The 72,089-nt window shown below is 38.0% G+C and overlaps 2 protein-coding genes across 2 annotated transcripts; one reads left to right on the plus strand and one right to left on the minus strand.

The window, feature by feature from the left end:
- Positions 1-18,137: 18,137 nt before the first annotated feature.
- Positions 18,138-28,422, plus strand: LOC115921208 (synaptogenesis protein syg-1-like). Its single transcript, XM_030978440.1, has 11 exons — positions 18,138-18,462; positions 21,211-21,309; positions 21,755-22,075; positions 22,365-22,854; positions 23,216-23,373; positions 23,745-24,053; positions 24,365-24,518; positions 24,785-24,930; positions 25,316-25,438; positions 25,871-26,487; positions 27,019-28,422. The coding sequence occupies exons 2-11, from the start codon at positions 21,240-21,242 to the stop codon at positions 27,025-27,027; spliced, it is 2,397 nt and encodes a 798-aa protein (XP_030834300.1). The 5' UTR covers positions 18,138-18,462; positions 21,211-21,239; the 3' UTR covers positions 27,028-28,422.
- A 2,149-nt stretch (positions 28,423-30,571) lies between these two features.
- On the minus strand, positions 30,572-48,761 carry LOC585010 (potassium voltage-gated channel unc-103). Its single transcript, XM_030978441.1, has 11 exons — positions 48,675-48,761; positions 46,889-47,077; positions 45,591-45,863; positions 44,333-44,575; positions 41,524-41,674; positions 40,941-41,149; positions 40,345-40,476; positions 39,248-39,368; positions 38,586-38,779; positions 36,938-37,178; positions 30,572-35,630 (listed from the first exon to the last, which is right to left on the minus strand). Exons 1-11 carry the CDS (start codon positions 48,711-48,713, stop codon positions 34,576-34,578), a joined length of 2,847 nt encoding a protein of 948 aa, XP_030834301.1. The 5' UTR covers positions 48,714-48,761; the 3' UTR covers positions 30,572-34,575.
- Between the last annotated feature and the right edge of the window lie 23,328 nt (positions 48,762-72,089).

The following is a 72,089-nucleotide window of genomic DNA, read 5'->3' on the forward strand; positions in this document are numbered from 1 at the left end:
CCACTGAATGCGTTTTGAGGAATGGGGATACAAATAATTTCCTTTATTATTATCCGGTTCTAGATGAACATAAATATTGTTTTTGACGTTAGGCGACGTAGAGGGGAGGGAGCAAAATGTGAGAAAGGGCTCCGTTATTTTATATTGAAAACATTATTTCGTATTCTTTGTCGTACTAATTTTGTTTAATCATGATATTTTTTCTCTTTTTCTTCTAGGCGCTGCTGGTGGTGAGGGCATCTAAATGTCTCGACCTTTGACATCTGACCTCTGACCCGCCTCATTCAACTGATCGATAACGATGTCCCAAAGCAGCTATTTTTGTTGGAAAATCGTTTTTAGCAATGGTTTTCATCCCATGCAACCAATGATGGCAGCTGTCAGCGATATACTGGTCCTGTTATGTGTTTGCTTCTCTACTACGGCAGGAATTAAAATGTAGAATTTTGACCCGAGAAAATTTGAGGCTTCATCTCATTCTTCAAAGTATTTGTGTGATTGACCTCTCATCTTGTGATTGATACTGAAAGGGTGTGTGAAAGGGGTGAGGGGGTTGACAAAGTTAGTCAAGGGTCTTAGAAGTACTTAGTTGTAAAGGGTAGAGAAGACATATTAAATATGTAGTATGAAGGAGAGAGAGAGAGAGAGAGAGAGAGAGAGAGAGGGAGAGAGGAAGGGAGAGAATGAAAGGGAGAGGCAGGGATAGAAGCTTGAAAACTGTGAAACTTATCGAATACAACAACTTTTTTTTTTACTATTACCATCATCATCATCATCACCCTCATTAAAGTCCATCACCATCATCATCATAATCACCATCACAGGGAGAGAGAGAGAGACAGATAGGGAGATAAAGGGAGAGATGAAGGGAGAGGGGAAGGGAGAGAATGAGAGGGAGAGCTGGGATAGAAGCTTGAAAACTGTGAAACTTATCGAATACAACAACATTGTACCATCACCCTCATCATCATCACCCTCACCATCAGTTCATAACCATCATCATCCTCATCATCAAAATCATCATCACCACCATTAATACATTTCTCATAGCCTAGTACATTTTGCATAAATCTAAATCTTTTTTCCCTATGTTTCACATCGTAATCTTAAAACAGCTCATATAATACATTGTTTTAACGACTCATTGTAAAGATGAAATTGAAAATCCATCATGTTTGACATAAGGAATACAACAAACATATTTTGTTATTCTTGATGACATTTTATTATGAAATGTTAGTCATTCAGCATTTAGTAGAAACCGCCTTCACACATCTGAGTGCACTTTGAGAATCAATTAAACGCCCCCCCCCCCTGCACACTCGTATTTATCATACACACTATACATGTATTTATGTATACCATAAAGAATTTTGTATGATATAAATTTTACATTTTCATGAAGGTTTTACATCAATTACCCCCATCATATCTACACTGCAAGATACAAAAGGCCTGCATCGTTTTATATGCTATTGAGAATCCATTTCATACAATATATTATAATCTAATACCGTGTCTGTGAAGGACTTGATAAATATGGAAAATGCCATCATATTCTAAAATTGGAAGCTCTATAATCAAGAAACACATCTCAGATATGATAGCTATGATGATACTAATAAAGATTTACTTATAAAACTTGTTAATAGGTTATTTACAGGTGGAATTCATTTATGATTGCACATCTCAATTTTGTGTTAAAGGTAATACATGTATCGCTTCACAATGTATATTTCCAGACGTCAGCTAACATACACGTGTTCAAATCAAATCTTGATAACACTTTGATATCTATCTACCCTATTTTACAAGCAGTTACTAAGGAACATGTACATCAGTAAGTGAATATACAACACATTAAATTACACGATACCATTGTTAGCATCATAATATAGTCAAGTCTGTCTTTGAAGGCAACCCAAGGGAAACAGGAGAACAGGCCACTGTAGACAGGTGACCCTTTAAAGACATGTTCTTCAACACGCATTTCCCTTTTAGATGGAATCAACGTGGGTGGCCACTGTAGACAGGTCACCCTAGTTTATAGAGAGTTGGCCACTACGACAGGTTTCACTATAAATTGACTCACAGAACATGCATGTTAACAAATAATCAAAGCATTCTTCAGAATATATTATTATTGTATTACCAATACAAGCACCTGACATACTATAACTACATGTGTATCCTGAATTTTAAAAATAATTAGATGATAATTCCACTTAGAAAATTCATTATTGCACAGTTTGCATCAAAATAATTTGTTACTACCTCTTTTTTCCTTCTTTGTTCTTTTTTGTTTGTTTAAAGAGCCATAAAACCTTTTGTATGCGTTCATATGAAAGCAGAACAATTTTGAGAAGCATAATCGCAAAAATAAAATAAATCGGACTTCTTATACGACCCAATAAACAAAATCACGTGAAAATCACGTCAATATCAAGGTATCGACTTGAGGAGAGTTACGTTCTTCAAACACCTGACATTTACGTAAATGTGTTAATACGTTTATTGCACTAGGTAACTTAAAACACACGTACACTAAATCACGCAATTGTCACTGCAATATCACCATTATAATACCGTGATTATCCCTACCTTGGAGACCATGGTTTGTAAACCTAATACTCCCGTGTTTGTTTGGTTATGAAATTACATCTTCATAAACGAAATTATCGCGTCACAGAAACACGTGAAGCGTTAATGATAGTTTTAGTCAAAATATCTGCGTGATATTCACGTGAATATTTCGAGGCTGACTTGAGATGAATCATGTTCTTCATTCACGTGAAATTTACGTCGAAGAGGAAGTATGTTACTGTAACCCGCGTTCAACCCAATAATTACGCAAATGTTACACATTAAATGAACCAAAATAATAATAATCATCCCGTTTCTGAACATCGTGTCTTGGATCTTCCATAATTACGTCCAGGCGCGCTGGTAGCAGTTTGGGGTTAGAGGGGGTTGGGGGGGGGGGGGGGGTGGGTGCAAACATCCCAGAAGAGAGAAAGCTAGTTGCAACTGGTCCAGTTGATGAACCATTTAATGCCAACTGGTAATCCTGGAAATTGAAATGGACTAAATGATCCAGTTGATCCAGGTCAGTTATACTTCAACTGGTCTAGCTGAGCCATTAGAACCATTTGGTTAACTTCCAACCAGTTGAACAGCAACAATACTTCAATACTGGTACGTCTGTATTTCCAATGTAAAGGCATTGGTAATAAGCAGACTTACATAATTTAATTAATCGAACAAATTTCGTATACGTGTACTTTATAGAAAGTATTTTAGTTCATAATTAATGTTTCCCTTATTCATGTTTAACTAAATGTAATTTATACGAAGTAGCGAAATGTCCTAATAACTGGTAATTTATATTTGTAGTATTTTCGAAATGAATTGCATATAACTAAATCATCAGTAATTAAGAAATATGCTGTAAATTCATATAAATTGTTTAAAAAACATAGATTTGCACGCACCCGATTTTCAATATGCAAATAAACTGGTGTCAGCTGGTTCAACTCGAAATATGCCAACACTCAGTCATCAACCGGTGCAACTTGAAATATGCACACTCCAGTTATCATCTGGTGCAATGAAAATATGCCAACAGTCACGGGATTATCACCACGGAACTTAAATGGTAACTGTGAAACCATCAAGACACCCAAGAATAACTCATTTTCACACCTGGAAAACACGGAATACCCAGCTTATATAAATAATTCGTTTGAGTCACGAGATCATCACCGCGGAACTGCTGGCAACGTTGACTACAATTTAAATAGGTGTTTTAAGACACCTAATCATGACTAATTATTCACACCTAAAAGTCACGTATGCCCAGCTTAGATTAATATTCCGTTTAAGTCACGAGATCATCACCGCGGAACTGCTGGCAACTTTGACTACCATTTAAATAGGTGTTTTAAGACACCTAATAATTACTAATTTTTCACACCTAAAAGTAACGTATGCCCAGCTTAGATTAATAATCCGTTTGACTCACGGGATCATCACCGCGGAACTTATGGCAACTTTGACTACCATTTAAATAGGTGTTTTAAGACACCTAATCATTACTAATTTTTCACACCTAAAAGTCACGTATGCCCAGCTTAGATTAATATTCCATTTGAGTCACGGGATTATCACCGCGGAACTGCTGGCAACTTTGACTACCATTTAAATAGGTGTTTTAAGACACCTAATAATTACTTATTGTTCACACCTACATATCACGGATTCACAGCTTAGATTAGTAATCAGCTTGAGCCACGTGATCATAACCAAGAAATTTATGGTAACTTTGAAACTATTTAACGAGGTGTGTAAGACACCTCCGAATTACTAATTTAATATAACCAGAGATTCACGGACAGAACAATAAGACGATTAGCCCGTGTAAGTAACGTGATTATTACCATCAACCTTGGATAACCTGTGGAACCAATCGATAAAGGTGCTTACAAGACCAAATAATTACGTATTTATCGCCACCATCGGTTAACGGACAAAAAACTCGTTGCTTGGTCAAGTGGTTATTTGGTCATAAACACTTGATTTACAGAGGTAAGTGGAATCACGTTACTCCAGTCGCGTGATAAACTGGTGGTTTTTAGGTTAGATGAAAACGTGAACAGGAATACCTTTTTTGTTTAAATGAAGGCACGTGTCGATAACGTTTAAATCTAGTTCAAAAGGCACTATACTTTAAAATCACTTAAAATACACTCCCAAAAGTGGTTACTTTTTAGTGTTCTGTTTATTGGGGAAGTATGAGATCACTCTAGCTTTATATAAGAATCGCTCCCGTCGGTCGTGTACAAAAATAAATGTTTTTTTCTCCTAAGTGCCTTCTAATTTTGGGGCACTACCAAAAATTAATTATGTCATGTGAGAACTCTGAATTATCCTTCTCTCTTTCTTTCTTTCTCTCTCTCTCTCTCTCTCTCTCTCTCTCTCTCTTTCTATGTTTCTCTCTCTCTATCTCTCTTTCTCTCTTCTCTCACTTTCTCTCTCTCTCTCTCTTTTTCTCTTTCTCCCTTCTTCTGCCTCTTTCCTTTTCCCTCTCTATCTTTCTGTTTTCACCCGTCTCCCTCTATTCTTTCTATCCCCTTTTTTCTTTCTTTCTCTCTCTCTCTCTCTCTCTCCCTCACTCTCTCTCTCTCTCTCTCTCTCTCTCTCTTCTCTCACAGTCTCTCTCTTTCTGCCTCCCCCTTCTTCTATCTCTTTCCTTTTCCCTCTCTATTTTTCTCTTTTCACCCGTCTCCTTCTCTAATCATCTCTCCCTCTGTTCTTTATATCACCTTTTCTCTCTTTCTCTCTCTTTCTTTCTTACCACAATACTCAACCATGCACAATGTCTTGTGAACCAAAAGTGTAAGAATGATATATCAAATCCAGTTTTTGTTCGGGTCATAATTCCACATTTTTATTTCTTGCCATAGTAAAGTTTGACACATAAATAGACCAGTATATCGCTGATGGCTGCTGTCTTATATATTGCATGGAATGAAAACCATGGATAACATGATTTCCTACAAAAATATCTGCTTTGGGACATCGTTATCGATCAGTTGAATGAGGCGGGTCAGAGGTCAGATGTCAAAGGTCAAGACATTTAGATGCCCTCACCACCAGCAGCGCCTAGTAAGATAGAAAGAGACACAAATGGACAAGGTTTACATGGCACAGTATTCTGTGAAGCCTAAACAAGCCCGCATTATTTACATGCTGAGTATCCCCAATGTGGCAAATAAATACACAAACAAATAATTGTAATTATAAAATGTTAAAGTATGATTTTAAAATATAATTGAACTCTTTTTTAATTCTTATAAAATTACTCGCAAATGATATGGTAGTTAAGTCAGCTCGTAGGCTGATTGGACTGAATGAAACAATGGAAAAGGCAACATTTCAAAATAAAACTTCAGACAATTCCCACTGTTGAAATATGTGAACATGACAATCCGATCATGACTTATAAAGACAATAATATTATTCCGCATTTGTATTGCGCGCTTAATATAATAGGCGATTCCTCTAAGCGCTTTACAGATATATTATTATCCAGGTCATCGGATTCAAGCTCGCCCGCACACGATGTGGGCACATTCTCCACTCCCCGGGGAGTATTCCACCCAGGCGCCATTTTACAGACACTCAAAACACCTGTGTGGAGAGTGGCAAATGTATATTAACGTCTTGCCAAAGGACGTTAGTGTCGGGCTGGGATTTGAACCCCATACCTTGTGATGTACAGTCCAACAACTTATCCACTAGACTACACCACCTTTACAATACTATAGGGCATAGGAAATGCCCTTTAAATTGATCTCCTCAAAGTCGTTACGATTGGTTGTTATACAATGTTATCTTACCGGCGCAGAAAGCGAACTTTCCATTACGGCGAGAGCACCAGCAGGTCTGGTCTGAGCTGAACTGGGTCTCACAAACTGAAAGAATGATTTAAATAGACAACATGTGACGGATAAATAACTGAACACGAAAGGAAAAGGAAACAATTGGAAGAGCTTCCATCAATTCTAAATTCATAACAATCAACTCATTTCAATTAAATGCATCCTTTCATTACTTTATAACAAAAAACACAATCGCAAGAAATAAACATCTCTGTTATTCAACGTAGATTGGCGATGGAATATACAAGACATGAATTCACCCGATATTATTTTGCCAATTTATGTTCATTTGTAAATTGTCACCGATATTTTCATCAATTGTTATGTTTTCTGAGTTCTGTCTTAACCGAAGCAACTTACTCTGACATAATTATACGAGATTTTCATTGATATTTTATAATCATCTATATATGTACACAGTCCTATTCTCCCACAATATTGGACTTCATTATCTATTTACCTTTTCTTTTCCTTTCTGCTCGCTTCTCTTCTTTTTTTTTCTCGTCCGTCTTTTCTTTTCTTTTCGTTAGCTCTGTAAATTGTTTTGTTTTGTTTTTTCTTTTTTAAATCACGGTCTAAAAGCTACACGATTCCCATTAACGTCATCTATTAGGTGACCTAACAATATTGAGATGATCTTACCCTTGTACTTCCTCATGCTCTGTCCCCTCTTCTCAGCCATGAAGTAATCTTGGAGGACTGGATCTCTCTTGATGAAATCAACCTCAGCTTCTTCTTGATCGAAAGCTGCAGCTAGGACCACCAGGGCCATCAGAGCGATCAGAACCTTCATCATGATTGGTTCTTTGGGTTTAAAGATAAAGTAAAGTAAAATCACTGGTCAAGGTATTGTAATATAAGAAGGAACGTCATAGAACAGATAGAAGCTCTTTGGAGGCAATCAGATTATGAATATAAGCTCAATCTTGCTGAAAATGGCATAATAACACTTTGCACACAAATGTCGAATTATGGGGCTGCACAGATATTTTGTGTAATGTGGCATCAGAATTTGGTACTATTTGCATATTGAAAGCATTGCAAATCAATTCTTTTCTGATTACATCGCTTATTTTGCTGAGAAAACATCGGAATAAATTTAAAGAAAATAGCCTGAATTGCCACGAAGAAGAAATGTATTTCTATGTCGTAACTAACATATACAGTACAGGAGGATCGAATAACAGATATAATGAGTATAACATTTAATATTAAATTCTTTGCAATCGTATTTTGTTTACTTACTGTAGGAGTTGGTAAATGAGGAGATATTAGACTGAGATGTTCTGTACTGGCTGGATCTGACTTAGCCTTCAGAAGACTCTTCCTTATATACTCCTTCAGCCCATCACCACCAACTAATATCATCATCATCATCATCATCATCATCATCATCATCATCATCATCATCATCATCATCATCATCATCATAATACCAACGAAACAAATTATCTCAAGAACTAATGAATCTTGAGATATCTATATAATGACCCCTTTCTCGTCGTTCTATAGTATTTCAAAAACCTTGATTATGACTGAAACCGTTCATCATGTCCAAACACTTTCTCGTTGTGTTTTATTTTATAACTCTGCATATCAATGATTAAAGGAGCGTTTGTAACTTGACTCCATTTGTTCGCCTTATTTAACCAGGTTTTGTTGTCCGTTCGTGATAAAACCACATGTATATGACTTCAAAAACGAATTTTGCTTGTAACAGCATAAATCTCAACGACGACGACGATAATGTTGTCTTTCCCTTCTTATCTCTTTGATATCACGTGTGCACTGATGCAATTTATAATTCTTTTTGTATGCTTTTTATTTTCTTCATACCTTGAAACCTGTCTAATAAAGACCATCCACGTGAGACAAGAAAAGTGGTTCTTTTATAGGCAGGACGGTGGTATGCGGTTTCATTTAGTAAATTTTCAATGAGAAAACATCTTCAAGGAAAACAAAAAAATGTGGTCTTTGTAGACAGGTGGTCTTTCTATACATGTGGTCACTAAAGCAGGTTTGACTGTATTGTGTTTATATAATCTTTGTTAACATGTCTTTGTTTATATTACATTACTCCTAGTTATCAACTGACCCTACATCCGCTATGTGCTTCTGATCAGTTTTTATACACCAATAAAAGTGAATGAAAAAATCATGCTGATGATGATGCTGATGTTGATGACGATGAGGGTGATGATGTTGATGACGATGATGGTGATGATGTTGATGACGATGATGGTGATGCCGTGATGGAGATGATCATGGTGTATAATGATGATATTAATGATGGTATTTTTTAAAGCATTTCACTTGTTTGAATATTTGAAGAGCACTATTAACGTTTACAAATTTCAAAAACAGTGCAGAGGTTTTCCCTTTGCATTGGTTCATTAGTCCTCTCAACAGGAGGCGCGATGGCTCAGTGGTGGAGCAGTGGTCTCAAACCCGGGAGGTTCCAGGTTCGAACCCAAGTCGATGCAATACTGGCCTTTGGTAAGGCATTAATTCTCCTCATTACCAAGTCACTCGCAGAGGACTAGAAGTTGAAGGCGGTCCCCTGGTTGCTTACTTGTAAGCATTTACATGCTTTCATAGCAGCCAGGTAAAACAAACAAACAAACCAACTGACATGCATGGCAATATCAACGCCTCAGTCACACGGTCAAACTGACTCCCCATCATCTCAAAACCGACCAATTCTCAGCTATTTGGCGTAAATTCATTTCTGTTTGGTCTGTAGTCGGCCTGTTTTCGATCCGCTCGGTGTAAACCGGGCTATCCTTTCAGGTGATCCACCATTTGCTTCAGTGACAAACATTACAAATATATGCGCCAGGCATTGCTTCGTCAAAAATATAGCATGACCTTGTGTAGGGTTAGGGTTAGGGTAAGGGTTGGAATTGAGTTTAAGGTTATGTTTAGATTTAGGATCTGAGTTAGGTGAGTATTGGGGCCAAGGTTGAAGTTTGGGCCTCGATTAGTGTTGGAAATTATCTCGGATTAATTGTGACAGGAGCATGAATACACGGAAAGGTGATCAACTTGAACTTCTTATCAAATTCAAATCTAAACACGTCAGACGTTGCGTGTCGCGTGCAAAGTCATTACAAATAGATTATTCTATATTATTTACCTTTTTATTAGTATGAATGCATATCTAATGTGGATTCGCCATTTCGGCAAAGAACAGTCGTTGTCAACTTATATCAAACCATGTCAGACGAGATCAAGCTTATCATGAGAAACGTCATTACAAACGCATTACTCAGCTCAATAATGAAATATGATTAAATGCTGGCTTCCATGGTGATGGGTGGATGAGCGAGGTTAGCGGTTACACCACGTATTCTTTCGACAGGGTGTGTTGGCCCTGCATGCTTTATTAGTGTCCATAGTATGCAATATGTGGGGGCTCAGTGGCCTAGAGTGAATCAAGACGTTGAGGGCGCACTAGAACTACCGGGATGGGGAGGGGGGGGGGGGGGCATCCGTCATATACAAAACACGAAATGCGAATTTGTAAGGCTATTGATTAGGGAGTGGGGTGGGTGCGAGAGATGGTCCTGGCGTATTTATTTATCATCCTTTTCCCTTATGACTTCCCCTTTCGCACTGTCCCCTCTCATTTTTTTTTATCTTCTCTTTTTCCTTTCACTACGCGAATGGGGAATGGGGCCTGTTCCCCCTTGTCCTTGTTTTTTTTGAGCGAAGAGAAATCAAAGCCGCAGTGCACACTCAATTAACTTTCATAGAAGTTGTTTTAGTGAAGTCAATCTATATTTTTAACAGAGGATAGTCGTTATAAAGACATTACACTTTACATCTAAGTTATGTTCATTGATGGATAGCAGATGCGTGAACAATGATGATGATGATGATGATGGTGGTGGTGGTGGTGATGGTTTGAAGGAGTATATAAAGAAGACTCCAGCAAGACTTAGGCAGATCCAACAAGAACAGAAGACTGAAGTCACATCTCCTTTCTCTCACCAACTCGACAAACACCTCAAAGTAAGTAACACATTACAATTTTTTTACAAAATGTTTGATAATTTTCTCATCACATCGAGCGAAAAAAGGCCATTAGTGTTTTTTTTGTTTCTGTACTGATTCTTCTTCTTGCCAATTCAGAGTGATTTTTCTATTCTGATGTGTAATCATCGAAATTAGCAAAGCAATATGGAAATGATTGCTTTAAAATGCTTTCATACTGCAAGTTGAATAGAACCAAATTTGTATGCCATATAATTTGTGCAGTCCGACATATCGACATTAATTTTGTGGGCCATGGTTTTCATTACGCAATTTTCAGAAAGATTTAGCCCACTGTTGTCATATTTGTAATCCCATTACCTTATTAATCATAAGCATTTTACCAGAGCATTTCTAAAAAAAAGCTTAAATCTTTTATATAAGTTCCTTCTTAGATTAAAGGAACTTGACCAGTGCTCAAACTTTATAATTCTTTAAACCCCAAGAACCAATCATGATGAAGGTTATGATCGCTCTGATGGCCCTGGTGGTCCTAGCTGCAGCTTTCGATCAAGAAGAAGCTGAGGTTGATTTCATCAAGAGAGATCCAGTCCTCCAAGATTACTTCATGGCTGAGAAGAGGGGACAGAGCATGAGGAAGTACAAGGGTAAGATAATATCAGTATTGTTAGGTCTTTACGACGGATATTCATCTAATAGATGACGATGATGAGAATCATGTAGTTTTTAGACCATGAGTTAAACAAAAAACAGTTTACAGGGCTAAAGAAAAGACAAGAAATTTAAAAAAAGTCGAAAAAGAAAAGAAAAGAAGAGAACAGAAAGGAAATGAAAACAAAATGAAAAGAAAAGAAGAAAAATGAAAAGAAAAGGTAAATATAATATAAGGAAGTCAACATTGTTGGAGGATGAGACTGTGTACATTGTATAGAGATTATTGTAAAATGTCACAGTAAGTTGCTTTGGTTAAGACAAAACTCAGAATATTGTCAGATCGCTAGGTCTTAAATAGGCAAAATAATAACGGGGGAATTCATGTCTCGTATATTCCATCGCCATCTACATTGAATAACAGAGATGTTTACTTCTTGCGATTGTGGTTTTCAAATAAAGTAATGAAAGTATGCATTAAATTGTAAATGAGTTTCTTGTTATGATGCTCTTCCATGTTTTATTTTTCATTTAGCGTTCCGTTATTTGTCCATCATGTTATCTATTTAAATCATTCTTTTAGTTTGTGAGACCCAGTTCAGCTCAGACCAGACCTGCTGGTGCTCTCGCCGTAATGGAAAGTTCGCTTTCTGCGCCGGTAAGATAACATTGTATAATAACCAATCGTAACGACTTAAGGAGATCAACGTAAAGGGCATTCCCTATATGCCGTTTATTATTGTCCTTAAAAGTCACGTTAGGTTTGCCATGTTCGCACATTTCAATAGGGGACTGTGGGAATTGTCTTTGGTTGAATTTAAATTGTTTGTCTTTTCCATCTTTTAACAAAACTTAATCCAAGCACAGCCCCGTCCCCCACCCCTCTCCCCAACCCACCGCACACACACATACACATGTTCGCGACTTTCATTTCGAACACATTCATTTTCCCCACAAGCTGATCTACCATATCATTTGCGAGTAAATTTATAAGAATTTAAGAAAGAGTTAAATTATCTTTTAAAATCGTATTTTGAAGTAATTACAATTGTCTGTTTGTTAATTTGTTAGGTTTTATTTGTCATAATTTTTTTAAATGTTTTTGTTTCGCCACATTGCAGTGTTGATACTCAGCATGGTAATACATAAATGCAAGCTTGATTTAGGCTCTACCTTGTCATGTAAACCTTGTCCATTTGTGTCTCTTTCTATCTTACTAGGCGCTGCTGGTGGTGAGGGCATCTAAATGTCTCGACCTTTGACATCTGACCTCATTCAACTGATCGATAATGATGTCCCAAAGCAGATATTTTTGTAGGAAATCATGTTAATGATGGTTTTCATCTCATGCAATACATGGCAGCAGCCGTCAGCGATATACTGGTCTATTTATGTGTGAATCTTTACTATGGCAAGAAATAGAATTAAAATGTAGAATTATGACCCGAGCAAACACTGGATTCGATAAATCATTCTTACGTGATTATTACATTTTTTTTCAGTGGATTCATAAGAGATTCTGTATGTTTGAGTATTGTGATAAGAGAGAGAGAGAGAGAGAGAGAGAGAGAGAGAAGAGAGAGAATGGGGAAAGAAAAAATATAGTGATTGGTGATTAAAGAGGGAGAGAGAGAGAAAGGTACAAGAGACAGAGAGAGAGAGAGAGAGAGAGAGAGAGAGAGAGAGAGAGAGAGAATGGGAAAAGACAAAATATAGTGATTGGTGATTAAAGAGGGAGAGAGAGAGAGAGGTACAAGAGACAGAGAGAGAGAGAGAGAGAGAGAGAGAGAGAATGGGAAAAGACAAAATATAGTGATTGGTGATTAAAGAGGGAGAGAGAGAGAAAGGTACAAGAGACAGAGAGAGAGAGAGAGAGAGAGAGAGAGAGAGAATGGGAAAAGACAAAATATAGTGATTGGTGATTAAAGAGGGAGAGAGAAAGAAAGGTACAAGAGACAGAGAGAGAGAGAGAGAGAGAGAGTGAGAGAGAGAGAGAGAGAGAGAATGGGAAAAGACAAAATATAGTGATTGGTGATTAAAGAGGGAGAGAGAGAGAAAGGTACAAGAGACAGAGAGAGAGAGAGAGAGAGAGAGAATGGGAAAAGACAAAATATAGTGATTGGTGATTAAAGAGGGAGAGAGAGAGAAAGGTACAAGAGACAGAGAGAGAGAGAGAGAGAGAGAATGGGAAAAGACAAAATATAGTGATTGGTGATTAAAGAGGGAGAGAGAGAGAAAGGTACAAGAGACAGAGAGAGAGAGAGAGAGAGAGAGAATGGGAAAAGACAAAATATAGTGATTGGTGATTAAAGAGGGAGAGAGAGAGAAAGGTACAAGAGACAGAGAGAGAGAGAGAGAGAGAGAGAGAGAGAGAGAATGGGAAAAGACAAAATATAGTGATTGGTGATTAAAGAGGGAGAGAGAGAGAAAGGTACAAGAGACAGAGAGAGAGAGAGAGAGAGAGAGAGAGAGAGAGAGAGAGAATGGGAAAAGACAAAATATAGTGATTGGTGATTAAAGAGGGAGAGAGAGAGAAAGGTACAAGAGACAGAGAGAGAGAGAGAGAGAGAGAGAATGGGAAAAGACAAAATATAGTGATTGGTGATTAAAGAGGGTTAGAGGAGAAAGACAGGCAGAGAGAGAGAGAGTGGGAAAGAAAGAAAGAGAGAGAGAGAGAGAGAGAGGAAGAGAGAGAAAGAGAGAGAAAGAGAGAGAAAGAGAAGGATATTCCATGGAAATCACAGGCATGACAGGATCCGCATTACGTTTTTTTTTATTGGAAAAGAAGTTCGTCGAACATGCGAACTTATTTTTCTACGATTTTCTTTCTGGTGTTCCCTTTTCAGATGTTCTCTATCCGTCATTGTTATTATGTGAGAATGAAATAAATATGAATGCCCAATTCATCAAAGTAGTTCTAATTCACTGATGGCCCAAGCTCGACAATATACACGAGGTTATGGTTTGTTGACTTCATGCTCCTTAACCCTCAACGTATAGAATGCCAAGCATTTTTTTGTTAAGGGTAAAGACCAGTATTGGAAACGCCCTAATTTAAAAAAAAAAATGAAATGAAAGCTCTTATTACCAATCATGTAAAAGAATATGTTTTGAATAATACATGATGATACAAATTTTGCCGGGAAACCGCCTACTAATTGATATATTTGGTAAATTAGTTTATCTCTCACAGTGTGAGAGATAAAAAAAAAACGCACGTGTCGCGCTCCTATGCGTAGTCCCATTTTCATCTTTCTGTGTACAGTGCTTGTAACTTTATGAATACTGGGCCAAATTTCTTATCATTTGATGATTCCAGAACCTTGCAGTACATCTATGCTAGATGATCAACCTTTTCTGATCGATTTCACAACGTTTCTTTCACAATGCAATCGCATAGCCATAGCTGGTCTTTATCTTTAAGGTTGACTTTTTATATTCTAGCCATGCGAAACATTTGTCTCAGAAGGGTCTCTCCTGTTTAGAAGTCCCATAATGGTATACTATATGTTATATACTTTGAATAGTGCCCAAGGAAGAAGACACTAGGATTAAAGCAGAAATTTATACACGACAAACGGGAGAGTTGTCCGTGACTACGTCACAATCCACGTATATGTTGATGTTAATATTTCTAACATTCATAATTCTCTTATTATTGACCCGATTTTTTTGTCAGACCTTTACCATTCTGTTTCTCTCATTTTTCTGCTTACAAAAAGTAACATACTACGAAGGTCGGTTCGCCCTCATAAAAAAGGGTACAGTCAGGCAGACGCAAACAATGGCAGAGGTTTCCATGGTACCAACCAAGCCATTCAGTCTCGCATTGGGAATGTCTGTTATTCATCTCGCCGTGTTCATCGAAGGAATTGAAGAAAGGAAGAATAAATGTTTGTTGACGGGTTTTGAATTGTTTGAAAAGTAAACGTCCCATTAGTTTCTCAGCCAAAGTCCTGAGTTTATAACACGTTTTAGCCATCAATCACGACGGCGTCTATTCATCCTATTCACATCGACAGAAATGAATAAAGGAAAAATGAATGTTTATTGTCGGGTTTTGAATTGTTTGAAAAGTAAACGTCCCACATACGTGAGCTGCTCTGTCGATCTCATGCGACGTGCACCTTCATATCTGTAGTTGGCACGAAAAACTGCTCCACGCGTGTGTCGACTTTTCAGGCAATCTACAGGTCTAGATTGCCTGAAAAGTCGACACACGCGATAGTCTTGGACTATATTCCGCGCGTTTCGAGGGTCGACCGATTTTGGGTCTGTTTTGTGGGCATTGGGGCCCGTTTCTCTAAACCGTCATAAGTCTAACTTCTTGACGAACCCATTAAAACGCGTGTTATTGTATAACACACGTTTCAATTGGATAGTCAAGAAATTAGACTTATGACGGTTCTGAGAAATGGGCCCCCTGTGGCTAAACTCGACAGATACGGTCAGACTGACAACCTGTTGGTCAATGAGTTAGACGGTCTGAGTACCTTTGAGGGGCCAAGATGTTTTTGTTTGTGTGTGGAGGGGGGGGGGGGGGGGTGTTGACTGTTTCGGGACAGGTTCCCATACTATACCATGCACCTGAACTATTTGAAAAGTAGAACATTAATTTGTTCGACTGTACAAATATCATGATTGTGAGTCCCTGTGGAATGGATGTCTGTTCATCCAGACGATACCTTTATAAAAGACATAGCCTTTATGATGTACTTAGCGGTCATAATGTAATTGATTCTATGAATGCTCTCAGTATCCGTCATACCACCTCAGACTACCCCCTAGAGAGCATGCTCGTTATGTGAAGAGCCGCAGTGTATATATAGAGATCGTCATAACCACGTGGTTAACATGATCAGACAGAATTTGTTATACTGTTCTTGACTTAAGAGATCTTAATAATGTTATTTCTATTTAAAAGTATAGACCAGTTTTGGAAACGCCCCCCTCTCTCTCAACAAAAAATGGAAGCTCTTATTACCAATCATGTGAATGAATATGTTTTGACTAATGCGTGATGATACAAGTTTTGCCGGGACACCGCCTACTAATTTTTATATGGTACATTATCATATTGATCGGGCATGGATAGATATCGCGACTGCACTTCAATATTGAACATTTGGGCATATTTTACTGTTTTTTGCGAAATTAGTATTGCCATTTAAACCTCTGAAGGCAATATTTAAACGGCAATATTAAAACATTATTGAATGGATATTTTGCAGCCAAAACCATTGAACCGCAATTTTACCACTACCGGTCTATATCTTTAAGTTGTTGTTCTCTAATATTTAATAGTTTATCTTGTTTATGCTTATATTTTGTGATTTTTACTGTGAATATTTTATATCTTTAAATCAAGAAATAATCAATACTGACCTAGTAAATAAGACCCAATTGTTAATGAGTTTTTTAGTCTTTCATTGGTCATCTTGTCAAGTTATTATTGTTTTATTTTCCTTTAGTTTATTATATCATCTTACTCTTTGCATTTATGTGAAATTTAACTTGACTAATAGATGAAAGTGAAATTTCAATATAAAATCGTACACCTGCAGAAGAGGTGAAAGGTGAAAACTAAAAACAGTTTTCCTCATGTTCTTTTTTATGTTCGCCTGAAGAATTTCATATAGAACGTTTGTCTCTGAAAAGAATCGCACTTGAAATGCCGTTTTCGGTACGTGACAAGTGACAAGAAACAGATGAAGTGTTATACCAAACATTAATGTCATTGTCCCGCATACCAATTTCTGTGTGCTGTGCACGTGTTCTTCAACCATTCCTTTATTTTGATTATTCCAAAACAGTACACTGGTATATGCTTAAACAAAATAATCTTTATGTCGCGTAGACCTAGGCCTATCATTGTTTCCAAATTGCCTCCAGGCAGTTTCTTTCATGAACCAATCCCTGATCGGAACTCAAGTTTATTTTTAAAATCATTTTAGTGAGGGAATAAATCTTTTTTTCTGTCTGCTTTACTGACAAAATTGAGAATAAAACCTACAATTGATGAATGTCTTCAATCGTCTCGAAATTATTTGAGTGAAATGTATCTCACTGTTATCTGATTAGTGTATTAACTTTGTTGTCATTGTGTCGGTTTTTAATTAATTCTGAACAATCCTGCAATTTCTTGATTTTTTTTTTAAAAGGGGACGACTTGTGTGCCAGTTTAGGTAGATATGTGCGCTATACAAATATAAAACTCTATTCAACTCATAAAAATCGTCGGATCAAAATGTGACTAAACACACACATACAACTTGATGGAACGCAAGCCATGTGTAATTCTTCTCAGCATCAGTCATGCTACAAGCTTGATCAGGTTCTTGTAAACACAAACAAAGGTTTTATATGTCTCGGATTGACACCTCTAACGACGAGAAGAAAGGAAACTGACCACGGGTCTTCATGGGGTGTGTTTGGAAATCTAAATCGACCGATTCATGGTCTCAGCTGCATGGACCTACTATGCTCTCAGACTCAGACACAACTTCTTTTCTGAACTTACCGCACGGCGTGCATATCAATAGGTTTTCTCTTTTTTAACGACAGGGAATTTCTTTAGTAAAAGTCGCTTCAAGCAGTAAAGCGAACCCTTTCATAGTACTAAATAGCATAGTTGGTCAGTCAAATGGTCGCTTTGTAAGAGAAATTTCCTTTTGGTACGGCCTTATTGATTGGCGGGAAGTAGCCTTGTTTACTCACAATATCCAAGGAAACAGCCAATAGGCATTGTGCTTTCAAGCATGGCACGTGCGAGAGTTACGACAATTGGATTAAGCAAGCACTCCAGATCTTTAGGAGATGACAATAGCGGCGCGGTGGAGACTGGTATCTCTTCTCGCATACATTACACACTACATTGAAGTGGTTAACCGATGCGTGGAGTGGCAATGAAGGGAAACCAGTCCAAACTAACTGGATGTAATGCAGGCCATGGCGGACTGTTTGGCGGGTTGACAACGGTTGCCAAGGACGTACTGTTTTCTCAAGTCTCTACGAATAACACACACCAACAACGCTGTTTGGTATAATGACCTACAAATCCGAGGTTCATTCTCATACTCGCAATTTCAGCACGATTGTACATCACGTCTTGTTATCTTATCTCTCTATCTCTGAGACTTGGGCCAAACACATGGTCATTGGATATTTGTAATACAGCATTCATATCGGGATATACTACTTGGTGTTATCACTGAGAGTTATTATTCTAGTTTATCCTACGGTAATATTATAAAGGTGAAACTATAGCTTCATCGCTGCCAGTGATACTTTGATATCATCAACCATTACCGACTATTAGACGACCATTGTTGGATTCTTACACCATTCGTCGACTGGGAACTGGTTTTTACTCAAGGTAAGTCTGTCGGTTATTTGACTTATTTCATAGTCGGAGGAATTCAATAAATGCTCTGTTTTATAATTAAATGTTAGATAAAAAAGTTTTTTTCTACAAGACATGTGTTGGATGTTCTTCATGGTTAGTTAACCGGACAGATCAAATCGATAAGAGTAACATATTGAATCGGAGGCCATAGATTTAGGGGCGGTGCCCTTTTTCGAAAGAAATTATTTCATTCTCTTAGTTTTATAATTTCTTCAGTTGAATACACTTTCTGGAGTTCATCATTTACTATGAGTATATATATATATATATATATACAACAATCTTTTTACGTTTCCTTAAGTTTTAATGAGGTTTTATGATGTAAATAAGCATATAGACATTAACCGTCTGTCATTCCATATTTACTTTTTGTTATTAGATTTTACAAACTCAAGCTCCATTTGTGTGCTATATTTCTTATTATTCCTGCGTACTTTTGCACAGCAAATGATAGAATTTATCTAATGCAGACACATCATTTTAATTATATATCCTTTATGCGTGTTTGAATAATGTTTATGTTGTTGATATATACATCATTGTTATTTTGGTACTTCTAATAAGTTGTTTAAATGATCTAGGTATTTATCTATTCGGTCGGAGTCTCTATATGATAAATCATAAACAAAGATAATGTTGTACTGTTGATAAACTGCTTAATGTCCCCAGTTGGCAGGTGAATTAACTGACACATTTCCAATGCCGTTACAAGTATTGCTGTGCCATTACGTTTCTAGTGTACACTCTGCTAGTAATCAAGGCATTCAAGATATAAGAAAGAATCATCGCTCGTTGTATATAAATATTATCATTAATACTTATACTCATTTAGCACGAGTTGTTATGGTATAACAACACTTTTAATGTTTCCTGTTCTGGTCCACGTGTGGACACAAATCCAAATTATCCAATGGTTATAAACATGGAACAAAAGGCGGACCGGTGCTCCATACTGTATCCCCATGCCGACACCCTATAAACACGCACTACTCCGTATTCATTGCATAGCATTGTGCACTCTCTGTGTTACTCACTGCAGTTCTCTGCGTGTTTTGAAGTAAAGGGGTATTATAAAAGATTGCCTCGTCCTTAATCAACTCTCTAGAAGTGTTTGAAAATTACAGGAGTGATAATCCAGTATTTTAGGAGTCATATCAGGATCACTTACATTTCGTTTTTGGGTAGAAATGAAAACTCACAAAGTGGAATCCACTCTGGATTTGTACGTGTAATTCTAGCCCACACTTTGTACCTTGAAGTTGAAGTCTGAACAAAGTGACTCCTAATATGATTTATGAAAGAATGGATTTTCATGCTTTCTTATTAAGAGAAATTTAAAAAAGTGGAATACCGCTAATATCCTGATTCACTGATAGTTTGTGTCCGCCGGGCCCGTTGCTACAGGGATTGCGAAAGAGCCACCGCCCATATGACTCATTCCTGTATAATAGTTGTTTCTCTCTCCTATTCTTCAAATTGCGTTCTTCTTCATCAGGAGAAGGTTTCTTGAGGTTAATCAGTGGTTTGTAATGTATATCATATTTACGGATTATATTTATTTGATTTGCCAGCACAGCAACAAAATGTCTCATTCAGAGTTTTATTCAGAATTCTATTATTATTACCATCATTACCATAGCAATTATTTGTTTGTATTTTTTATCATCACTACCATCATCATCATCATCATCATCATAAAGTGAATAACTGAAAAAATGAAAATAATTTAATTCAAAGCTACGCGACTAAACATAACTTGGTTATAGAAACATATATTGGTTAACTTTGTCGTTTAAATGTCGTGTGTGTATATGCAAAGAAAACCTTCGACTCCAATTTTATTACGGAAAAAAGAGCTTATTACATATAGCAGTGTATACTAAATGACTAAATGCAATTAGCATATCATTATAGCCCCATCAATAATACAGGATTCGACGCATATACAAATTGACCATATCGAGCCAATGAGGCATGATTTGTTCGATCATATTAATTTTTCCTCCGTCCTTCCATAATCCTGAAGTATTGCTAGATTAGGCTTCTGCCAATTTTGGGAAAATAACAGAAAGAAAAGATTCCGTATCAATATTATTAATTGTTTCGTGCATTTTGTGCCATTAAAACCAAGCAATAACAATATTTTGAAAGGTGAACGCCATTGAACTTTTAAATACGATTACACAGTTGAAACTAAAAATAGTTGGATTAATTGTTGAATTAGCCGAGACTAATTATAACGGGTGTCTTTGTGTCAGACTATGCCTCAATACTGGTTCGATGATCCTACCAACGCGTTGCTATGGTAACCCATCCAAAGCATTATTTCTCTCTAGGGACGATACTGGTATATTATGGATCACACCTCAGCATTGTATCGGAAAGTCGATGGCGGGGCCTTGAACATAATTAAAAATGGACAGCATACATATATGAATTTAGAATATTTGATATAGATATATGCACGGGTATATGCTAGTTTTTTGTTATTGGTTGGCTCTGGTACAAACAATTTTGTTGTCCATATCCGTTTTTGTTCTCGATTTTTAAATGCGGTTATTGATCTGAGGAATTTGTGGTTTTGATCGTATATCCTAAGGCGTATACTCCCTTTTATGTGAATGTAAGCATGATGCATCGTATCCTTCATGTAGGCAGTAGATCAATTATATCACAATGACTTCTAAGCGTCTATCTTCCAATTCTTTTTCTCTACAGTTTTCTGATTGGATTCATCACCGTCGACAATGATGACGCGGTTGCCATGGTTACGAGGGATAGCGGTGGTATCCATGATACTCCTCTCCATTAATCAAGGTAAGTGTATTCCACCTCGTCCTATTTCAATGAAAAAACACGATTTAAATGAAAATGTAATAAGTCTCCAAATATATTGCTTCACTAATGAATGATTAAGCAAATTTAGCAAATGCAACACAGGGTTTATATGCAGTCGGATTTACCTTAGTGATCAACTTTGGTCCTTTAGTTTCCGTTTATTTTGTCCGATTTCGGCTTTCTCTTCATTGTCATGGCTTAATTTGACGATTTCAAAACAAACGGTTTTATTATGTTTCATTAACTTCCTTCTAACAACGGTTCTGAGCGTTTTGCATTGCAATTATTATTACCCTGGTATTTGGATTCCATTGCTAATCCGCACATGCTAATGCACACTCTCCGCTCCCTGGGGAGTCATATTCCGGTCAGGCGCCATTTAAATTTAAAATTGTTATAACTCTTGTTTTGGTTGTTGTCTTAGGTTCTGCACAGCAAGCCTTCCAGATCCAGCCCGACCCCACATACGAGCGTGTTATCGGTGAATCGGTTATCCTCCTCTGCTCGGTAACCGGCAAGGAAGGAGCTCTGACTTGGGTTAAAGACAGTGCTACGGCCATCTCAGCAGATCGAGTCATCGTCGGATCTGGTGATTATGAGATCACAGGAGATGACGCAAGCGGGAGCTATAATCTCCTCATCATGAATCTGACTGAGAGTGATTCTGGGAGCTACATGTGCAGGGTGTCAGCAGCAGGATCAAGCTCTGCTCTGAGCTCATCAGCAGCTCAACTCACCGTCTCACGTAAGTCGGAATCTTTGATGGCGATTTCATCATGGACCTAAGAACATTTATCAATCCAAGTTTTATGCCTCAGTCTCAGTGCGAACTGACTCTAAGCTGATTCCAAACCGACTGGTCATAAATCAAAAACAAGTTTAATTTTAATTAATTTTGGTACAAAAAATAGACTTTTATTATTTGAAGTTTAATCTACTTTGGAAACACGTTAATAGCTCATGATAACCATGTGTCCAACAAGTGTCATGCAATTAACGATAATGTTTTGTATTTTTCATTTTGTATTTCACAGCGATTCCAGTCCAGGCATTCAGCACTGGACCCAGCGACACTCCGGCCCTTACCGGTAACTCCGCCACTCTTCTATGCGTCATCGAAAACAAAGAGGGCACCGTCGAGTGGCTTAAAGACGGCTCCGTCATCAGCGAGGACTCCGCGATCACCGACACCTCTCTCACTCGTTACAGCATCATCGGTACGGCGTCGAACGGCGAGTTTAACCTCCAGATCGTTACTCTTCAAGAAAGCGATATGGGGACGTACAGCTGCCGCGTGAGTGCTGCAGGGGACAGCGACGCCATTGCTTCAGGAAACGCCGAGCTGACTGTTCGAGATGCAAGTGAAGTCCAGAGCATTGTGATCCCACCGTCTGATGTGACAGCTGTAGTTGGTACATCGGCTACCATGGTATGCTACGTGTCGGCTCTATCAGGGTCTGTGCTCTGGATTAAAGATGGCGTCCAGATCAGCAGGAATAGGGAACTAGTCAACGGAGATGCAAGGTAAGCATTCTATCAACCTCCAGTTTAAACACCTTAACGGCGTCTTTTGGAGGAATCCTACCAAGTACCAAGTAGCAGTCCACCATGTCCACATACATGTATACCATACCGTAGAGGGATTACGATGCGACCGACAAGGGGTACATATTAACAGGCTTCAGATCACAAACCAACCGGTCTTTAAGCCTTAGTATTCAGAGGTTCATTTTGGGAAACCCCTAATTCCCAATGGCCAGGTTGTTAATAAAGAGTATGGTTAACATCTACGATGATATAATATTACTTGTTTGTTTATGATTGTAGAGATGGAAACAATTTATTTTTGAGAGATAACGTTGTTTCCCTCTTCTGTTGTTTTCAGCGGTCGTCTGTCTATCCAAGGCACCAATGAGGAGGGCAAATATGAACTGTACATCAGTAGAGTGGAAGAGAATGACCAGGCCATCTATTTCTGTGTCCTCTCACAGTCGGAGGTAGATTCCCCCGTGTCTTCATCGCCTGCAACCCTCACAGTGGAAGGTATGTATCATAATGTCCAAACTTAACCAGTCTAGAACAAATCATTCAAGTCATGCCTCCAAACTTACCTATTTAAGGATCAAGCGCCTTTGAATCCTTGGTTAAAATAACGACATCTAAATGTTGCGAATCATCATCATCATCACCACACTAATCACACTTTCATGGCACTTAATACTTCGTTTTTAAGCGCTTTACTTCGTAAATATCATTACCCCGGTCGTATATATAATACATGTTTATGAACTTATAACACGCATATACCCATGATAGATCAAGGCGTAACAAGACTACTTTGACAGATGACTTATCTATGTAAAAAATATGCAACCTTATATTCATTTCTTTCCTTCTCATTTCCCCCTCTTTAGCTGCTATTGAGCCAAACACTATGTCTCCTGAATGTTCCTTGACGCCCGCTTCAATCCTGAGCGAGGGAGACACCGTCACAATCACGTGCGAGTCATCAGGGGGAGCCCCCCAGCCCACACTGACCTGGTCAAACGATCTCGACGCTAACACCTTCTTCGGGAACCAAACCGAAGATGATTCCAGCGCGACCAACTCGGTCACTTTGGTATTGACCACGGAGCTCAGCGGCGCCGTCTATACATGCAGGTCTACTCATCCAGCTTATACCGAGCCAAAGGAATGCTCACTTCCGGCACTCCAATTTGCTCGTAAGTTATCAACCCATCAATCAATCATTTAGTTAATCTTTTTCAGTTATTGGAACCATCAACTAAATAAGCATTCCCTTAAATGTTTCTACTCATGATGTATGAACAGGATCGCAAAGCCTAATTATTATGTTTCCCTATGGAAATCATGTTCGCATTACGTGATAATTAGCACGTTTGTACATTTAATAGGAGACGCGAAAGCATATAGAAATTTAAGTCGGTTTATTTGTTTGAAAGTCTTCTCGATTGTGTGTTATGAATTACTTTCAAAATATATAATTCTTTTGATTTATTTTTGTCCTTTCCAGTGATTGCTACCATCAATGTTACTACTGATACAAGCCGACTTACCATCGAGGAAGACAAACCTGGTGAGATCATATGCAGTGCTGTAGGTGACCCAGTGGTCCTGGGGTACAGATGGTACTATAACGGAGCAGAGATCGGAAATGATGATGGAAGGTTAGTAACAACACTTTCGTCTCTTCACTGAATCGGGGGTGCTCTGACATCGGGAAATTATTTCACGTTGATTCCGGGTATTTTGAAAAACACTTTTATCAATAAACAACAACAATATGTACTCCTCCAAATAACAGGGAGCTCTGAGTAAATAATTTAAAATATGTATCATTCCGTTGCTATGTATATATTATCATGTAAGCCATCTCGAAGCGCTAACACTGCAATGTTTCTATAACGAATGTTCTGATTGGTTCTCTGTTCAGGTTTGTCATTGAAACGACCAATGGAAAGGATTCATCTACGCTGACCATAGGAAGTGCGACACTCAGTATGGATGACGCTACCGTGCAGTGTGAGGCATTCAACCGTATTGATCAAAGACGTACAAACATTGTATTAACTATTAAAGGTATGTACCCTATGTTACAAGTGTGATTTACACTATAACTTGTAGCTCTAATATATAAACAAAATGCAAGTTAATATAATCATTATGTTTAATAAGCATGGCTATTAACTTTTAGATACCAGAAACAAGTGATTTTTTACTTTTGGGCGAGCGAATCAATGAGCAGATTGTGGCGTTTTGTCATCTCTGTGAGTGCTGTAAGAAGGGATTTTTGTGTGAGTTTCAATATGAATCTAAGCGAATCATTGCCATGCAGATCATGCATCAATTCTGTTTGCTTCCTCTGATTAAAATAATATTTTCTTTTGATATTTAGGCAAAATGCAATTCATTTGTTGAAGATTTAATACGCTAACTTTGTTTAAATAATGTCTCTCTTTTACAGAGGATAATTTGACGACCTATGTGCTGGCTGCCCTTGGTCTGATTGCTACTATCATCTTTGTGGCGCTTGTCATTGGATTCATCGTGTGGGTGTGCCATAGGATGAACAAGAGGAACAGAACAAGTAAGTTATCTTAACTCCCAAGTTAAGGGACAAGAGTGGTGCCATAGATTCTATGCTATGTCAACAGTTTGCAGACAGTCATAGGGATTCGAACTAAGTAAGATTGTGGGGAAAGTTAACATACCTCTCCTGAAAGGATTTTTCTTAAAGAAAAGCTGTATCCAGTTTGGCAGTGTCGGGATATGTATTTGAATAACATGGAGTTTGTTGATATGCATGATATAGGACAATGTCCTAAAAACCTTAGACCTACTCACAATCAAACCCTCGACAGCCCTTCACTTTGATAAGTACAGTCAGTTGATTTTGTTTAAACAAAACTGTAGTTTCTTTTCAACTAAAGGAGGATTTTACATGAAATGTATATATGTTTTTCCTTGAGACGATGGCAAACTTATAATGTGTCTATGTATTTCTGGTTGTTCCTTCTAGTTCACCCTGATGCTGAAGCTGATGGCATGACCAAACAGATCCCCAACAAGAACTTCTTCATTGGAGCGACTCACATGGACAGCATGCAGAACGGTGGCATCACGATGGATGCTGTGGACGAGAAGAAGAAACACAAGAAACACCGAAAGCACAAGACAGACAAGAAGGACAAGAAGGAGAAGAAGGATAAGAAACACAGGAAGGATAAGTCGAAGGTCCTTGAGCATGATTCCTCCAGGGCTCCTAACCCCCTAAGCACGCGTGATGGTGATCATGAGGGCCTCCCGACCATCGCAGGGTACATCCGACCTAGTGCAGGACGGGACCCAGGAGTCTACCCTACCTACCCACCCATGTATCCCATCGACGGACACTCTCCTCTTCCCCATTACCAAGATGGCTACCCACAGGGTGGACCAAGCTCGGGGGACAGGTCAAGCCGAAGGGATTCAAAGGACAGACCGGTACAGAATGGAAAGATCTCACTGTCACCAGGGGAGTATCAGAAGAGGGATGAGTACGAGAGGAAGCTGAGAGAGCTCCAGGGGCTCAGGTCTGATCTGGTCGTGCCGGAGCCAGAGAAGAAGAAGAAGAAACACAGGAAGCATAAGAAAGATGTAAGTTTGTTGACCTGAAATGACCTTTGACCTTAACCTAGTGACCTGAAATTCTACTTACATGATTGAGGATACTTGATAACTCTTTAGTCGAAGTTTCATTCAATAAAAACTTATACTTTCAAAATTATTTTAATACATTCCTCTTGTTTATTATAGCACAATGCCTCTGATAATATTGACAAAATTCTTCCGCCAAACTAAGTAGCCTAGATAACCAGAAAATGGTCACCGTTAACATGATGCATTTATAGATGGCCGCTATTCAATGTAAATGGAGGATGGAAAGCATTTCTACCTATCAGCAAAATAATGTTGCTATGTATCTTACGAATTAAAAAATCTTTTCGAGCAAAGTCATCTTGATAAAAGTATATGAAAATTTGCATTTCGGCAATTTATATTTAAAGCAAACTCATCTAATGAAATAACAATTAGTATGGATTTTCTTTCAATTTAATTTTGCAAATGTTTCAAAAATTGTGCACCCTCAATCTAATTCTTTTTCTGTTTTTCATCTTTTCTTTACAGAAATCCTAGAATACATCAACATGAGCAAAGTGTATGAAACAGATGAACAGCGATAATTATGCTGAGAGGTTTTACAACCGAGTCACATTCTTGCCATGTTTGATATCACTCCGCTAACGACTGGGGCTACATTCTGTCACGTGACATTATCATGACGTCATCAGGTCCGTGTAAAGAGAAGACAGTATTATAACCTGATTAGTACTGGTTTTATTCTGAACTAATGAATATTCATCATCCTGTGCTGGCAAGGTCGAGAGGCTTTCACCTGATTGGTCTAGAGATGGATTAAGAAGCAATATTTATGAACTTTACGACGAACACCAAGAGAGCGTCGCCATTCATGACAAAGGGATGCACGGCGAATGAATATGGAAACCTTGACTGTTGGACAGAGCGATTATTTTATTGTGTATACTATTTAGCTACAAGGTTCTTTTTAATAAAGAATCGAAGCAGGCTGTCAGCGGCCAGGGGAACTGTCGGCCTACGAGACCGACTGACCAGGAGACCGACACTGTCACACGGTCTAGTGAACACTCAATTAAGTCTGCAAAAGCCTCGTGATTTCCGCTCGTTAGTCTAGTATTATTAGACTATAGAGGGATGCTAAGTCCCCTAGGCTGTCGGTCTCGTGGGCTGTTGGGTCTCGTTGGTATTCTTTCAGTCTCTTTGGCTGTAGCAAAGCTTTTCAACTCGTTTATGTAATGATTGTGTTTAAGCAGTCTCATATTGGACATGATTTACTTGTACAGGGGCCAACTATTAAAGGAGTTTGATTTTGAGAGTTTGGTTTGTTACCTAGGCAATATTTCTTATCTTTCTTCCTTTTTTTTAGAACAATAGGTATTGCAATGTCTTTCAATTGTATTTCATTTGATACCGATTTGTGCAGCTGTCAACTCAGATTATTTTCTACTGCTATTTTTACCTTGGCTGAACAAATATGATCATTTTAATATTGCATTCGAAATATAATCTATTGATGTGTCAAAATCGAATTTAATTATTGTTTATAATTAGGTAATCACATGGTTTTAAACAGTTGATGAAACGAAAGAAAATACATCTAGGAGAGAGAAATATTCATTTTGAAAAATACAGTTATATATTCAAAGACAAAGTAGTAAGTTCGTACAAACTTCGAAAATCCCAATTTCTTTCATTACCACATTGCTTGTATCTCGTTTAGTTTTCTTTCCATAGAGTTACATATACGTATCTGTTTCACATTCCCGTATTCTCTTAAATACTATATATTTAATGAATTCGATTTTAATAATCACTATTATTATCTTCATTTATGAGTGCTTGAATACAAAATATAAGATCAAATTTGGATATGCAAAGCGATATTTTGAAATGTTAAAAATAAATAAATATGCCATGACTGATCAAATTATATACAAAGACTTGGCTTCATTTGTACGTCTGAGAAGGACAGAGACAGACGAGGATGGGATGGAGAGAAATAAAACGAAAGAGGGAGGGAGAGAAAGAGAGATAGATAGATAGAGAGAGAAAGAGAGAGAGAGTGAGAGATTTGTCACGTTTTGGTGGTGATAGAATGAAGAATAACGAAAAAGAAGACGAAGAGGAGAATGATGACGTTGTTGAACAGAGAAGAGAAAAATAATGATATTAATAATAATTAAAAGAAGAAGGAAGAAAAAGATGAAGGGGAATATGATGAGGTTGATGGTGAACAAAGAAGAGAAGCAGAAGAAAAAGAAAAAAAGATGGAGGAGGAGGAGGAGGAGGAGAGAAAGAGAGAGAGAGAGAGAGAGAGAGAGAGAGAGAGAGAGAGAGAGTGGATAATGCTGATGACGTTGATGATAATAAGAATAAGAGTAATCGAACATTGAATATGATAATATTGAAATTCATATTTTTTCCTTCAAAAGGGGGAGGCATATCTACAGAAATATGGCCATCACAAATAAAGTTCCCCAGAGTTTTTCAATTTTGACTTTCTTTTTAGTCGATATGTTCGAGGGTTTGACAAACTAAACTAGGCAAATATGTCCATGCCTACCTATAGAAATCATAATATTTAGTGGAGTTATTATTAAAGTAGGGTTTTGTACATTCAAAAGGCAATAAAATACACAATAAAAAACAATCCAATCTCAAACAGTTGTAGATTTTCACACGTACTCTTTCTTTATTGCTATCCAAATCAGTATCCATATGCGACTCAGGAATTTATCTTCCTTTCAATGGAAAAAAACAAAATCACAACAAAAATTAGGAAAATCAGCTATTTCACTACAAAAATAGTAAACGTTAAAACCTGGACCCTGTTTCATAAAACCTGTTACCAATAACACGTCATAATAACTGTTATAAGCTACTCAAATTGTGGCATTTGATTGGATGAGAGCAAATTTGTCATAGAAATTTAGCATTTATGATTGATAAGGAAACTTTCAGGAAGCAGGGCAATGTGCGACCCATCATTTTATATATAAGAATGATTGCTATGTCCTGCCTGGTTTGAAGGTTCGAAAATGAATGAATATATTTAATTTTGCTTAGACAAGCAATATATTGGTTACACCCCGGTGTCCAACTGGTATACTAGGCAGATATATCTTGTCAAACTGTCCACCCGGGATGAGTTTCATTTCAGTAGTCAGCATTAAGGATATGGTGATGATTACAATCATGCGTACATACTCATGACGTGAAACATTGGACAAGAATAAATGCTTTATGTTTACGAGGTAGGAAAATACTCTAAGAATTACAAAATCTTTCTTCATTTTGTCAAAATCTTTTATTGTAAAGTGTCGCAAGTAATTTAAAAAGTGTACAATTTCAGAACCCTGTTCGAAGTTTGGTAAATACATCATTGTTTCTTATTCGTTGCACTTACAACAATGAAAACTGCACCATTTAAATCAAATATAGAGTTGGAATTCGATGGAATACACAATACGCCAAAGATCATTATGCAATTACAACAGTAGATGGCGCTCTCTGTATTACGATCGAATGCAACAGTTGACAACCTTTTTAGGAATGAAATGCGTAACTGTTATTAGTATTTTGGTGAATGCTTTCAGGGAGAGGGTGTTGTTAACATAGTATGAAGGAAAATGAAGGGAAAGTGAACATAGAACAACTCATAAATATCCACAAATCCTCAAATAAATGGTTTGCTTGTTACGTAGAGATACAATAAAATAGCTATTTTGTATTTTTATACCCTATAGTAGTATTTGGATTCCAACATTCTAGCAGGTATTACATTAGCTTTGTGCTATATTGGAATAAAGAAACAGCTATATATTTTATAGATTCTTCTATGGAAAATTTAATTACAGGATATGAGAGTGAAAACACTGCAAGAGTGTCGTTATAAGTCATCAACAAAATCCAACCTCCTTATTACAAATTAAAAGCAGAAATAAATGAGCAAAGATCAAATAGGGAACTACTGTTATTATTAATGATGAAGCGTAAAGAAGTCTGTTAAACACAGATATCTCCCTCTCCATTTCACCTGCCTTAAGGCTCGTTCATTTATGACGTATGATGGCGTATTGGTTTTCACTCAGCACTGTGTTATAAGATACAGAAACATAAAGCGTATTAAAAGTTACGTCATTATTAAAAAACCGCCGCGGTTTTATCGCGTCATTTATGAACCAGGCCTTAAAATGAGTATTACTATTTGCCAGCATGATGTTATGTTGTAGATGTAGATATCGTTGCCCCCGCCCCCTTAATTTCGGTTAACCTGACGTCATGACATGACGAGGTTTCACAACGTAATACCAGCGTAACTTGTAACAACAAGAAGGGTTCTAATTAGATACTATAGTCCCTCCAAATTAGTAGGATCTGACAGTCTGTATTAATACACAGCAAATAAAACCAAATCAAAAGAAAAAAAATCAAATCAAAGAAAAACAAACACTAGTAATCATATACAGAATTAATAAAATCAATCATAATTTACAAATGCAAACCAAAATATATACAAAATATGCATTTTTGAAGAAAAAATATTGTACAATCATTGAATCATAAAATCTTGCTCAAACACAAAAGCAATTAGAAACGCCGAAAGTGGAAATAAAGGAATTTGTAACAACTTAAGGAGGGAAAATTTAACATTGAAAGACAAAGACAGTAATATAGAGTGGACTTAATTACGACAGGGGAATTAATATTAGATTGGGTTCTAAAACTTAAAAAATATTAACCATTGGCTGCGGGTTCTATCCACTATCTATCACAATAAACCAGTCCCATATACCAGTCCCATGCAGCGCTCAAGAGGGATTCTGCGCCCATTATGTGGAGAACCTTTAGGAAGCTGGTGCCACAGGATCAGTTAGCCCTGAGAGGCTCAACCAATATTTTAAAGCTTTGTCCTCTCAGCATTCTGACAGCAACCACGCCAGGAAGCCATGGATTCAAGTGAATCGCCTACGACAAGACACGGGTTGCTTTGCAGCAGAAGTTAGGGTCGATTTTGAAATCCAGGGCATATAACAATTTTATATAAGACTGTGAAATATGAATTAAGTGGATTCATTATCAAATCAGAAAGGTAAATTAAAAAGCATAGCACGAGGTACTACTCATTTCGCATTAGGTAACACATCTTTGGTATAGCATTTTGCACTCATGTCCTGCACAGCGCAGACATTCACAATCATCTTGCCATCCGATTTTTGAAAGAATTGATTAATAAGGGATGGCTTATTGATTGTATCGAAATTCCCTAACCGAATGTCAGTTCCACTCCGCCCCTGAAGATAGGGAAGGAAACCCTTAAGGAAACGAAATTAGTACGAGCTGTGAATCTGGATGCAGAATTAGCCCGAAGATATGACTTTCTCCAAAATATTCTCAAAAGGATGAATAGAGAGGAAAATTTTGCGAATTATAATACTGATTTGAGAGTTATCGACTGAAAATTAAAAATAGGGGAAATATAGCTGTAATTATCTACAATAAATATAATTTATATATTTGACTATTATCTTTGTTCTTCGCCCTTTGTTCTATAATTCGTTAATAAAGTGAAAAAGATTTGTGTAAAAGCTGCGTATTTAAATAATCAGGTGCATATCTGAAATTAAAACTTGAGTTACCATGGTTACCATCATTACCCTCGTAAAACATCAAATGTTTGTTTCCATGCTATACAAAATTATGCCTATGTTATGGGAAGTGTTTCGACAACAATGCTTCCAATGCCATTTGACCTATAAACAAGCACTCCGTAATCTCAAACCCCGTAAGGAGAGATATAGCCCTTTTGAGAGGATTGAGAACACGTGACCAAAACAGGCGACTCTAATCACACGTCACCATATTATATTTCATGTTTCATCAAATGAATAGAATAAATTATCATCAAGTAGTACGTAATAGCAGCATAAAGTACATTTAAATATCTGGTCGAACAGGTTCAAGACATTCGTTGAAAAGTGGATCCAATTTTTAAGTGGGTTCATCTCTAAGTAAACAAGGACTAATATGACTAAAAGGTAGATCTCAAATCCCCTGCATTTAAGCGAGTAAGATGAAACCTGAATATAAATAGTTATCTTTCAAAACTCTCAGTATAAAATTCTTTTGATTTACACACCACTTTTTTCGATTTAAAATCTGATAAAATTTGCTCATAATTGTACAGATAACAAGCTAATCAAATTTGTGATATAGATAATAACTAAATCAATAAAGAGTGCATACTCTGATATCATACATATTTACAAATATATAAAATACAAAAATGGGATTCACAGCTTTTCTAATTCTTAATATTCTAACAACTATTACTGTTAAAACCTTTTTTTGTCTAATACAAATCTGGAAGTATAGTTTCTTTCTGATTCCACGTTTCTACATTCAATAAACACATCTATATACCTTTCTTTTTTGGCACTCTCTCCTCTCTTTATAAATCTCTTTCATTTATACAGTAATTCATATTTGAACATATGCGTCAGACGCGATTGCCCACAATGTCTAATAATATATTAGGATTGGTGACAATATTGGATTCGACAACCCATGTATACATGTTGTATGCCTTCCCGGAATGCGAAATTTTTCAGAGAGAAAAGCATATTAGTGTAGATTGAAATATTATAGAGATGGAACTGAAATAGAAAGAGAAGGGAATAAATATGAATAGTCCGAAAATCATTTAACTTTTCACTATAGTTTCTGCATAAAGGAAACACGTGTCACTTCATATACAAAAAAAAATCATCTCTGATACAAAATTGTCATGCTTTTATAATATTTAACAAGAGGAGATACAAGGAAGACAATATACATGGTTTGTATTTGGCTTTGACTTTAAAAAACAAACTCGCTTATTTCTGCCGAATATCTGGGCCCCATTTCACAAAACTTGTCATCAGTGACAAATTACAATTTTTGTTATAAGCTAGTGAAATCCTTGCTTCTGATTGGTTATCGGCAGATTTGTCACTGATTTTTGTCGTTTGTCATTGAAAAAAGGCTTTGTGAAACGGGTCCCTAATTATGCTATAAAGTGACACAGGAAAAATATGCTTTTAAGTGTCCCAGCTTTTCGAATTTTATCATGATTAAATTTTAATGACCCTTTTCCAAAAGTAGAGAATAGTTGTGATTTTGGAATATCTTACAACTAAGGTTTGATATTTTGTTTTATGATTTTGGAAAATCCCTCAATAAGCAAAAATGTAACGACTGTTCTGTCAAGTGCACTTTTAGCTTATTTGGTTTCTAATCATTTTATTTTTAAATCTCGGATTATCTTGACACGGTGGGAAATTTGAGCCTTTGAGACAACGAGTTTGGGACTTAAAGCGTAAACGAAAGTTTGTATATTTTCGTTTCTATCCATGTGAGAAGCCGTGGATAAACATGTATCAGGACTCCGTAGCGGATACCGCATTAAAAAATAAACGTCACATAGGACAAGTTAGGCAGATTAGTTGTCAAAGTTTTCATTTTCACTTTTGCCATAATTTTCTACAAAACTTCGGTCTACTACAGTCAAACATATTTACCTTTGAATCAAAATATGAAAATATTGTACGGATTTATACATGTTATGATGGCGTAAATACACTATATTTATCATCGGTAGATGAAACACAGAATTCTTAAGAAATCCCACCCATGAATAAGAAAAGACGTAGTCATTCTCCATTTTATCAACGGCACAAACTCGGCACATGATCATGTGATGAATTCAACACGTGATGCGAGTTTTCAAATCCCATTCTTTGATTGGTCCTCTCCAGCCTAACCTCCATTCGTATTCCTTCCGGGTCACATGAAGGAACCGAAGGATCATGCATTGCGCATGTCTTGTCCACGATGTAAGCACGTGAATAAACATGTCTTGTCCACGCAGCAAGCACGTGGACAGACATTGTGAATAATGTGCGTACTTATAAGATAATTATTGTTGCAGATTTAATACTCCTTGGATCGCCAGCTGTTACGTAGTATCTTACCATGTGGCAACAAAACGAGTATTAGAAAAAACACATGTACCATACGATTAGGATGACAATTATGTGCGATTTATTAGCAATACGTTGACGAAATGATCGAGTCATCCTTTTTCTTTCTATTATCCGTTCGTTCTAGCCATATATCTTCAGGTGTGTCCGTAGATAGCCTACCGCTTACAGACGGAGTCGATGAGGCAGCCTGAAGGTTGTGGCCAGAAACAGAGCGATGTGCTGTAGAGACACGGCCGGATGCAGAGCTTGGACGTTGCGACCGCGTCGACGACGATCGCTTGTCCGAACGCGGAGAGCGTGATTGCCGATGTAATGTCTGTGTTTCCGTGTACGACTCGCTCGGTTGCTCGCATTTCTTGACACGTGGCATCGTGTTTGAGGAATACATGGATTGTTGACGAGGCATTGAATGGGAATTCGATTCCGGTAGCAGGACTGGAACATCCACCGGTTGATCACCTGGAAACGGCTGGCTTAGGAGTCTATCCACATCATGTAAATCGTTGGACGTGCCATTGTTTCCTGTAATAACAGATGCCAATGTGGCAGGGACACGATTCGACACACTGGGAATCTGTTGATTGGTATTGGTGGACGGCATGATATTATGAAGCAATGTTTGGGCATCTTGTTGCATGGTTTGTGCAATCACCGCCATTTCTTTCTGCTTTTGTTCTTTCAACAAAACATCGATGATCTCGTTCCTCTTCTCATCAAAACTTCTCTCAATATTATCCAGCTGCAGGTAAAGCTCATCTATTTTGTTATGCACTGCTCTATCACACACAAGTTTGTTCGCATCCACAATATGTACCGCTGAGGGTGCAATTTGTCCTGTTGATGAACTAGTTGGAGCACCCTCTGGCGTTCCTCTAATCCCCAGCCCGCCTGACACACGCCCTCTCTGTTTTGTCTCAGCAAGTTGTGGTTCTGATGCTGCCATATACTGAGTCTCTTTCAGAGGGCTATGAGGAATGGATTCACGTTTTTGTGGAGCACGAGGACTGCTGGTGTGTTTAGGAATCATTGGAGCATCTTCGCCTTCGTCTTCCTCCTCGTCATCGTCAGCGTTCAGTCGATTCATCTCGATGTCGACTGTGGTACGCTTGGAAGATTCTGCAAAGGTTGAGATTTAGGGATAGAATTACATGAGTTACAGTAAGGACTAAATACAATATCGTATTCCCCTACTCGTCTACTGCAGACAGGTCGATGATTCAAATAAAATTCTCAATCCTATAGGAGCACGTTGAATGAAGTAGGATTGCGAACTAATAACCGTTGCAAAATGGAAACATGTAACGAAACGAGGGCCCCTGATTGAGTAATTTCAAGTTGGTAGTCTAATCTACTCCAGTCAGATTCAAGTTGTTCAAATGTATCTTGTTTCCGATAATTTACAGATTGGAATGATTACAGTTGATTGGACCTCTCAATTTAGACCCCCCCCCCACCCTATTATTATGTCCCAAACATAAAATGTGTTTTGCTCTTTGATATCCACCAAACACCCTTGTGTAAATCTAATCAGAATGTGAGTAATATATTAAACCACATGTACCACTCTCTATCCAGGTGTTAATTGATGCTTGGCAAAATTGATGCGGTAATTGAAGGGCCATAATTGCAGGGCCATAATTGCAGGGCCATAATTGTGGGGCCATAATTGCAGGGCCTTAATTTCAGGACCTTAATTGCAGGGCCTTAATTGCAGGGCCTTAATTGCAGGGTCCTAATTGCAGGGCCATAGTTGCAGGGCCATAATTGCAGGCCATAATTGCAGGGTCCTAATTGCAGGGCCATAGTTGCAGGGCCATAATTGCAGGCCATAATTGCAGGGCCATAATTGCAGGGCCATAATTGCAGGGACATAATTGCAGGGTCATACTTGCAGGGCCATAATTGCAGGACTATAATTGAAGGGCCATAATTGCAGGGCCAAAATTGAAGGGCCATAATTGCAGGACTATAATTGAAGGGCCATAATTGCAGGACTATAATTGAAGGGCCATAATCGCAGGGCCATAATTGCACGGCCTTAATTGCAGGGTCTTAATAGTAGGGCCTTAATTGCAGGGCCTTAATTGCAGGGCCTCAATTGCAGGGCCCTCTGGGAAAACAGCACTGATGTTGATGAGGCTTACCTGGGTTATCAGAAGTATATGAAGAGTTAAATTCCAAAAGGAGCTAAATCTATTTTTCTAACTTAAGTGAAAAAAAAAAAAATTACCAGATTTTGTACAGGCGTCTGTGGTAAAGTGATGTTAGAAGGTGCATTTTTCATAATTGCTCCCAAATTTAGGTAAATAGTTTTGTTGCAAGACGGCTACTGCAGTAAACTATGTTCTGATATCAATAAGTCAATTTTCATCAAAAGTAGATTAAGCTCCTTTTGGAATTAAACTCTTCATACAAATTCTTACCTTGTGACTGTGACCTTGACTTCTCACTTCGTTTCCTGAAGCGTCTCCTAGTACTGGGTGATGTAGCGCGATAGATAGTCTGAAGATTCTCAGAGCTTTGCATAGGTGTTATAGTTAACCTGGTATTGCTAACTGACAAGTTGTTTCGTGTACTTGAAGTTTTCTTTGGAGGTGTTGTTGTCTTGTCAGCCTCAATGTCTTTCTCAGGAACCGCCGAGGGTCTTCTCTCAGATGGATCATACTGTATAACGGACAAATGGCAATTGAGAATATTAAAGTGACTCGGTATATGCTTCCGATTCTGAAACAAAATCCTGGATTTAGCTCATGCTGCAATTATAATTATAAACTTTAGGTAATTCAAGAATCCCATTACTTTTACAAACCGATCGCCTGTCTGATTGTCAATATTTTTATGATTGGATATCGAAATTTCAATTTTTCGTTTTCCTAACGGTTTCTATAACACTACAGTTTACTGGGAAAAATGAGTATGGTAAAACCGGTCACTCAAAGATTTTTACTTTTTTGAGGCACTTCATGATCATTTTCAAGCGCAATTTTGTCAGGGCTTCAATAGTACACCATATCACAGACACATATAACACTAACGGTCTTGCATTTCAGATTTAACATTGTTAAACGATCCTTTTAATCCTTTAATGATATCTCGGAAGACATTACTGAGTCCTTTTATTTTTAAGTCGGATTGATGATTATCAAAGGGATAGTCAGTGGTAGAATTAGGGTTTTACAACACAACTCTTTGGTTTATGTGACAAACGTCATGTTTGCCACACAAAGGAAATATCGTATGTTAACGTTAATCATTTTACACAGAATTAACGCTTTCCAGTCTTCAAACAGACGATTTATGCCCCATTGTGTTCATATGTCTCTCCCACCGTCTAAAAAGGAATTGGAATGTTTTTTTAAAATTTGTATTTCTAACTTATCAAACTATTCCTAAGATTGTGTATCCCTTTTGCATAATCTTGCCTCAGTACCCGGTTAATAATGCGAACTCACAACAAGCAAAACACAAGTAGACGCTTCCATACTACCACCTTGTCATGCCTGTGAGTTATACACATTTCTGTTTTACATGTGTCAGAAATGTTAAATTACTTTTGTGTTTTAATATATTAGTGATACTGATGTCATCTGAACATCAGCGAACTAATGTGATTGGCCTATATGAGACTCTCCTTACGAGGACTGCTTGTGCGTGTGTGTGTTTGTGTGTGTATTGGGTTTTTACAGACGTGTATCAATCAGATAAGATTATTTACGTCTGGGGACCGACCTTTAAACGTCACCATCCGAAAGACGTGACTCAGTTTCGAACCTGCGGTCCTCGGCTGAATCAGTTTGTAACTTCCACTTATAGCTGGATTACAGGCGCACGCCACAACGCCTAGTGTGTCCAGGGCCCCGTCTTATAAAGAGTTGCGATTGTTTTGGATCAATCGGAAGTCAATCCTCCAATCAATCGCAAGTTTGCATACTCCTATCTCGTATGTACATAGTTGTGATTGATATCAACTCTTTATAAGATTGGGCCCTGCTGTCAACAATTACCTATTGACATCTGAAACAACCATTGTTTGCAATTGTACAATATATACACAGATATACACATACTTACATCTCGCATATCCATGGTGATTTCAACCTTCTCTGCAAAATGTTCTTTGAAGTCTGGATATGACCTGATCACATCCATCAGATCATCCCTTGCTAAGGTCACCAGGTCACAGTAGGTCAATGCCCTCACGGTGCCCTTTGACCTCCCTACATCCTCGCACGTACAGAAATTCTCTCCTACAACATCGTTCTTTCCTGTAAGGTTGATGAATAGAAGGGATAACACAAATTGTTTGAAAATATAATTTCCTTTTTGACGTTGTGATGATAGTGTTTAACTTGTCGATCGATTAAGTTTAAAAATATGAGAGAGAATAAACACCCTGATAGTTTTATAATATTGGAAGCGCTTAGTAAGGGCAAAATGGTAAGTACTGTATTTGTAGCGCTGAACATATAATATTATAATCATACGTTGTATGATACATATAGTAACATCATCAACTTTCATGCGATTGTCCCCGACCAAATCATTCTTGCCTGTAATTATCTTGTCGACGAATGTTTGTTTGTTCATACATTCGGTCCATGCAAGCACATGGATTTTTTTTTTAATTCCTGAAACTTTGCAGCTCGATACATCACGCTTTTGTGCTCTTGCATAATAATATTATACACAAGGCACAGGAAAGATACTACTAATAGGATTACGTTCATACTTACCTAAAATTGCTAAAACAAGGTTTCCCTGTAAAATTTCCAGGGATCCTCTCGATATAAAGTACATGATATTCAACGAGTCGCCTTTGTGTATTAATATATCACCAGGAGCTGTGTGCGTTGTCTAAATAAAGAAGAACAAGGAAATGAAAGAATGAAATCAATTAACAGTCACCAATTATGTTCTTCAGTTGGAAGACATCTTATACAACTTGGCTTACATTACGCTTTGATGTAACCCTGTATATTGGTATCGTACGTGTATAAAGAAGTCTAAACCCAATATATTTTGCCGTCTTCTTATCACAATTCGTAGTTTTAATAGTCAACTTGTCCAACTTTTTGTTTTTGTTTTAAGCTTTCCCGAAAAAACTAACTTTGATAAGGCAGACTTGACTTATTCATCTTAGTTATGGGGCAGCAAGTGTAAAGTCCTTCATTTGGAAAAAGAAATGCTTTTCATATTAAATTAATATATTAGTCATCTATATTTCCGCAGTAGGAAATGAAAGAAGTTACATTAAATTCACCCACTCAGGTCCTCTGTCAAAAGAAGAGAATCATTTCTTTATCGATTGACAACAGACAATGTCACAAAATATAGTAGCATTTACGTTTACACATACAGTTAGAAGTGATAGTGATTTATTTGTTTATTTTTATTTCTTTATTGCAACCAAAACTTGAGGTTAATAGATATCAAATACAAATAAAGGTACAAACAAATAGATAACAATAGTAGAAATAATGTAAACTAAGTCAAATATACTATAATTATATTATGTCCATAGACCGGTTTACAAACATATGCATATGGTATACATACTGTTTAATAAAAAGTTGTCTTTGACAACCCTAAAGCTTGCTCGAGGCTTGCTTGACATAGCAACAAGCAATGCATGCAGACTGGATTATACAACAATTGTAGTTCATTCATTAACAACAGGTTAACGGAACACATCGTCACTAGGTCCCCAGGAAAGAAACATCCATGAATTTGAATATGTTGGTAAACCGATCCATTTGGAAAGGACAAAGATGATCACACTTGAGGGTCGAAAGGCATAATCATATAAAAGTTCAAAATATTTATAACTTACCTTGAATTTCATGGATAACGCTCGTAAACATCCGTGGTTTACGCCTCGAAATGCGTTGGATTCTTTGAGAAGATTACGATTTAAATGAAGTGATATATCAGCTTGAAGAAAATCAGGAAAGTCGGCCATAACCTTTGAAATTAATAAGAAAGAAAAGGGTAGACGTTAAAGGTAACCTCACCTCAGAGAATTTAAATAAATTAAGATGCTATTTACTTTATGAACGACTTCACATAGTACGTCGCGTTATCCAAAAATGGCGATTTACAGACATTATTACCCCGGTCATCGGTTTAACAATGGGCACTATCTCCACTCCCGGGGAGTATTTCTATGATATCGTCACCGTGAGGGTATATGGAAATTACTAACCCAAAGGCTTGCACCATCCTACCAGGTCCCCATTTCTGTCCTGGGTAAAGAGTGACAAATGTAGATAAATGCCTTGCCAAAGGACATTAGTGCAATGACGGGGAACGAACCTACGACCTTTGCATTTCATGTCAAGTGCTTAAATCACTCGACTACGACACTTCTATTTAGTGAGTAAGTGGTAAAAAAAAAAATCGCAGAAAAAAGTTTAAAACTCTGCTTACCTCAGCGACTTCATGGAAGTCATTTCCGTTCATATAAACCCAAGCGTGTTTGAAATACTCCTTGAGTCGACTCTGTAACGGATTGGGTACATTGTGAAACTTGACGAACTCTTTGACCAGGTTGAGCTGCTGCTGATACCGGGATATACCGGCGTAGAGACGCTCGATGATCGCCGTCATGTTCCCGAAGATACACGCGAACATAAGGGCTGAAAAGAAATAGGAGAAGGAGAAGCAGTTCTTACAGGGTGTTTTGAAAATGAATAATAAATGTATTGTGGAACTAAATTTTCTGTCTATTTTGGGGGTGATTTCATCATGTATTTTCTTTTGCTGTGTTGTTGTTTTTTTGGTTAGACGTATCAATTACACACTTTGTCGTGAACATAATGATCGGCAAGTTTAGATTGGACATGTTTGCTAGACCAAAGAAACAGTAAAACAAATAGGACACGTATGTTAATTCAAAGCTCTATCATGGGTTTGAAATCAAGTAAATCTGTGCAGGAGGAGGAGGAGGAGGAGGAGGAGGAGGAGGAGGAGGGATGATGTAATCCGATCAGAAGTTTGGTTTTGTACTTACATCCTATAAGCATCATACAGATGGCGAATAATTTCTCTGCGTCCGTTGAGGGCGCTATATTACCGAACCCCACCGTGGTTAGTGTGGTTAACGTAAAGTATAGAGATGAGACGTATTTATCTTTTAATGACGGACCACCTGTCGATGCATTCTGTACAAGAGAAAACATATCGATAAATTCATGAAGAAAAAAACAAGCGTTTAATCAAACAAATGAAAAACATTGAAATAGATTACAAACCTATGTTAGCCAAATGAAAGTATGATGATAGTTACAGAGAAATAATTTGTCACCCATACAAATGAAATAGTTAATTTAGTAACTCTTTTCATGAAATCATTGTGACAATATAGTATATTCTTGATAGATAAAGTTTTCATGTTCTCGGAACTTTACAGATTCATAGACATTGATCTCTAAAGTTCTGAAAAGCTATAAAGTTTGTCTATAAAAAAAAAAGCTTATTGACTCAATCATTCCATGAAAAGAGATACGAAAAAGTTATTCCAAATTTATGGACAATAGTGTACAAATATAAATGGGGAAAAAACACTAAGGATAAAGAGATTAGATATTGGGATGAAGAGAGAGAGAGAGAGAGAGAGAGAGAGATCATAATTGTATATTCAATAACTTTGCGATGTTTAATAAACTAAACATGACTGTATATTCCCCATAGCCAGTGTTAGCAGAAAATAACGTTCTCATTGAGAGTTTGTGACATGAAACATGTAGCCAAGGTGTAATCCAGTCAAATACAGAACTCAGTTGAATACGTATCTCTAGACTGCACGTCCAGAAAGGGTGTTAGACAATATCTTACCCGAGGCTTAATAAACAAGACTAATTTAATGGCGCATGAAATATCAGAACGGTGTAATGCCAACCCGCTAGCTAGGATTAGTCTTAATTCATAGACCTGTTAAGTGTAAATGTCACCCTCCCATGAGAAGATGGATATGAGTCGTGGGAAAGCTACAAATTGAATGCCTCCGAGCAGCCAACACCTTCAGAGAGAGGGAGAGAGACAGAGGCAGAGAGAGAGAGAGAGACGGACAGAGAGAAACATAGATAGAGGAGTAGACAGGGAAACGGACAGAGAGACGGACAGAGAGACGGACAGAGAGACATACATAGACACAGACAGGGACACAGACAGGGGGCTGGCAGAGACAAACCAAAAAGATACAGAGAGAGAGAGAGAGAGAGACAGGCACATAGAGAGGGAGAGAGAGAGAGAGAGAGAGAGAGGCACACAGACAGACAGAGAGAGAGAGAGAGAGAGAGAGAGAGAGATATATATATATATATATATATAGAGAGAGAGAGAGAGAGAGAGAGAGAGAGAGGCACATAGACAGAGAGAGAGAGAGAGAGAGAGAGAGAGATAGAGACGGACGAACAGAGAGACAGACAGAGAAACAGTACAGAGAGGAAACATGTCCGGTACATAATATGTCTGCTTTAAATCTAGTTATACAGTACAAATATCTCCCCTCCATTTATAATCAAAATCGTAATAAAAATACAAGGATAACTACTCACTTCTCTCAAATGGTCTTTTTTTTAATATACCAAATTACATACGAGTTGTAGTTTCCATACCAGCTATAAACAGTGTATATTTTGGAAAGAGATATACACAAAGAGATATACACTATGAATATGACGGACAAAGAAAAAGGACACACAGTTCCTCATTCTACCCTCAACAATTGCTGTGGTAGATAAAGGAACATCCCTTCACTGCTATTATTTAAAAATGTGTAGAACAGGTGTCACATGCACATTCACCTTTTCTACACATTTTTACATAATAGCAGTGAAGGGATGTTCCTTTGTCTACCACAGCAATTGTTGAGGGTAGAATGGGGAACTGTATATTTTGTCCTCTTACTTTGTCCGTCATGTTCAAAGGATATATAATCAAAACGTCGTGGCCTATTCGCAAAGGGAACATGTGACACTAGTTTTATTCAAATGAACTTCGTCTACATGCATTGCCGTTCTCTTCCATATGAGTCAGTATATCAGCAATATGTTGTTTGTTCTTAACATTTATCAATTTATTTGCATCATCCACCGTGAGTGAGGAGAAACGACTTAGAGTGGTCCTTTAATGAATATATGGGAAATCCGGCAAGAAATAAGAAGGAACATGCGTTAATTAATTTCATTCGTGTTGCAACCACGTGATATAGAGCCGACCAATAGGAGCCAAGCAGGGCAATAGTACCCTGGGAGGTGTTAGAATTTAATAACTGCTTTACGCTTTAGTCACTCCCCCCAGGCTCAGACTGTGTGAATGTGTTATTACAGGGAGTCTCAGCATGGGTGCATTCACACTGTCATTCTCTAGAGTGGTTGAATGTTTTGACAAGCATGCTAGTCATCTCGGCAGTCATGACGTACCTGCCTTTTCCTTGTCATATTTTATTATCACACCTGTTTCATTTCTTGCACATTTGAATTTAAAGAATAACCTGAGGAAACATGCAGGACATTTTCCCTGTCATCTTCCTCCTTAATTCTAGCAGGAAAATGCACAAGCATGCAATGCAGAATTGATGAAAATAACTAAGACGTTTCTAAGTATTAAAATGGAATAGTATTGCGGATATTGTGATAGTAAGTACAGTACTTCAAGAACAAAGGTCAACTTTGAAAATGGACTTTTTGCCATTTTCTATACTACTGTGTATATACTTTGTGAATGTCATAAGAATACCTGAATTTGCTCTCCATGTTCTTTTTATAAATAATATTTAGTCGAAAATTGATTATTATATTTCATGAAATATGGCTTACCGTATACGGAGTAAATAAATCTTGCGCTAACATGTCTAGCCAGCCATACTGTATTTCTGGTCTTTGTTGTTCCCCGATAGCGTACCATATACAAGCCATCCAATGAGAGACCAGGGTGAAGGCACACATGAGTAGGCACACGACGGCTGGAGCAAACTGAGAATACTGATCTAGACGACGAGCAACACGAAGTAATCTCAACAATCGAGCTGTCTTTAATAAACTCATTGCTGACGTCGTTTTCTGTGGTATAGGTAAGAGTTTTAATTGTAAGTATTAATTAAAGTTATCATTATTACCATGACCATGGGTGTCGATACTTACGTAATACCTATTCATCAGGGGGGGGGGATGAATAGATCATCCCCCCCCCCTGATGAATAGGTATCAGTTACGGATCGACACCCATGACATCATCATCATCATCATCATCACCATCATCATCATCATCACCATTATCATCATTATCATCATTATCATCATTATCATCATTATCATCATCATCATCATCATCATCATCATCATCATTATCATCATCGCCATCATCAACTAGCTGAGAATACTGGTCTAACGAATGAGCAAACTTTAAGTAATCACATTATTACAAATCTTTATTCTCAGTTTTCTTATGTATAACTGATTTTCTTATAAAATTGAGGATATGGCGTATATTTTCAAAACTGAATGAACGCCATTAAACTATTACCAACAACAACAACAACAACAACAACATCAATCTTCATGAACCAACTGCAGACGTAGTATGGATTAGAAAGAGTAAACGGTATCTTCACTATAAACGATAGCATCACTTTCCGCAATACAAAAAAAAAATCGACATGATCATGATCATCACTACCGTGACCCCCACTACAATTACCGTTTCTATCATTATCACCACCTGCAACCTCACTATACCAGCGTAATCATGTATGATAATCATTATCACCATCGTCATCCTCATCATCACCATGATGATGATCATCATCATCATCTCTATCATCATCATCATCATCATCAACATCACTATCATCACTATCACCATCATCATGATCATCATCACCACCATCATCATTATTACCATCACCATCATCATTATCACCATTAACATCATCATCACCATCATCATCTTCATAATCATTATCTTTAGCAATGTCGTCATCTTCATCGTTATTCAACATGGCATTAAATATCACCGTTTTTAAAATTTGGAAATAATTCTAGGAAGAACGACAGGCCGTTCGGGAGATACACTGACCTCATCCGCTGCCACGGAGAAGAGAAGGAGATCGAACGGAATGGCGGCCATGACGTCGATCACGAACCATCCCTTCAGATAATGCTTGGCTATCTTCGACGGGTTTGAGATGACTTCGCCCAGGGAGTCGTCGAGGAAGGTGGTTCTAAAGTTGATGAAGATATCGACGATGAACATGACGTCGACCACCATGTCGATGAATACCAAGGGTTGGGTGTAACTCTGTGAGAGACTGTCGCCGTCTCGTGTATCAGCATCCTTGTTAAGCTTGGCCTGTAGGAGATAGAGGAAAGAAAGAGGAGGAAGAGGAGAGGGAGAGAGAGAGAGAGAGAGAGAGAGAGAGAGGGAGAGAGAGAGAGAGATAGAGAGAGAGAAAGAGTGAGAGACAGAGAAAAGGAAATGAGTGAGGAAACGGGAAGTTTACTAACATATTCAAATTGTATACATATACTCTTTAAACGAAGGTTACCCTTGATTACTCGAAAGCTCTTCAACGTTTGCCCGACACAGCAACAACAATGTATGCAGACTGGATTCCGAGCCTATTGTAGTTCATTCATGAATAACAGGTTGATGACAAAACTCGTTACTTGGTCCTTGGAAAGAAACATCCATACATTTGAATAAGTAAATAAACTGGTGTTGATGAACACATTAGGGACTTTTAGATTTGCGTGGAGTGATACGTGTGACGTCCATTCAAGGCAGTGCATTAAAAGCACGTCGATCGTATCAATCCACGTTGTTGTTGTGCAAATCTATTATTTAAACTACTTGGACTGACCATAATTGTTCAATCTTTGATTTTCGTGTCTTGAAGACTTCATTGTTCTTATTTCATTCTCAAGAAAGGTTTCAAACTAGCCCGTATTGTTGCTTTATAATGTCTGTGTCTGTATTTTTGTACTGTATATGTAGGTCTTTCATCGCACATAACTAATCTTCCATCAACGATTTTAGGGCTAGCTATACCTTCAGCACGGATGATATTGTCTTGTTCATCATTTTTACTAATAACATTATGACGAAAAATTTCTGTCATACAAGCCATCGAAAACAGAGTTTCAGATAGTGTATAGCAAAATTGAAAACTAAAAGAATAGTCGTAATACAGTCAACCCCACTTTAATTAGCGACCACCTGTATACAAATACCACAGTTTTTGTTTCCCTTGAAAATGGTTTCTCATTGAAACATCTACTAAATGACCCTGTCTACAAAGACCACCTGTCTACAGAGACTACTTTTTTGCGTTTCCTTTATAGGCGGTCGCTGTAGACAGGTTTGATTGTACTTACCTTATTTTCGTCATTTTTGAGTAGGAAGGCTGCTGAGTATGGAGTAAAGATAGCTGTGTAGACTACGAGGAGAAGTATAAACCAATCCCACACTGCCTTAAAGGGCGAGTAATGAAGGATAGTGAACTTATGAAGCTGACGAACACGCAGCTTCTTATGATTGATCTCATCTGACGTAAGCCGTAGCACCTATAGAAAGACAATGCATGAGAATGTATTCACAGACATAGAAACAGCTAGATCACCGTCATAATTAATATCATCACTATGATTTATTCAAAACAAATTCTATATATAGATAGAAGGATCACGAAACATAGATGAAAAGCGATGAAACCTTTTCTAAACAAATTCCACAATCTGCCAGTGGGATTACTCTGAAAAGCTGCTTGGTATGGAAGGAAATGTAGAGTTTAACAATGTTATCAAAAGTTTTACCAGGCCAACATTTGAATAGGGAAATGTATTTTGTTACCCCGGTTAGACCTTCGTCCTGACCAGGGACGTGATAGAGAAGGACTGGAATCAAGCCGCTCTCCTTTGACCCCATGCTCCAAGCCGCCGAAAAGTTATGCGCTAATCAGCAACTGTTGACCAGGTGGTGAGATAAAAGAGCGCATGAAATTTCAGGAGTTAGAATTCCTACATCAGAAAATGGTATCACTGCAACTGTTCGCTGTCCCTTCCAATGATTTGTCATCCATTGTTGAATGTGTAAAGAGTAGAACAAGCGAACACAAACTTGTGTACTTTCATCCTTTTTTAAACTTGAAAAATACAAAAAACACGCGAAAACACGCATTAGCAAACTTAATGTTATTGAAGATTGTAAATCATGGATCAAATAACGGGACATTAAAGCATGCACAAATTAGCGCATCATCCTAAAATATTGAGTTTTTGACAAGATGTAATTTTTCTTTTACCAGCTCTGGCACACAAATTAAAGGAAGGACGGAGTTCTAAATTTGAAAATTTGTTTGATGCACTATTCCCAATAAAATCCCCATATAAAGTTTTTGATTTACACTGAAATTTTGCCGGTAATTTAATATTTTGTAATAAATGTAAAACTGGTGCCTGGCTTCCGAAAGTCCCCGCAGTGGAAGCGCGGTTCGGAGCATGGAACTTCAAAGCCAAGTGGAATGTTACACATCCCATTGTTACGCTTCAGAACTCAAGAATGCGTTTGAATAAATTACAAGAGTTTCGCCTCCTTTTCTTTCACCTCCCTGTCCTGACGGAGTGACACTAGAAAAGGCAATACATAAAGAGAGAGAGAGAGAGAGGGGGGGGGGGGGGGGGGGGAGAGAGGACAAAGTAAAGAATGGGAGAGGGTAGAAAGAGATGAAGGGGGTAGGGTCGAGAGAAAGAGTGGAAGAGAGAGAGGGGGAAGGGGTAACGAGAGAGAGAGAGAGAGAGAGAGAAAGAGAGGGATAAAGAGATAGAAAGAGAGACAGAAAGGAAGAGAAAGAGAGATGGAGAGATGGATGGAAAGAGAGAGAGAGAGAGAGAGAAAGAGAGAGTGGGGCAGACAGACATACAGTAGGATGGGGTTAGGCACAGAATAGTAACCACTTACTTTAAACTATATAGTGTATGATTAGTGTTTGGCTCATGTTTATTGTGTTTTAGTAATATAAAAATGTATATATCATGTCTATGTATTTTATCATCATATCTTTCTTTGTTTTACATATCTTTCTGTATTGTGTTGTAAATATGTTGTGCTCTCATACCCCTGAAGGGGGTCGATAGAGTCAAATAAAATCTTATCTTATCTTACCTCCGACTTATCGGTGGATGCATTTCTCTTTCGTCTCATTGGGATTGATGTCCCGTCTCTCTTACCGCCAGAACATCAGAATCTGAAGAAAAAAACAATAAAAGTCAGAATTAGGTTAAATTAACTTATAAATAAAACAAAATAGTAGAGTGAGGAGGAACTCGGGTGTAGTGGTCCACCGTCCAACAGCAAATTCTTAAATACACCGGTTTACTAACATATTCAAATTTATGGATCTTTCTTTCTTTCATGTGGACCTAGTGACGAGTAATTCCATTAAACTGTTATTAATGAATGGACTACAATACTTGTAATCCATTCTACATACATTACTTGTTGCTATGTCGGACAAGCATTGGGCAAGCTTTCATGCGGTCAAGAACAACCTGTATTTAAAAATTATGCATACAATTTGAATATGTTTTTAAACCAGCCTATTAGTTATACAAGGAGGAGAGACCCGATGGTGATTCAGTTTGCTTTTAGTCTCCCAAGCACAGGCGATGCCAAATGCTTTAAAACAATTATTATACAAAAAAAATAACAAGACTGATTTTCCGTTGATATCGAGAGTGCACATCTATTGATCTTGTCTAGGTTTTTGTCGATAAGACTCCGACATTCCCAAAGGATTCAGCTCTGCTCATTTTATTCAAAATGCACTATTTGTTATCAAGTGGAGTTTAATCATTAGCTAACTCCCATCTGTGTATCTGATGTTCTCAAATCATCGAATTGTTTTGAAATGTGATTTAAAAGAGAGGGATGACAAGGAGAGAAAGATGACAACATTGGACATACAGCAGTTGAACGACCTTATGAAATCATTAAACCGTGATCTGACAACATAGTTCACACCGTGCTCACAGCATTCCCCATCGGCCAGGTGCAACTAAACAATGTCTACCAACATTCGCTCATTGTCCTGATCGGATTAAATCAACACCCTTCATCGATGACGTCATCAGCCACCAGCTCGACCACCTGCTCGGTCTATAGTACACATAGTTCGACTCTGACTGATTAAATTTTAACGACTAAATCATGTCTCATGGAAAGCGTAATACATAAACAAACATTTATGAAGTTCGAAATTGAAATAGAATGCGAGCACATTTCAAAGCTGACAGAGCTCTAAGCTCTTTATTGACACCCCTCCTCACACAAAAACATATCCACACACTTGAGCGTGCAAGCACACGCACACACACACACATACATAATATATACAAAGATACAAAAGTGGAAAAGCTATTATGGTGAAAGATTTAATGTTCAAACAAACTTTAAATAAAACCGGTAATAATGATAACCATGGGGAAGGGAGGGTCATGCTCAAGTTAAATTATACCGTAAAAGAAGTATAGAATGGGCAAATATGTCTATGTCGGTATGGCATCAACAAAGGAGCCATCTATTGTGGCGACAAACGTTCCCTGTTTCAGGAATAAATGTATGCAAATAGGTCAACACTGTTACGAAAGAGAGAGGGAGAGAGAGAGAGAGAGAGAGAGAGAAAGAGAAGACGTAGAGAGAGTAGGGGGATAATAAAATCAGAACAAACCAAAATATAGTCCATCTGAAATACCGGTGAATAATTATGTACCTTTTTCAATCATATGTCATAACATACAAACAAAGAAGAGAAAAAAGAAGGAAAAATAAATAATAAATAAACAAAAGAAACCAAAATACCATGGCTCACCGGTCATTCAATTGAAGATCTGCAATAAGATTGTATTATAGCTCATGAAGAACAAACTAATTCCCAAAGAATTTCCTGAAACAATAAATGTGGTCGAAATTCCCTTCTCAACCGAACCTTTTCTCCTGAAACTCGAATTTCAACTAATTTAATCAGCATTAGAATGGGCAAACGTAGCAGTACATTTCCTATGACGTTCTACCCAGCGATGTATAGTAGACTTGAAGAGCGGAATTCATTAGAATAATACAGGGATATTTATTGATTTGGTTGTTTTCGAGTACAGGTGCCAGCGGTATAGTCGGTCTTTCTTTCTCAAGAAAACCGTGGGAAACTAAGAGTCAAGTCAATTAGGAATAGTCTTTGCACAGTAAAGACATAGGCCTACTTCAGACAAAACTATCGATCTAATAATTTAATTAGACGAATTTGTCGATAGCTATCCTGGTTATGTGACCGAAATATAAATGAGAAATAAATTAAATGACCAATAAACAAGAGATGTGGACTAGGCTTCAAGGACCCCGACCTTGAAATTATCAAACAGAAGGAAAAGACATATGGGCCGGCTCTCAAGGCATATACTTCAAAGAGCTAACAAGTTTTGGTCATGTTTTCAACATTATGGATGTTCGATATTAATTTTGAAAGTGTTTGAAAGTTTTGTTTATTGTAATGCATAAGTATCCATTTTGAATAGAAATAGAGCAATATATTGTATAATTCATACCGTGTTTACTTATCAAACATTATGCATTGATGTTATTAAAGGTGAAATTATGCGCCAAATATCTTGCATTTTGATTAGCGTCCTATGTGGACCTTTTTTAAAGTCTTAAACAATATCAGTATTTTGCATGTTATAATATCGAAATGTCAATCACTTCATAGCACGAATTATACTAGTCAATATGTACAATGCACTTAACTTTTCAAGTACATGCCGGACATATTGAGACATACGTTTGCACTGTCAATAACTTAATTGCCAATGGTCATATTTATGCCGGTCGATGATGACGACGTATTCGACTTTAGTTTAAATAGGGCGGATGCTGTATTATAGTGTTTGGTATATTCGATGATGAAGATAACTGTAGCTTTGGGTTAACATATTATTCACCACTTGCAAAGTCATCGGGAGCGATAAATATATATGATACTCGTCCATGGTGCACCCGTCGCAAAACATAACAAAAATACCAAGTAAATATGACTAAATACCCCCCCCCCCCTACTCAGCGAAACATTGGCTGGCACGGTTTTCAAATTTCAGCATACTAAATTTAAAATTGATTTAAAAGTTGGATCTCCCACCACACTAAGAAATCCTGGATCCGCGCCTGATGTCATTTATGTGTTATTTATATTGCGTTTTTTCATATAGGCTCATCAAGCAGGCGCATACCCGTTTAACAATTGTATGTAATTTCCGTTTTGCATGACCTTTGTGTGCAATTTCAATCATACGGGAAGCGTCAGAGACAATAAAAGTCATTGACGCAGCTTTGCGTCAGTGAGTAACGCCCCATGTTCAACATGTAAAATGGCGCTATATACGGGAATAACGATGTGGTCCTACCATAATCGCAAATGAGTGTACTCTACACTGCTAGTGTTGGTGTAAAACCTTTTTGAATACATTGACATTGGTGGTGGTGGTAGTGGTATGCTATCAAATAGAATAGGTCGCATGAACCGTGCTAACAGAACGTTTACCCTAAATAGCCATAAAATAGCCTGCTAACTTCACCTTCATAGGTAGAAAGGAGCCACTATTATTCTCAGCATGTCCAAACAGACCGGTGTCAGTTACCTCCACCGTGTAGGACACTTATCTCGCTCGTCTACCGGCGTTTATTTGCCAAGACGATTCTATTTCTCGAGCTGAGGAGATTGATGACCAAACACCAGTCTTTCACAGATTAAACCCTTCCAATTGGTGGCTTATTTCACTCGGGACCGTCTATAGGTGTCTCAATCCATCCCTCTCACCTATCAGTCACAACCAGTCTTCATTAAACAGACCCTAACCTTATATAACTCCCTGTGGAATAATATGAAGATAAACTCTGTTCTCAAACCACTATGCTTTATTGAATAGGAGCAGTCCTACATTTTAATTTCACAACTACCATCCCACTACCACAACTTCTACTATTATTACTACAACAACTACTACTAACAATACTACTACTACTACTACTACTACTACTACTACTACTACCACCACCACCCCACTATCACCACCACCCCTACTACTACTACTACTACTACTACTACTACTACTACTACTACTACTACTACTACTACTACTACTACTACTACTACGACTACTACCACTACTACTACTACTACTACTACTACTACTACTACTACTACTACTACGACTACTACTACTACTACTACTACTACTACTACTACTACTACTACTACCACCACCACCCCACTATCACCACCACCCCTACTACTACTACTACTACTACTACTACTACTACTACTACTACTACTACCACTACTACTACTACCACTACTACTACTACTACTACTACTACTACTACTACTACTACTACTACTACGACTACTACTACTACTACTACTACTACTACTACTACTACTACCACCACCACCCCACTATCACCACCACCCCTACTACTACTACTACTACTACTACTACTACTACTACTACTACTACGACTACTACTACTACCACTACTACTACTACTACCACTACTACTACTACTACGACTACTACTACTACCACTACTACTACTACCACCACCACCCCTACTACTACTACTACTACTACTACTACTACTACTACTACTACTACTACTACTACGACTACTACTACTACCACTACTACTACTACTACCACTACTACTACTACTACCACTACTACTACTACCACTACTACTACTACTACCACCACCACCCCTACTACTACTACTACTACTACTACTACTACTACTACTACTACTACTACTACTACGACTACTACTACTACTACTACTACTACTACTACTACTACTACTACCACTACTACTACTACTACGACTACTACTACTACCACTACTACTACTACTACTACTACTACTACGACTACTACTACTACCACTACTACTACTACGACTACTACTACTACCACTACTACTACTACTACTACCACTACTACTACTACCACCACCCCACTATCACCACCACCCCTACTACTTCTATTACTACTTCTTCTACTCACAACTACCACCCCTACTTTCACTATACTAATACTAATACTACTACCCTACTGCTGCCGCTAATTTATTATCACAACAACGTTTACAACTAATGATAATTACCATGATTAATCACACACAAAAAATATGTTATATACTAGACTTTATTTTTAATATTTAAAAAGAACTCAAGTGTATGGATGAGCTAACAAATCAATTCTGTTCTTAATTCAAGAAATACTACCGTAAACGGTACTTCCTCCTTAACTTTATGAATTCACGAAATGTGATTCCATAAGAACTAATATGCAAAAAACCAAAAGCATCGCAATATCTAAAATGGGAAAAGTTTATACAACAGGGAATTCAAATATTCCATTGTAGGAAACGTGCTGCTTTGAGTTTTTCTTAGCAATAAAGTTAATCAAACAGGCGATCCATGCATGATTATAATCATCAAGAAGTCTGCGAACTAAGCCTAAGGTCTTTACCCTAGAAGCTGAAATAGATCTGTCAGTAAGCAAACTAAGACTCTGTCCCTCTTCGCTCACGTAAATCGCCCAATTTACGAACACATGTGTCAACTAAGTCCTCTCCCATTTTCGCTCAGTTCTCTCGAGGCTACCATAGAATCTTGAGATCCGAGCTTCAGACCGTTTACTTTCGTCATGTTGGTAGACTATCGACCCAGTCGTTCCATTTACTTGCCACGCAACGTTTACGTTACTTAGTAGAGGTGAGTAGGTGGAGTGATGCGATAAGTGGCTGGTAAACAATTAAACATAACATATAGTATTTCATATCTACTGAAGATAACGCTTTGCAGTAAAATGTCACTGATTTGGAAATCCTCGTTTTTTTCCCTTTCAGACTATTTCACCTCATCTTCTTCTTTGAAAACACCAATTCATCTTCCTTTTTATCTTTTTCGTTCGACAGACGATTCTGTTTGTGTTAAAGAAACTGACGTAATCGTACAGAGAGAACATGGCGCCGGGCATGGCGCAGAGTGGATTGTATTTGCTCTTGCGGCAAACTTTTGCTCCGTCAATTTTGTACACTAACCGACCGAATTCTAACCTTGATCCCTTAACCCAACACCATGTACAACCCTAACCCTGAACCTAGCCTAAAACCCAATTCTATTGTAATTGCAACCCTTAAAGTCTATCTTCACTAGTTTGGTCAGGAGGTATTAGAACTTCCTGCGTGGTCACTAACAGGTGGTTATCTCATCAAATCAGCTTTGAATTAACATAAGAAAAAGGGACCATGGGGGATCAACGGGTTCCGCTTACACATGGTTTGTTATATAGAGGGCGCAAGTAGCTACAAGTAGTGCAGTCCTGCTTTAAGCTTTGACGAAATAAAGCCAGTTTCAAAAGTAGAACACGGTCATGTTATACATTACAAGTTTTACATAATGATTAGGTTGCGGGAGTTGGGCTTACTGGGATATCAAAGAGGGATTTCAAATGAAGAAATGGTCATTCAATCTGTAGAAGTGACATACATCTCAGCGAAAGGTTATATAACACTATCTGTGATCGGCTGATTTCTAGCATTGTACTCCGTTATAAGAAATGTATTAATTACCCAAAAGATGATGTTTCAGAATCACTGCTGCCAGAAATGTTTCCAAAAATAAAATCATAACCCTTTTTTTTTGGGGGGGGGGGAGGGTGGAAGGGGTCAATGTCCATCAAAATTCACCATTGACTACGGCAAGAGATCCAACGATCGTGAAGTGAAGAATAATCAGGGACCTATAAAGGGGGAAAATGGATAAAATCCGCGCCGTAGATAGAGATAGCAAGTGAGACATCTATTTTGAAGCCCGGGATAAGCCTTCAAATGCTCTGCCTAATCCTGCGGAGTGCGTCGGGCTAGGAGATCCCTAGGGGCTGGTAAAGTTAGACGGATGAGAAACCAGAGGAGAATTGACGATGTAATTATCCAGTGAAGCAGAGACAGTAGTTTTGAATCGAATGGAGAGAGACACGTTACACATACCTATGAAATCATACAAATTTAATACGCTCAGAACGGGTTAACACTTACTCTCTCTCTAGATATAATCCATTTAATGGGAATTACATACACGCCTTTTTGCTTTAATAGCCCATGTTTACTAAATTATTAGGTCTACATAAATGGATACGTGTGTTTATAATATATCGAACAATATTTAAAATGATGCGTTATACAATAAATCACAGGTTAATTAGAAGTGATCCAAAATAAACGACGCTCTGTGACCACGTGCCAGATAGTCTTCCTGTAACTGCTAAATGAATAATTCAAACCTTGATTAATATTTGGGTCATATTCATCAATTCAATTGACCATAATATGAAATGAAGCAAAATTTAGATTTAACGATTGCAGAATCATGTTTTAATAACGTTCTTTGCCATATTTTTGTTACGTTAACATAACATGTAATACAGATAGGCATAGTATGTAACCGTTCATTTCGATCCATTTTCTGTCCATCTTGTGAATAATCGAATTGTTCTTTAGAATTCTCCAAGTTCATTCCTGATATTAAGTTCTCTCTTTTCCGACCATTATCTTTGTCGGTCTTCTTTCAGTCCATTTTGTCTTTTAAATTGCTGCTTAGGAGAGGATTGGAAGCACTTAGAGCACATTCTGGATATCCAGGGTTATCATGTTATGGCCAGTGTATGGTGATGTATAGTTCTAACTCTCTCCTGACAATGTCTGTATCTATCCACCGTGATGTGTTTCTTAGTGATCGTCTGTATGCACTTGAATTGCTACAGGTAGCATGGGGACACCTCCTCCCTCTTCATCGTGTGGCAAAAAAGAGGAGCAAACTGAAAGAGGATGGGTGGAGGACAAAGGAGGAGGAGGGGAATGGGAGAGACAGTGACATAGAGAGAGAGAGAGAGAGAGAGAGAGAGAGAGAGAGAAAGAGAGAGAGAGAGAGAGTATTAAAAGAATGAGAGGGAGAAATGAAGAGAGAGAGATATATAATGAGATAGAATGAGAGTGAAAGAAAAAGAGAAAGAGATAAATATACAGACAGAGAGGCAAAGAACAAGAGAGGGAGAGGGGAGGAGTAGAATGAGAGAGAGAGAGAGAGAGAGAGAGAGAGAGAGAGAGAGAGAGAGAGAGAACTAGCGGAGAGGGAGGAGTTGAAAACGTGACAGAAAGATGATAAAACCATCTTCCACACCCTCACCCCAGCCTAGCCTTGCTAGTCTAGTATCCCTTCCGATTATACGAGTACCCTTCAATGCCTAGACCCAGCGGCAACCCCCACGGTAAGCCGCTGCATAATAATTATGATGTATTTTCCAGTACTTCTCTGTTTCCACCAATAAAATTCGACCCATGTCATTCTACACAAAGTAAGGTATCTCCAAATGGACGTATAAAACCAATGAAATCGTTTTGAACTTCTGCGTGACAAATAGTCATATTTGGGAACATTTGCTAACATCTTAGCCTAAGTGCACATTAAGATCGGCTGTCTAATCTTAATGGAGACCTGAACAAAAGTTGAAAACCAAACTAACGGTGCATGATTTATCATACTGTTGTTTTAGATACACATACGTTACTATTCTCGCTGACGGAAAAGTGTCAATATAAAACGGGTCAGCCACTGCAAACAATTATTCGATGCTTTTCATTTGATTATAGTCTCATCTGTTATTTCCCTATAACAACCCTCCCCCTCTCTTTCTATCTCTTTTTTTTCTCTCTCTCTCTCTCTCTCTCTCTCTCTCTCTCTCTCTCCACCTCTCTCTCTCTCTCTCTATTCGGTGTACTCGCCACAAGTTCCTTGTTTAGGGGGAATTCACACTTCTTCCCTGATTATGATACAATTATTTTGATCAGTTCTTATACTGTTATGACTGTGCACAATTTCATTTGAATACCCGTTTCTTACCATGCTTACAATTACCTCCATAGTTTTAAATATTATTAAATATTTTAACGGTTCGCCTTTTTGTACTTGTAATATATGTTTATCTCGGGATTTCGATCACTGAATTAGCGTTGCTTCGTGCTGGCTAATTGTGATATCATTCCATTGCAGCTCACTTTCCTTTTTGTTCAAAATTTCCCTTTATATTAGTATATCCCTTGCATGACAATCATTTTATCTTATAGGACAAAAGCATTGTACCGGTTGCATCTCACGCAATTATTTTCCAAAAGGATGAAAAATCGATTTGTTCTCATTCCAAAGTCTTGTATCTCACTTTCTTTATCGTTCAAATAAACACATACCTTCATCATGTTTATATTGTATTGCTTGCATATCATTTCCTTATTGTTCAAACATAGCTTTGTTTCATTGCACTGCTAGTCTCTAGCTTCCCCATTTCATTAAAAAATGTGATATCACCCAGGTGTTTGCACCTCACTATGTCCCTTCTTCAAACATTAACATCTCATTACACCATCGTTCAAACATAGCTTTATATCATTTCACTGCTGTAGTTTCTAGCATCCCTTTTCCATTCAAACGTGTAATACCATCCCATCGTTTGTATCTCACTATCCTCCTTCTTCAAACATTACCATCTCATTACCATCTCATAGCTTTATATCATTGCATTGCTGTAGTTTATATAGCTTCCCTCTTCATTCAAACATGTACAATCATCCCATCGTGTGCATAATCTCACTATCTTCTTTCTGCAAACATTACCAAGATGTTTGATGATGTGTTAGTAAACCGATTTGCTTGATTCTTTCCCTTCATCTCATCCGCGAGGACTCATGTCCATCCTCATTACCATGAGGAGGAGGAAGGATGACTTCCCGAAGTGATCCAAATAGTGCTACATTGTAATAAAAGATGCTATCTTATATATATATACGCGACACCAACAATAATTCAACGCAAAGAGCAAACATTCCAGGCACAGTGATTAATGTCGCTATCGATGAATGTCATGAATGTTTCCTGCCGAGACTCAAGAAGCTACATCCAACAATCGTAGGGATTCCAAGGTGTGTTGCCATGGTAACGATGCAATGTGAACGCATCCCAGCTCGAGGGTTTGCCTTACGGCTATTAAGAGGGAACGAAGAGTTATGGTGACAGGTTCAAGACGCTATCAAGCAAACAAATTTACGCTCCTAATGACGCGATTATAGCATGTTAGGTTTATCATCAATAAACTCTCCTGACAGCGAGAAACCACTGTAATTTCAACGGTGTGGGCAGGGTGTGATGGAGAGAAATGGAGGTGCTTGGGTTGATTCCGGTATTGCTTTACAGAGATAAAAACAATCATGTTTGAAAAATAGAAGATTGAATTGAACACCATATCGTTTCGGTCCCCGAAAGCTTGACAAATTGCGAACTTCAGTTTGTCACAAAGAATGGGTGTTATTTAATGCATTTGAGTTCACGCATCCTAACAATCTAGTCATTATCAGGAGTGAGGACTTGAAGATGATGTTAAATTGGGTTCAATCTTCTAGGAATCGTCGATTAAACATCTTTTTTAAAAAATCGAGGCCATTAAACTAGTTTGTCATCGCCTATAAAGCTCAAAGCACTGCAACTTTATAATGCCATTTTATTTCACAATCCTCCGAATGTACATTCGAGCCGGGATCTATTTTTTTCTCTCTGACTTGTCTTACTTGTACAAAAATCTCCTGAAGAAGAATATAATAAAATACTAACACTTGAGCTTTCTCTGCTTCTTGCTGGATTAATATCAAAATCTAAAGGAATTATTCATACGACGAAAGCGGTTCAAGAATCATAATTGTTTGATACCAACATATTCTCAACACATCCCGTCATTATGTCACATAATAAAAATTGATGGTTATTGCATAATAATCTTTTCCAAATAAACTTGTTCTCCTCTTGAATAACAATTGTATTGGAGTAGGATCTTTAAACTCATCCATGCTGTTTTGACAGCATGTGTATATTCATTATAATACGCGATTCATAAGGAGTAGTATCTGTATAAACATCTACACTCTTTCGACTTTGTGAGTATCTAGTCCTTATAACAGCCCCTTGAAGTGAAGTAGTGTGATGATGAATGCTTGCTACCACCCTCTTCAGACGTACCCTAACATGGAGGCAAACATTGATATCATCGATCCCATAGTAAATACCATCCCCTTGTCAAGATTACCACAGGGGACTATTGCATGGTGGCAGCGGTGGGATGCGTTCATTGGTAGGAGGCTGCCATTGTCACTGTCACGTAATGTTGTTTGAGGGGAACTCTATGAGGTGTTATCAAACGTGTCATATGAAAGGTAAAGGGGGGGTCCCGGCGGAGAAAAGCTGTCCAAACCTCATCAGCCTACCACAATGCAACTGATATCCGCAGTGTGGGGCACTGGGGTAGCAATACACCACCAAGGTGACGTGTTGGTGTTTTAAGGGACAATTTGTCAGATATTTATTTTCACTTGAAAGGAGGTTTGAGTGACGGTATTGATTCACTGGTGTACATTTAACCAAGAGGGGATGTCCAGCCATGATGGGAGAAACCCACGTTCACACTTAGGTTAAAAGAAAAAAAGATCCTTCAAGCCTTTTTCCTTCTAATATAGAGTATATTGATGACGCTTATCATCACAGAGAGACTAAATAATAACATTTCACTGATCAAAAATCTAATGTTTACCTTCGAATACATTCGGTAATTATACATGAACTGATTTTTATTAAAACAAAGCTAAATTGCTTGAATGAGTGCATTTTATACAAAAGCTTCCTTGTTCATCTTTTTCAATGGGGATTACATGAAATGGCGATGAAGACAAGTCGATGTCTATATTCTATGTATACAACTTGATGACATTCTATAGTCGAGGAGAATGAATAATCAGAATATCTTATAATCTACTCGCCGCCACGCGTTTACTAAGTGGAATAACGCGATTACAAGTAAGATTCCTTTGAAGATAATCAGGAACAAACGATGGTAAACGATTAATTTTCATTTTATTTTATTCAATTGATTTTAAATCCGCTCTTCTTTTACTGTTGTAATTATTTAATTTGTATTGCGTCTTATTTTGTATTGTATATATTTTGTATGTAATTTGTTATGTATGCACGGACTTGCAGAAGAACAGCCATTAGCTGAATCAGGTTATCCGTGTTGAAATAAAATAAAATGAAATGAATAAAACAAAATGTAAAAATGAAATGAAATGATACAGAAAAGAAAGACGCAAGATCAAACATTTCCGAGTCAAAGGAAATGGAGTTTTTAAAAACACTTTTTAAAATATATCTTGAAAGAATAAACACACGAGAGACCAAAAAGAAAAGCTCTCCTAAAAACCAATAACATTTCAAGTGTTTTCCTCCTTTCACCGTCATAGCAACATGCTTGGAGCCATGTAAATCTCATAAGAATTACATTTCTTACAAAAAACCGCGATCATATGTCGCCTGCAATCGGGAAATTATGCGTTACTTTACGTCAGCCGATCGAAAGCCCTGGGCGGGAAACTATTAATAATTTCATATTTTGCAAGGAAGACTAACAGCAATGCCAAGGTAGAAATGGTACTCACTCAATCATGTATATTAGCTTGAAGTAGCTTAAAGGCACTGCACCTAGCATTCTAACAACAAATGTAATTATTACCTTGAATACAGCTAATGTGTTTAAAATAATAAGCCTGATATTTTCTTTTTGAATTGGTAAAGTGGTAATAGGTTAAATCGATTGAAATAAGTAATGCTGATTGAGAGAATGGAAGGAAACATATTGTGTATGGAAGGGATGAGAATGAATGGGATGGAGGACTAAAGCGTGTAACGAGAATGAAATGGAGAGATAATGAAAAGAGAGAGAGAGAGAGAGAGAGAGAGAGCGCGAAAGAAAGAGAGGGGAAAAGACAGACATACAGACATGCATATACTGGCGAAACAGTCTGTATATAACTCGTACCAATAAAGTGTAACCTTCCAACTCCTATATCTACATTTGCTCCAACACTGTTGAGCACTGTCAGAAATTGCAGTTTTACTAAACTTGCTTATAAATAGAGAGAGAGAGAGAGAGAGAGAGAGAGAGAGAGAGAGAGAGAGAGAGAGCATTAACGCAAATTGGGGCTCGGTAAATTTCAAAGGAAGACTTTTATCAAAAGTTTTCATAATTTCAAATTCACTAGAAATTAGATATGAAATGAAAAGTAGTAATTGCACGTTGCCAGTGCAGAGGCCGTGTATATTACAATAATCTCTCACTTGTACATGCTCTCTTCAATAACATTGAAAATCACACGCGCAAATCAATTAAAAGTACTCTAATTGTGAATTCCTCACTGTGATGACGTTTATCCTTTATATCCATCACACGTTAATTTTTTGGAGTAGGTCTGCTGCCGCATTTACCAATTTCAAGCTTTTTCTCTAGCCTCACTTGAGAAAACAAATGAAAATAAATTGCATATTAAAGAGCAAACATTACTACATAAAACTAATCAGGCGATAAATCGATGACGGCATGTAAAAATCATTCACCCGCCTTCCTCAACAGCCGTCAACGTAAATAAACCATCTGGAAACAACATCATTACCCTAGCGTATACTGCAAATAGAAATACAAGATGCAAAGGTTTGTATAGATTCCCGGCGTGTGTGGAAAACTCATAAAGCGTTTTATACCAGTGATTTGTCTCATAAAGGGCGCTTCGTAGTCGTAACATGTCACGATAGGTTATGGTCATTTAACTTATATTTCTGTCGGGACTCGCACTTAAAATGCTCTAAGACCTCCTCTTTTGCAGGCTAATACAATGCAATGCAAGATTGTATGTTATAAATTATTGTTTATGGGAGCTATACTGTCATTTTACCTTATATTTTCTACCTCAAATATGTTGTATGTACGATCACTAATACATGTAGGCCTATGGAAGTATAAATTAAAAGACGTATTTTTTAAACCCAAACAGTTCTCACTTCCCAATTTGCTTCCCTATATATATATATGTAATGTGACGTATACATATTATCGTGATTATATGGCTCTATTCATTTTATTTTTCTCTTCAAAAGTCGACGATTTACTCAGCGCTATGGTATTTTTTTTTCTACAAAGCGCTTCTAAAATAATAACTATCATTATTGATAGAGATCGCACTAGACTTACATGTATATGAAACGGAATGCAAGTAGGCATAAGACCTACGAAATTGCTTCAAAGTAGATCATGATAGTTTACCTTGTTTTCTGGAAAAAGAGAAGCATTTCGGTGAAAACATGGGGTAAAAGATAGAGCTGAGTGCGATAGATTGGAGAAGAAACATGTCATACAGATTGCAGGCTCGAAAGGGTGTGTGTGGGCGAGGGTGATATATAGAGTGGGGAAGGGGGGGAGAGAGAGAGAGAGAGAGCGAGACAGAGAAAGAGAGCGAGAAAGAGAAAGAGAGATAGAGAATATAGAGTAAAGGAGGTGGATAAAAAGGAGACGATTGTAAAATGATTTGAAAGAGTTCGGGCAAAGAGTGTAATCCCGTTTTCTCTTTAACGGAACCCCCTGAAGATAAACACGAATAACAATAAAATATACAAAAATCTTCTCAACATATAGCATACAAGAAATGAGTTTGAATTCGCTTGGCTTCATAAATTCCATAATTATCATCATCAACCATTCACGAAGCACGGATGCAGAGAGGGGACATACTCAAGTAGAATGCAAGCAAATGAGAGAAGATCTCACCGAGTAGGAGGTCTAGATTAGGCACGTATCATCTATAGTAATGACAAGGACATATTCTATTGTTATCCGCTCTCTCGTTGCGTTGTCATGGAAACCTAACAATTGAACGAACTTTTTTTACTCTCATGCTACGTCATCACTAAACATAATAAATTGACGCGGGAAAATGTACAGTCCTTCTGCAAACATTGTAATAAACAATACAAGGCATTGTGTTTAAGTAGCGGTGCAAGCGTATGCAAGGCACGGCGGATAATACACTCTAAAGACCTATGAGTTAATCTTAGAATTCTGCTACATACATATATTTCCTACTGTCTTTTTAACCATGACGTCATTGTCTCGAACAACGGTGACGTGAACATGTTGAATAATAAAACGGTTTCCTTGTCAAAACAAAAAACGAGCAAATTGATTTTTAAAAAGCAAAGTAGAAAAGGGATAAAAACAAACATAAGCTATATGCAGACAGACAGGCATACAGATAAATAAAAGCAATCATAATTTGTTTTAATTGGCAGGTCCATAACTACACCTATTTTACAACATTTCGACAAACATACATGTATGAATTATTCCACAACTATCACTCTCTCTCTCTCTCTCTCTCTCCTCTATCTCTCTCTGTCTGTTTGTCTCTCTCTCTCTCTCTCTCTCACTCTCTCCCTCTCCCCTCCCCCTCTCTCTCTTTCCCTCTTTCTCTCTATATGCAGACGACTTTCCCGGACAACTCCACCCACCCCGGACAAGTCCCATCTGAAGTTACATCCTCCAACCGATACTATACCAGGATTGCAGACGCAAGGGTGTTGGTATATACACCCAGGAATGTCGGCGTTTCTCATGCAGAACAATGGATGGTAGGGGAAGAAGAAAGTGTCATGCGTAAAATGAAAAGAAAACTTGGACGAGAAAGTTCGCCGTATATCACTTCTAAGGGGTTGATCTAGTTTTATATGAGCTGCCCTGGGGTTCTTGTAATATGACAGAATCTGTGTTAGTGTTTTTCTAATGTCGCTAAACAGGACTGTACAACTATTTGTACTAGATTCAATAACAGACAGCATTCATCAATCCTTTTCTCGAATATGCGTGCTTTTTTCCATACATCTTACTACCACAGTATAACAAATGATGGTAATGAGGATTAATGCCTTACCAAAGGGTATCGACTTGGTTTCGAACCCGGATCTGCCGGTTACGAGACCACTGCTCTACCATTGAGTCACAGCGCCTAGTTTGCAACTAAATGTGGGGCATTTTTCCTAACGTGTGCATTATGAATGGAATTAAGGTTTGGCTGTATTATCAAATCAAGTTATACTTTCACCTAGAATGCCATTGATGAAATGCAGCTTTAGCCCTCTCCAAATAGTCTCTTCAATAAATAATTTCAGTGGGCAGAAGACAAATCTATCGCTCTTGGCGGTGTATACCAAAGCGCTCACACTTTGTACAATTATCAGGTTGAGTAGCGCCTCTCGAGATGAGCGGGGGACGCATCGCCTGAAAACACAGATTCACTGTATAGATTAAGTAAAAGGAATGGTGAGTTATTTCAGTTGACAGTGCGTGCCCTTAGAGGAGGAGAGGCGAGAGGATGGAGTGAGAGGAGGGCGGATTAAGGGTGCTTAAAGAGAGAGAGGGAAGTAGATAAAGTCACATTATTATCGTCTTATAAAACCCCTTCCAGCGAGATTGTAGGGAATAAGAGCTGCCTTACACGGAGACGTCTTGCAAGAAGGGGGTGGGAGAAGGAGGAAACGAAGAGGGTTTCGGATTCCAATACGGAATATTACAACAAAAGTACGATGAGTCAATCAGTATGCTAATACATATTGTTGCATACTCCAGGAAAAATAAGACACGGTAGACGACTGTAGTGAAATGTCAAAATCCAACATTGGGGGGAAATTTACACGCCCCTAAAGACCCTTTGAAGTATTAATTTCGCCTTATTTCACACATGATTAAGCTTATTATATTAATTTGAAGAATAATGTTTAATTTAATAACACGGCATATTGAGATATGGCCTTGAGGAGTTAATTTCTCACAAGGTCAGTGTCATTACCAGTCTATGACTAATGATGCTATCTAGCTCTCTCGCATAATTTCTGTTGACCATCATGTTTTCAATTCTCTCTGTTCGTTATCTTAAATATCGCCTCATTTCTATTTCTTTCTCCTTCTCCTCCTCCCTTTTATCTATCATTATCTGATTTCCCGCTGGGTTTCTTGACTATTATTTATTATTTCACCAATTTATGTTTAACTGTTCATGTGTTTATTGGCTGGAATATTAACTTGAATAGAATGATCTCTCTCTCCGTCTCTCCACCTTTTCTTCTCACAAACCACTTTCATTTTTTCCCTTTGTAGTGATAGCTACATGTAGTTTAACAGAGTCTGCAAATACAGACTAGCATGTATAACTAAATATAGAATGACCTGCAACCCATGACTCATGCTAGGTCATGTTATGAAACAATGAGTACTTGTACAGGAGATGCCTACAAAGATGTCTGACTGACATAGAGCCTCAATAAAGCTATACAACTTATTAGTTCAATCAAAGCTCTCCAACTGGTCTTTTATAAGAACATAATACCCTTCACCATAACTTTTTTTAAAAGATTTTATAAATAACCTCTGTTCGTCTCTGTATTTGTTTCCTTTTTTTTTTCTTTATCCAGTTCTCTCTCCTTTCTAATCCTCTTTGTATGTCTGTCTCTATCTGATGGTCTCTCTATTTTATCTCGCTCTTTGTCTGTATATCTGTCTGTGTGTGTCTCTCTCTCTCTAGCAATCTCTTTATTTCTTCTCTAACGCTTATAGTAAAGGACTGTAAACGTTTAAATATCCTTTAACATCTTCGGAATCACAGTTCGTTATATTGTTTACAAATATGAAAGTAAAGTGCAGAAAAGTTGAGGAATATGTAGAATGAGGAATGGAACGGAGGATTTTTTTCTTGGAAACAAAAGAAAATTGTTGATATTTCGTTACAATTCTCTTGATTTTGGAAGAAGAAAAACCCGCGTCGTGTATCCTTTCGCTGAACATTATACTGCTACCGGAAGCGTCTATGTCTGTGCGAGGAATCCCATGTCGGTTTGGGAGATGAACTAGCAGTGACAGTGCTGTCAGACGATGTGCAAAGCATGATTAATAGACGAGGTCTAAAGCTCACATGAGTCTAATTTATTGATATTGCTCTAAGAGGGTCGGGTTCCCACACCACCCGTAGGAATGTCTAGACGCCTTATATATATATATATGCACGTTCACATTGATGGGTGCGACATGTCATATGGCATGCATAGGACTGCGTCAGTGACTGGTTCGGCTTTTGATACGCCATGTGAAATTGATATATTGGTGAATACAAAGTGAGCAGTGCGAACATTGCTATTGCATTATTGGCGTGCGCACTACTTGCTTGTACAGAGTTTAATAGCGCATGTAATAACGCAACACTGACGCCTCGCATCTTGTGTGCGCATCTCATGTGCATGCGACATAGGGTATTGAGCCTCGTTCTCAACATTCGCTATCCGTAGGAATGTCTTGACGCCTACAACCTAGGCATGTTCACACACATCAATGTTATGCCCATTGCATATGCTGCGTTATTTTGCTGCGTTATTACATACGCTGATCAAGCTAAAGAGCGGGATCAGCGAATACGCTAGTAATGAATGTTTGCATTGGTCATTTTACATTCATTTTGTGAGCGGTGACTCTCGCAGAGCGTGCGATAGTGGACATCGCACACGTACATCGAGTGGTAATTTGGATTACGTAGGACTACTCCAGCGATTAGTACAGTATCTGACAAACAGTTTGAGAATGTAACTGCGACATGAACAGGTGAAACAATGCGGGGGGGGGGGGGTAATAACTGGCGCATTGGTTCATTGTTTCCATAGGCTTCATTAACAAATCAACGCCTCGTGTACAATGGGTAACACCAAACCTATCTCTGACGGAGTCGTTCGTCAGCAAACGGCGCATCGTCTTCAAAGGTCAATAGTGTGCATTGGAAAAGGTTGAAGAAATTGACTCTGGTCTCCAAGACGCAAACAATGTTCTATTGACGCATATTACATGTTGTCCCCTGGCAGATACATCGGGCTGCGTTATTAGACAGGCCTCCTAAAGTTATACATTATCGATCAAACCAATTTGTCTTCTAAAGCTTGCGCTGGTTCCATTCCAACAATAATAATGGTTCTTCCCCTGAATCTGGATTTGTAAATTAGGTTACTAATTAAAACTTATAATAAAAAGTTGAAAAAAAAAACGTTCTAGTAATGCCCTGACAAAATTCATGATCAGATATGAACAATGATATCAGTCCTTGTTTATACCCCACGTTTAAGAAACAGTTAAACAATTTAGATTGAAAACAAAGTCCTCAATTATATCTATATTACAGGACAAAGACGCTAAGGATGCGCTCGGTGACCCCGCTCGGTGACCCCGATCTCAGTAACTAGGTCTGTCATTAAACAGCGATCTAAATGGGATGCATGGTGGTCCAGAGGGTTGACATCAGTGTCATTGACTAGGAGAGTTTTGCCAGCCAGCTTCGAGTATAGGAACAGTAGAGTTAATCATGATTTGTGGGTCAAGCGAAAAAATAGAAGTATGTATGCCATGTTGGGAGGGGGGGGGGGCATGCTTTCGAGTAATAGCAATTTCAATTGCTTTTTGTCACCCCTGACCAGCATATTGTACCTTCTCTCTCTTCTATCCACTTTCCTAAAACTGTTGTTTGCATGTATTATGTAATCTCTATGTACTATCTGATTGTTTTACCCACTGTATGCTTTCTGGTTGGTCAAATAAATAATAATAATAACATTAAAATGAAACCACGTTGGCCAAACTCTGTGTATGAATGGCTCTGGATTACCTTGGGCTGCACTGCCTTCCCGTTAAACATTTAAAATACAGGCCAAAGTAGACTGGAAGTGAGCTGTTATTTCACTGGACCACAATACAACTTTTTTTTAAACGTGAGACAAAGTAGATGGTTGTGTTTCATTTTGTCGGCTATTACTCTTCCATTCATGCTTCTCGATTTATCGTAAGCGTTTACTCAGTGTTTCAACGTACAATATCACCAGACAACCTATTTATAACTATGACATCTATGCATTATATTTAGTATTTATGTCGTTGTAAAAACTACCATTATTCTCCTTGATACTAAGAGTAGAAGAAGAAAAGGAAGATGACGAAGAAGAAGAAGAAGAAGAAGAAGAAGAAGAAGAAGAAGAAGAAGAAGAAGAAGAAGAAGGAGGAGGAGAAGAAGAAGAAGAAGAAGAAGAGGATGGAAGAAAAAGAAAAATAAGACAATTTTTGACTCATTCAAGAGACAGACTGCAAAATTAAAAAAAAAAATTGGGTCGAGCCAGAGAGTGAGTCTTATGTTGCTACATCATCATTATGACAGTGACCTAGGGTCAAGGTCCGATTACAAATTATTAGAATGGGAGAAACGATAAAGAGTGTGTCTGGCGGCAACGTCTCGTTAAGGAGCGAATGTGTCGTCTGCATAATAAGTAGATTTCGCGGGTTTATAGATGTGTGTTTAGTATGAAATGGGGCTCCTAACATTCATGTTTGAATTCTCGTATATGTACTTGGTCATTCGTCTGATTTTTGTTTCACTTTCCACTCGCTAATATTACTCATCCGTTCGCTATCCGTCTTTCCCTTTTTTTCTCTTTCTCTCATTCTCTCTTTCTCTCTCCCTCATCCTTTCTTTCTTTCAGTATCCCCTATCTCTAGTCCCCACTTCCTCTCTCTCTCTCTCTCTCTCTCTCTCTCTGTTAAACATGCGCATTTACAAAATGAAAGTAACCTTTGCAATGACTTTGACCCCGTTGACCTAGCTGATATACAGGAAGCTAGATGGGTTATGAAACGCTCATTAGTAGTAATTTAACAGTCGTTAAAATACCACTTCAATCACGTGACTTCTTCACATATGCGAGGAATACATACTAACACATCATGGTCTGCAACCCAATGTAACAAGCGACCTCATCGATTTACTTTAGTGTACTTTAGTCGATAATGTGTTTTCGTGTAGAGAATACGTTAGTTAATAATGGGCTTCTTTATTAAACCCAAAATTCATAATTAATATGCAACGTTAGAAAAATCGTTCAAAACGCTAATAATGTAAAGACAGATCGAGTTCAACGAAAACAACCATAACAGCTCAAAACGACCGCAACGAAAAGCTTACAATATTCGATCCATTGTTCATAATTATATGATATTCTAATATGTAAGAGGTACAACCTAGTGAATACTAAACTCAAGGTAAACGAAGAGGGGGTGGGGATTTGACATGGGTCATCAGTATATACGGAGGTGATTGATGTCGTATCCCCCTCCATCTTCCCCACCTCTTTCTCTCTCTCTCTCTCTCTCTCTCTCTCTCTTCTCTCCCTCTATCTCTCTCTCACTTACTTTTGTTATTATCATTTTTTTTTTACACGTGTCGGCTAATCTTAGAATCTGTAGACCATTCATTTGTTTGTACCGCGACTATTAATCGGCTACTAGGAATTTGCCCCCCCCCCCCTCTATCTCACTTCCAAAATGACCAGGCTGCTACGCCCTAGATAGGATATGTAACAATGGAGCTTTGACGGTTAATCAACAATGGCCGTGACTAAACGATGATTTGATGACCAGCTTCCTATCCTGGACTGATTAGTTCTTCAGTGATGGTCAGTGATGGTCAAGCGCTCTTCAGCAGGACATTGATTACAATAACAGTCTCTGCATAGATTGTTTGTATTCTACTGTTTATATTCTGTAAAGCATTGATACAGTGTACAGCACGGTAAAAATAAATCGCAACCATTATTCCGTATTTGTTTCATTGTTACCACCATGCAGATTTTATTTATCTTGTTGAAATTATTTAACTGCACATCGCTACCTTATTTCCATCAAACAGTTGTGTTTATACATGAAGTAAGTTTGTCACACTCTCTAGGCTTCCTTTGGTGAAAAATTGTGTTATAGTGATCTAGAGTAGATTGTAACATGTTGGTTACACGTTTGTTTTTTCATTAACAATTCTTTTAGCTATTTTCTGTTGTTTAACTATGTTTCCTATATTGTACATATTGTATTTGTCTTGTATACCCTGCCAGTGACACATTTGTGTATTGTATACTACACTGTGTCATAGACATGGGTTCAATTGTTTATACTTCTTTGTGTATTACCCTGAATAAAGATGATATACGTCTTCTGCATTACATGAATAATATTTCGAACAGAATAGATAATTTATTGCGGAGACATATGTCTTCATCCCTTCTAAGTTGCTCTCACACAACTAACCATTCTATCCAGGAGACGGTAAACTGATAGATATATATATATAGTTTATCAGGAGTATATTGTAACATATTGGTCATATGTTTGTCTTTCCAGTACCAATAGTAAGTCTTCTCCATTACATTCATCATGTCAACCTAAAGAGGTATTTCTTGCAGAGACATATGTCTTCATCCCTTCTAATTTGCTCTCAATCAACTAACCATTCTATGCAGGAGATGGTCTACTGAAAGATATATAAACTAGTGAGGTTATGTTTTACATGATGATTTTTTTTCTTCTGTTTTTAGAATAAGTCGAAACTGATCGGGGAAATTATGTCCCTTTTGAATGGTCAGAGTAGATAGTGCAGACATACATGAACGGCCTGTATATAGACATTGTAAGTGTGTGATGATATACAGGACCTATACTAGAGTAAACGAGGTAGTAATACGAGAGATATATTCTGGAAATGAAATGAATTAATTACTCTGATTAGGAAAAGAAAGATAGCATGATGAGATAAGGAATGTGTGTGAGGGATAACGAAAGAGGGGGAGTAGGGGGGGGGGTGGAGAGTGAGTGAGTGAGATGTTGGTGCATTAGTATATATACATGTGTGTGGGAGAAAGAGAGAGTGTGTGTGTGAGGTAGTAGTAGAGGGAAAGAGATTGAGAGAAAGAACGAGAGAAAGAGGTAAAGTGCATGGGAAAGAAGGAGAGAGAGAGAGAGGGAGAGAGGGATAGGAAAGGAGGAAGAGAAGTGGTGTGTATTGGAGAGTAACAGAATGGATGGGGGAGTGAGTGAGTGAGTGAGTGAGAGGGGGTGTGTGTGTGTGTTTGTAAGGGAGAGAGAGAGAGAGTGCGCGTAGGGGTTTGTGTGAGGGAGCACATGAGCGAAAGAGATTGAAAGGAGAGCGAGAGAGGGAGAGAGAGAGAGAGAGAGAGAGAGGGGAGAGAGAGAGAGAGAGAGAGGGTGAGGGTGTGTGTTGAGTGCGAGTGTTTCGGAGTGTGCGTGCGTGAGAGAGAGAGAGAGAGAGAGTGAGGGTGAGGGTGTGTGTTGAGTGCGTGTGTTTCGGAGTGTGCGTGCGTGAGAGAGAGAGAGAGAGAGAGAGAGAGTGAGGGTGAGGGTGTGTGTTGAGTGCGAGTGTTTCGGAGTGTTCGTGCGTGAGAGAGAGAGAGAGAGGGAGAGAGAGGGGGAGAGGGTGAGAGTGCGTGTGTTTTGGAGTGTGCGTGAGAGAGAGAGAGAGAGAGAGAGAGAGAGAGAGAGAGAGAGACAGAAACAGACAGTCGGACAGACCGAGATAGAGGGGGAGAGGGATGGGTCATCCAATCCGTGGTTATGTCCTTGGAAGTACAGCAGCCTGAGGTCAGTGGGTACTTGGTCCGGATTGACAACCACTTCAACACAGACCGACCGGAGCAGA

This window comes from Strongylocentrotus purpuratus, unplaced genomic scaffold (assembly GCF_000002235.5).
Source record: "Strongylocentrotus purpuratus isolate Spur 01 unplaced genomic scaffold, Spur_5.0 spur5_scaffold_1, whole genome shotgun sequence".
In the NCBI taxonomy this organism is placed as follows: Eukaryota; Metazoa; Echinodermata; class Echinoidea; order Camarodonta; family Strongylocentrotidae; genus Strongylocentrotus; species Strongylocentrotus purpuratus.

Excerpts from the sequence above, each read along its gene's own strand:
- LOC115921208 (XM_030978440.1), top strand. The coding sequence starts at position 21,240 with ATGATGACGCGGTTGCCATGGTTACGAGGGATAGCGGTGGTATCCATG. Across the intron at positions 21,310-21,754 it reads ACTCCTCTCCATTAATCAAG|GTTCTGCACAGCAAGCCTTC; the intron begins GTAAGTGTATTC and ends TTGTTGTCTTAG. Across the intron at positions 24,931-25,315 it reads CATTGTATTAACTATTAAAG|AGGATAATTTGACGACCTAT; the intron begins GTATGTACCCTA and ends TCTCTTTTACAG.
- LOC585010 (XM_030978441.1), bottom strand. The coding sequence starts at position 48,713 with ATGAGACGAAAGAGAAATGCATCCACCGATAAGTCGGAG. Across the intron at positions 45,864-46,888 it reads TCAAAAATGACGAAAATAAG|GCCAAGCTTAACAAGGATGC; the intron begins GTAAGTACAATC and ends TATCTCCTACAG. Across the intron at positions 44,576-45,590 it reads TCTCCGTGGCAGCGGATGAG|AAAACGACGTCAGCAATGAG; the intron begins GTCAGTGTATCT and ends CCTATACCACAG.